This window comes from Ochotona princeps, chromosome 32, assembly GCF_030435755.1.
Source record: "Ochotona princeps isolate mOchPri1 chromosome 32, mOchPri1.hap1, whole genome shotgun sequence".
Classification (NCBI taxonomy): domain Eukaryota; kingdom Metazoa; phylum Chordata; class Mammalia; order Lagomorpha; family Ochotonidae; genus Ochotona; species Ochotona princeps.
The window spans coordinates 1,697,943-1,770,031 of NC_080863.1; the positions used below are offsets into that span (position 1 = coordinate 1,697,943).

At 43.3% G+C, this 72,089-nt stretch overlaps 2 protein-coding genes across 2 annotated transcripts; one reads left to right on the forward strand and one right to left on the reverse strand.

Moving 5' to 3' along the window:
- Positions 1-22,660: 22,660 nt before the first annotated feature.
- NPY5R (neuropeptide Y receptor Y5) lies at positions 22,661-24,197 on the reverse strand. The gene has a single exon (XM_004591419.4). It carries the CDS (start codon positions 24,157-24,159, stop codon positions 22,816-22,818), a length of 1,344 nt encoding a protein of 447 aa, XP_004591476.2. The 5' UTR covers positions 24,160-24,197; the 3' UTR covers positions 22,661-22,815.
- Positions 24,198-35,146: 10,949 nt separating this feature from the next.
- On the forward strand, positions 35,147-42,677 carry NPY1R (neuropeptide Y receptor Y1). The gene is made up of 3 exons (XM_058657507.1): positions 35,147-35,397; positions 40,625-41,473; positions 41,573-42,677. The coding sequence occupies exons 2-3, from the start codon at positions 40,775-40,777 to the stop codon at positions 42,023-42,025; spliced, it is 1,152 nt and encodes a 383-aa protein (XP_058513490.1). The 5' UTR covers positions 35,147-35,397; positions 40,625-40,774; the 3' UTR covers positions 42,026-42,677.
- The last annotated feature ends 29,412 nt before the right edge of the window (positions 42,678-72,089 follow it).

Genomic DNA, 72,089 nt, shown 5'->3' on the forward strand with positions numbered 1-72,089 from the left:
GCTCCCTGCTTGTGGCCTGGGACAGGAGTAGAGGACAGCCGAAAGCCTTGGGACCCTGTGCATCTGAGTGGGAGACCCCGAAGAAGCTCCTTGATCTTGGTTTCAGATCAGCTCAGCTCTGTCCGTTGTGGCCACTCGGGGAGCGAACCAGGATGAAAGCTCCTCCTGTCTCTCTCTGTAAATCTGGCTTTCCAACAAAAATAAATAAATTTATTTTAAAAAGAAGGAAACTAGGAGTCCTTTCGCTTGCAGACTTTCAGTCCACTGTTCTGAGAGCACAACGAGGGCAACGCACTGGGGAACTGCCCGCACAGCACACCTGCCTCTGTCCGCGGCACTCCTCCTCCCGCTCCTACTTGCCCCAGTTCCCTCTGTAGTTCAAAGCGCTATTAAACTTCAAGCATCAGACGTTCCCTTTGAGTTTGATTCATATTTGAAGGCTCCCATGCTTGTGCATATTAATAAACTGCAAACTCTTCTTCCCTGTTCATCCCAACCTTTTATCAGCTTCTTCCAGCAGATTCAGTTTGAACCTTCAGAGGAAAAATTGGAACTTCCTGACAAGTACTAAAGTTGTATTATCATAGAATATGATTTATTTTTAGATGTGAAGTCCTCCCCTTGGTGCCTATCTTTTGGCCATCTCCTCGCTTAAATACATGCCAATTACTGTTTTTAAAGATTCCTGTATTTTAATTTGCTTGAAGGGCAGAAGGACACAGTGGGATAAAATTGATGAGATCTCTTGTCTGCTGCTTCCCTCCCCAAACACCTGCAGCAGCCAGGACACTGATACTCAGCTGGGGTGTCCCCTTGGATGGCAAGGCCCCAGGACTGAGTCATCCCTGGCTGCGTCTTGGAGTGTGTGTTGGCAGGAAGCTGGTTGTGAAGCTGAGCAGGATCTCCAGGTGAGGCACTTTGAAATGTGACACAGATGCCCCAAAGGGGCAGCTTTACCACTGTGCCAAACACCATCCTGAAATGGCAACTCTTAGTCTCTGGGTTAGTGATGTTCTCTAAAGATCACCACTGTTAACAGAACCTGAAGGGAGGTCAAGCAGGAGGGATGCATCAGAGAGAAATGGCCAAATGGAAGGACTCTAGACCATCCATTGCACGGCCAGCACAGGCTGAAGGACACTCAGGCACTGGTAAGGGCCATACGTGCTTCTACACACACCTGCCGGACTGCTCTGGAAGATGAGCAGAAAGCCCAAGTCCTCCTCTCCCTCCAGCTCATGGTACCATGCATCCTTGCCTAAAACACACTGGATTTCATTTCTGGGAAGAGCGTAAGGACGTTGGCAGTCACAGTGGAGAAGTGAGTGGAATCTAAAGAGATTGATCTTCAGCCCGATGGGGCTACAGCTGATTTTTTCCTGATTCTATATATATGTGTAGAACAAAATCTCTTGCTGACATAGTTGGAAAAATTTTGTCCCATTGCAAGAGCAAGTCCCTAAAGACCTAAAAACCCCTCCTGGCCCCAGCTTCCGGCCGGCACAATGTGGGTCAGATCTCGCTCTAGCCCATTAGCCATCAGTGTTAACCCACTGACGGTTAATGTAAGGCTTTTAAAAAGTTTACTGATTTATTTGCAAGGCAGAGATTGCGGGGCGGGGTGAAGTGAGGAAGGAAGGAAGCACAGAAAGCTAGACACACAGAGAGGGAAATAATCCAGGATTGGTCCAGAATGAAGCCACCAGCCTGGAACTTCATGCAGGTCTTCCAGGTGTGTGGCATGGGCCTCAACACATGGGCTGTCTTCTTCCTTCCTAGCTACATTTAACTGGGAGTTGCTGGGATTGGACCTGGTCTCATACGGAATGCCAGTGTCTCAGGTGGAGGCCTAACTCACGACACCACAGTGCTGGCCCCAGATTTCAGGGTTTAAATGCTCACATGAATTTGGGTAGTCAAGTCCAATTCAGTTAACAACAAGATAGCCTGTCTCAAGGATTTCATTATAGTAATGCAAACTGATGTACATGTAATATAGAGAAATAAAGGACTCAAACTGTTGGGGAGTTAAAGCTGTGAACTTGCCAAAATTTGCAATGGATATCAATGTGCCTCTCTATATACTTATCAATATTCAAAGTTTAATTTTAGGCAATCCTTTGGTCCCCAATGTATACCCAAATGAGGTCAATTTAAATGAATTTCTGTAATATTTAAAAATGCAATATTTTCCAGATGTGGGAAAAACATATTCAAATGTGTTATTTGAAAAAGTCAGAGTACACATGAATGTTTAAATACATTTTATAAAATAATACTAGCATCTAACTATATGTTTTTAAGATTTCATGAAGCAATTTTATGTTTCCTAGTGCATCTCTTTGGTGTTCTCATGTTCACTATACTCATCTTTTACATGATCTCACTTATTTATTTAGGGCTCAGTTTCACTCTTTCTGAGTCATAAAATAATAGGTAATTATAGAGGAGGAGAGAGAGAATATATCATTTTTGAAACCAGAGTTTAAGTAAATGTTTTCATATTTGTAAGATAGGGTATAGTATAAAGTTCCAAAATAAAATTGACAATGCTTAGCTAAGAATTAAGGGCATTTTTTACATACCCCTTTGTTTTGTATGCTTTAATAATTTCTCATTGCTCTTGGATTAAGGTCCTGACTTAATGATACGATTCAAAATCGTCATTCAGTAGCGTGTTATTTAACTTAATACTGTTGTTAATTTTCTATTTTTTCCTCTTGTTGTTAATTTTGTTCTATGGTTTTTCATTTAAGGAATGTACAGTAACTGTGTAATAGAGACTATCACACCCACATGTGAAGATACAACGCAGTGTGCATCTCTATTTCCAGACCAAAGATGGACTCCCAATGAATCTGTTAAATAGATCTTGACAATGGGATGCTGGACTTTTTTGCCATTGTCCACACCTACAATGTCAGGATACACTTAAATAGCAGAATGATGGACTTATGACTGATTATGAAAGGCTATACCATTGTAATAATACAGGGGAAAATTAGTGGGTAAGGATAGGGTTTTGGGGAGGGGGTGAGGGAAATACCAGAGCCTGTAGAACTGTACCATAAAGTAATAAATACATTTAATATAAAAAGAAATAATTATAATTAGTAGCAAAAGTATATCTGTGTGGATCTTCTCCTTTCTCTGAAAACACTTGCTGTTAACAAGGAAGTTTCAAAATTTGATGCATTTGGTTAGGAAAACAAAAGGCTTCAACATCTTCTGATTTTATTTTTGTTTTAAAAAAGTAAAGAACTGGGGGTGGGGGCTTGGGGGGTGGTATGCCACAATGACTCACTTGGCTTATCCTCCACCTTACAGCGCTAGCATCCCTTGTGGGCTCTCCGTGTCCAAGCTGCTCTACTTTCCATCCAACTCCCTGATTGCAGCCTGGGAATACAGTTGAGATCAGCCCAGATTTCGGACCTTGCTCCCACGTGGGAGACCCGGAAGAAGCTCTGAGCTCCTGACTTCGGATCGGCTCAGCTCTGGCCATTGTACCCATTTGGGGAATGAACCAGTGGACACAAGACCTTTCTCTCTGTCTCTCCTTCTCTCTGTAAATCTGACTTTCCAATAAAAAAAAATGAATCTTATTTATAAAGTAAAGAACTTAGTTTACAAATGTTTTACCTAGAAATTTTAAGATTTTTTTCACCTGTATGTCTTTCTACTCATGCATGTAACTGAACACAAAACACATCTATTTCTAGCCTTAAAAGGATTAACTGAAGTAGAGCTCATTTATTTGGATTCATGTTTTATTAGTTATTATGCAAGAAAAGATAGTTAATACTTTTTTTTAGATCAAAAAACACCCAATAGGCTTCTCTACTCCTCACTACATGAGAGTGAACCCGGGACTTTGTACTCCTCCCAGCTGCCACTTTTGTAAAATAGGAGCTGGGTGGTAGAGGCTGTTTTTAGTAAGCTTTCATTGGTGATTCAGCGCTTACCTGAACTGATCTGGCGTTGCTTACTGACTTATGCAACCATCACCCGGCACAACTCATTTCCAAGCCTCTCCGACTACAGCCGTGAACCCTGAGACTCCAAAGTTAAAATATGTGACCTCCACCATCAAATCACAACTGGAAATTGCCTTTTGCCTCATTTGATTCAAGGCTGGACACCCAAACATGAATTCAAAATCTAGCAAATAAGTGTGACTGTCAGTGAGGGTGACTGGTGGAGTGTCTCTAGATGGCAGACACTGAATAATGTAGGCATACAGATCTTTTTGCTAGAAAAAAAAAAACACAATAGGATGTTGCTCCATTTCATGAACAGTAAATCACAGAAATGTAAATAAAAATAAATTTGTTTCTAATATTTTTCTTTGAGTTTATTTTTAAAAGATTTATCTTCTTATTCATTTGAAAGGCAGCATGATAGAATGAGGAAAGAGACACACATACAGAGAGAGGGAGAGAGAGAGGAGAAATCCTTTCTCTTGGTTCACTCCCGAATCCCCATCACAGCCAGAGTGGACCAGGCCCAAGCCAGATGTTCAGAAATCCACTTGGGTCTCCCATCCGAGTGGCAATCACCCAAGTGCTTGAGTAGCCATCTGCTGCCTTCCCAGGCATGTTAGCAGGAAGCTGAATCAGGAGCGAACTCCAACCTGGCTCTCCAATGAGGTATCTGAACCTTCAGTCTATTTTTATGCTTTGCGATTGGGAAACAAGAAGTAAGCTATATTCAAGTGATGACCAGGAAGATAAAAACAACATACATAGTGTGTCATAAATATCCACTCTTCCAAATACATAATCCTTCCTGAGCGATAACAGTTGTTACTTAAGTACACTACATTTAAAAATCGAGATCATTTAGCTCTGGGATATATATGTATATTTCTGATGTTCCCAAAATACATATTTCTAAAACTCTTCTGTGATCCTAGCTGAGACCCCAGGACATTCTTTAACTAACTGTGTACTTTTTATGCTGTGTTTTTTCTGGGAGAACAAGGACAGCAGCTGTCACAGTGTCTGATAGATTCAGTTATGTCTGAAGGGAATGGCTAGATGAGTCCCACCAGAACCACAAGTGCATACAAGCTGGACAAAAACTTTGCAAGAATATGTCCTAAAAGTTTATATATGTGAGGGCTCTCTATGGAAGGTGTATACTATTGGAGCTCTGCCTGGGGTTCTGGCATCCAAGAAGGATACCTATTGTGTCCCAGCTGCCCTACTTCCAATCCAGCTCCCCTGTTTATGGCCTGGGAAAGCAGTTGAGGATGGAGTCCTTGGCCTGCTGAACTCATGTAAGAGACCCAGAGGAAGCTCTTGGCTCCTGCCTTTGGATTAGCTCGGCTCAGCTTTTCCGTTGTGGCCACTTTAGGTGTGAACCAGGAGACGGATCTCACTCCCTCTGTCTCTCCTGCTTTCTGTGACATGCCTTTCAAATAAAAATAAACCTTAAAAAAAGAAAATGTGTACCTTGAATTAATTATGCATGGCTTTCAATATTTTCACATCAAAATAAGCTTCTCTTTAAGGGACCTGGCATGGTAGCCTAGTGGCTAAATCCTCGCCTTGCAACCACTGGGATCCCATTTGGGTGCCAGTTCGTGTCTTGGCTGCTCCACGTCCCGTACAGCTCCCTGCCTGCGGCCTGGGAAAGCAGCAGATGGCCCAGGTGCTTGGGCTCCTGCACTACATGGGAGATCCGGAAAACGCTCCTGGTTTCTGACTTTCCATTGGTCCAGCTCTGGCCGGTGTGGCCATTAGGAGAGTGAACCAGTGGACAGAAGATATTTCTCTCTGTAAATTTGCCTTTTCAATAAAAACAAATAATCTTTAAAAAGCCCTCTCTTTTAAATCCTCTTTGTATGAATTTTTTAGGGAATCTTACATGCAGAGTCTCTGCTTTTTACCGTAGTGCGGAATCATAAAAAAGATTTCAAACCAAAAACCAAGCATTCTTGGTAATTTAATGAGAATTCCAATTATGCTGTGACATTCAGCATTTTTAATGAAAACACTATTTTTGTCATCAGTGATACATGTATAAGGAAATGAAAAGGATAGCAAAATTAATATTTACTTATTTACCGTGACATTTCAAACATTAGAAATTTTGAGAAGAATGAATTTTTACTTCTTCAAAGAAAACTTATCAAGATTTGTCTGAGCCAGCTGTGCCTTCTCATTTTGTTTCTTCCTATTGTATAATGAGCATCTTTAGAAGGAAAAATTCTTCTCTCTACATTTCTTTTTATTAGTATGGCCCTATATCCGGGTGCTTTGGCCCCAATGTATTATATAATTTGGTTAGACAGGTATTGCATGAAAAGATTCTTCTCTCCTTATGGTTCTGGTATACACGGATATTAGTTATCTCAGATTGGTTAAATGCTACGAGTTCCCTGGTAGCTAGAGGCTACTGAGGCAGCAACTGGCATCTGGACCTCAGAGTTGGCTGGTCTATAGCAGATTAACATCAAGAGCTCATGAAAGCATGAAGCAGGTCTGTGTTACACTCCATATATCGAGTACCTAACATAGTATTTGCGTATAGGCTAGATGCTACATTCTTGTTCACAGAACACATGAAGTCATCAATATCCATATGCATAGAGACTGAAGTGTAACAAAAATGTCTAATTTGCTAAAATGAATTATATATTAAATATCAGAAATCACTTTCTAAAGTTTATTTACTTATTCATTGGCACGGAGAGAAAAAGCCCATTTACAGACACACTCCCCATTGCTTGAAATAGCTGGGACTGGGCTGGGTCAAGGTCAAACCCGAGTATGAGCAACCCACTCCACCGCTCTTACAGAGCTGGCAGGGATGCAAGCACTTGGAAATCACTGCTGTGGTGTGGGGTGGGCAGTGGCAGGAAGTTGAAATCACAAGTGTTAGTCAAGGGGAACGCAGCACAGCCTGCTGTGGCGTGTAAGTGTGCTGTAATTGCTGGCCCATGTGCCTGCCCCAGAAGCTAGTGGCCTGGGAAAGCAGGGGCGGACAGCCCAGAACACAATGCATGCCCATCAAATAGCGATGTTTGAAAACCCTGCCAAGTGAGTACAGTGTCAGTGTCTTCATTTGCATTCGCATGGAATTAAACTATGGAGAGGATAATGTATTATTCCAAGGGTTAGAACACTACCTTTATACTTCTTTTTTGAATTCACACTCTCAGTGTTTATTATCTAATAATGTTTAAATTATATTTTATTAGAAATGCTAAAAATGGATAGCGTTTGACAGGAAGAAAAAAGATAGTGTTTGGTGGTGATGCTATAACTTCCAAAAGAACATGGCCTTTCTGTGTTTGGATTGTGTCAATGTGGGGTGTGCGTTTAGACTAGCAGTCAAGATGCTCACTTCCCACAGGAACCCCTGTGCTCTGTTTCCTGGATCCTGCACCTTACTCTAGCTCCCTGCTCATGTAGATCCTGGGAGGCAGCAGTGAGCTGGAAGTGAGCATGGAAGACCTGGATTGGGGTTCTGGCTCCCAGCGTCACCCTGGCCCGACGTCTGCAGAGTGGACAAATGCCCGGGAACTCCCACGGTGTGTCTATTTCTTTCTCATTCCTCTCCTCCCTCCCACTCTCCTTTTCTCTCTCAACTAAAAGCATTTTGTAAGATTTCATTTAAATAAATAAGTTTAAAGAATTTTTATGTAAGAGTAGTGAGATAGCACTTTACATTCAGATGCATTTCATTCGTAAAAGCAAGCATTTGCCACCAGCATTGCGGGACACTGGGCCTGCCCCAGGGAATTCCTGTATGCCATGCAGGAGGATCTCGGGTTGAGTTCTGCCCTCTCTGCCTGTGACCTGTGTTCCTGCTGCTGGGAGGCAGCTGACGATTGCTTGAGTGTCTGTGGGACAACCGGAGATCCTGGTTCCTTGTTTTGACCAGGCCCAGCCTCGGCTCTTGCAAGACTTTGGGAAGAGAAAACAATGAATGGAGGTGGACACTCTTCATCTGCCTCTCTCTTGCTCTGTGTAATCAAATAAATTCAAATACACACTTAAAGAAAAAACTAAACCACTTTCTGCTACTTACAATCAAAAGAGCACATTTAGTCCTTAGGCCAATTTCATAAAATATCATGAAATTTCTTCATCTAGAAAGATGATTTCTTTAAATGTGTAAGGATAGAATGCAAAAACTATGTTTATTAGAGAAATTATTAGGTTTTGAAATCTTAATAAAATGGTGACAGGTAGCTGATGAGTCTTTATAAGTTTATGATAGTCTCAAGTTAGACCAGAGTGTGTTCCAACAAGCCACATGTAGTTGTTGCACAGAAGCAAAGAGAGATAGCCAAAGGACACAGGGCAATACAGCAGTAAAGTACCTCATGTACATGACCTTCTGAGAAGTGACGGCAACGTTCACACTGAACATGAATCGATACTAACTAGAACAGACTTTGCTGGAAAAAAAAAATCTACCAGTTACCAGGCAAACAACGATTTATGTGACAACTTGATTGTCCTAAAATAGGACAGCTTTATTCTCCCTTTTACACACCGTTACAAGTCACAAGTCAGACTGCTTTGCTATGAAATAGATATGGCAAAGCTTTTCAAAAGGATTTACATACTAACGATTTGCATTACACAAAATGTGGCACTTGTTAAACAACCACATGTATGGTCATCACATATCACCCATTTATCACTTATGGAAAATACGTAACAGCATTTCTCTACCAAAATTCTTATTCTGTCTGTTTTGCAGCTATTGCACATAAGCCTGATGGCATTCTTTTTTTTCTAGGCAGAAATGAACACTCAGAGGTAGGCATAAAATTTGCCTCAAACCCATTATCATTTCTAAATTTAGAAGAACGTTATTATTTATTAATTCTTGATTTGGGCTACAAAAATAGCTGGCAAAGCTTGAAAATCTTAGATATATTTTCTGATTCTGTCTTCTATATAGTTTTGTGTGTGTGCGTGTATTTGAAAGACAGAATGATAGAGTTGGAGAAGAAGGAGAGAGAAAGAGAGGGAGAAAAAGAAATAGAGAAAGATATCTTTAATAGGCTAGTTCACCCCCTAAAAGCCAACAGCAGCCCAGGCTGGGCGAGACAAAAGCCAGGAGCCAGGGACTGCATTCTGGTCTTCCACATGGGTGACAGGAGCTCAAATACTTGGGCCGTCTGCTTCCTCAAGGGAGCAGGAAATAAGAAGAAAGCAGACATGTAAACTTAGTCCTCAGCACTCCAGCATAGCTGGACTATTGCACCCGAATGTCTCCCTGTGACTTTGTTATGTGTGCTTCTGTACTGAGGGCTCCAGGCCAACTGTAAACATTTCTCTGGCTCGGAATGTGTCATTTCAGCAGCAGAAACATCCTGACCTCACTAGCGGTGTGAGACTCAAATTGCATCCATTTGGGACAAGTTCAAAAACTGTATATAAAGGGATATAGCAGATGGTTAGTTAAAAATAACATGAATCTAATAGTCAAAGATCAAGTGAAACGTCTTTCCCCTCGGGGTGTTTCCGTCACACTACCCAACTTGAGTTCCCATAGAAACCTTTCCTGGGCCTCCCCATGAGGGTACTTCAAAATCTTCCTGGGAAAATAAGATTAAAGGATAAATTTATTTTGATGCAAAAAATGTGAAATCTATACATAGCTTTTTAATAACATGTGTGCCAATTAACTTTCTCAAGATTATCTCTTATATGCATGGAATTCAAAATTGTGTCTAAAATAAATATACCTTTTACATTTCAATTTCCATGAATCTTTTGAGTTCTATAAATACCAAAAGATTTCCTGATATTGGTTCAAGTTTCTTAAAATGCATATTAGTTTCCTATTGCTGTAACAGATCAACAGGATATATATATATCAATAGGATATAAATCTATTACCTTTGAGGTGAGGGTTCCAAAAAAGCTTGGCAGGACTGTACAAAAGAATTTATTTCCTAGCTTTCCCAAACTCTAGAGGCCACCTGCTTTCCTTGCCTGGCAGTCCTCTGTCCCTCTGATATGTCCTTCACTGACTCTTACCTCCCTCTTGTAGGGACCTAGGGACCACCCACATAATCCACAGTGATCTCCACATCTTAACTCCCTCAACAGAATCCCATCTGCAAATCCTCTTTCGGCCACTCAAGGTGATTCACTCACTCGTGTCTGGAGACAGGAAACTGGGAGGCCTTTATTGGGCTTACCACAATGCCCTCCAGTGAAGCTTCTCTTTTCATTTAGGACTGAGAGTTTTCCTGTTCTGCTTATTGCTAACTATTATTTGCTGCTTGTTGTTCACAGTGAGGTTCCCATCTGTCAGGTTCTTGGATAAATGGGAAGGTATTGATTTTCTTTATTGGTAGACTCACTCAGGATTCTCAGTTAAAGACACAAAATGAGCTGTCCACACGGAAAACTTCTCAAAGTCCAAGAATTCTTTCCTGGAAATGTCCGTCACTCCATCATCATTTTGATGGAGCAGCATGAACTGATCGTTTCTTCCCGCTTGAAAGCCGCCTTCTGGTTTGTCCTCAAAGCGTTGCTCCGTCTTGTTTCTCTCCTCACTTCTCATTCCTGCTGAGTCTCTGTTGGGCTGTGTCCCGTGGCCACTTGAGTACACAGCATTGATGTTGTGAATCTGCTCTAGGTGGACTCATTCTCGGGCTCATCTCCAGTCTCGTGGCTTTAAAGGTCACCTCTGGGCAGCTGTTCAACCTTATGGTTAAGATGCTAGCATTCCACAGCCAGGTGATCAGCTGTAGCGTCTAACTCCAGCTTCCTGTTAGTGCGGACTGCGGGAGGCAGTAGTGAGCTTGTTCCTGCCTGCTCCTGGGAGATTGGCATAGGCTTTCAGGCTCCCAGCTTCAGCCTGGCCCTGGGTACTCTGAACATTTGGTGAAAGAACCAATGAATGAACTAGTTCATTCCTGCTCTCTTTACACACACACACACACACACACACACACATGTTCTCCAACAAATAAAAACAATTAATCAATAACGTCTCGATTTATCAAGCTTGGGTCCTCCCCTTAATTACGGACTTGAAACTTAGATTGCTCTTGTGACAATCTCTGCAGAAGTTTCCAGTTGGCATTTTGAATTCACTTGTCCAAAGTAGAACTTTCGAACTTCTGTTCATCTCTTCTACCAAATGTTCTTCCTCTCTAGTTTTCCCTATGTGATTAAACATCAGTATGTTTCAAACAGCTGGTAGAAGAATCCCACTCCCACCATGTGACACTCACACACCCCTCTTGGCTTTCACATCCCTGTCCAATTCCACATGCAGCACTGACAGCTCCACTTGTAAAAACTATCCAGTGTTTCACCAATTTGTCCACCTCTTTCACTCTCCATCTTGTCCAAACGACCGTCATCAGGCAACTGGATTACTGTGATAGCCTCTCGCTTGCTTTCACTCTTGCTCTCTTAATTTAGAGGGACCTTTCTCAAATGTATAACCGATAAGATCATTTCTCTGTCCAAAACCCTTTATCTTCTCATCTTAAACAAAACTGACCACTTTGGTATGCTGGTATAATTGGTAGATTGAGCGTATGAGTGATGTTCTCTTGAGATGATTTTAGAGAACGTGATGTTCTTGGAAAGTCTTCTACTAAACCTAGACAGTAAACGTTTCCATGAAGAATTTCAGGATCTAAACACCTGCTGTCTTAGGCAGACTAGGAAGGAGAGCCAGCCGGGGAAAGAAACCATGGGTTTGTGCTCCCACTGTGAATAGTGGTGGCAAAGATGTGAAACCTCGTGGGAGCAAGCCCTCTGAGAGTCTTACAACTCAGTTGTTAGCTTAGATGAAAGCTTGGAGACTTAGACGCAGGCAGAAAGAATCCAAGCAAGGCTAATCACGGACAAAGGGAATGGTGGGAACCTGCATCCTGAGGCGGTGGGAACAGAGAACTGAAGGGAAAACGTAAAAACCAACACCACAGAAGTGCCAATTAGGTTAGCTCCCTCGCCCCAGAGTGCCTGCTTCTGCTATCAAAACCAGTGCCCGCAGCTTGGAGATGCATTGTACTTTCAAGGAGTCTTTTCACTTCTACAATCAACTCCTTATTTTTGTTCAACTCTCATCATCACCAAGATCCTCTTAAATTCTGTTCCCTGTACCACTTTCTGATGGAGGTTTTAACTTTAGTGACTGTTAGTGAAATTTTCTTCATTCTATAAACCTCCCAAAGAAAGTAAAGCTCCTTCTACTTTGGTGTTTTTCAAGATAAGTCCATGATCTGAGCATTTTGTAAGGCCACAGTGTCCTTTCTCTTGTGGAAATATGTATTCTGACTAGTTCACAGGCTTTTAAGTCATTAGTGCATCAGGGACATTCAGTTTCCCATGAGTCACATTCACCAAAGATCAGTTATGGCGACTGTTTTTCACCTCATCTGCCCCCACACTAAGCTTTCCAGGCCCAAATCTTTCTGCCAATGTGTGAAAGTGTCATGTTTCAATATTCCATGATACCATCTTCTGCAAGACATGCCATTTCAGTTGTATCCTTTTCTGACGTTTCTAAGTTATAGTCTTGAAATAAGCATATCTCAGAGAAGCAAATAGAAATATCACCGAGATCATGACGCCAAAGGCCTAGAAAGTGTTTCTCTGCAGTCTTCAGGATAGCAAAGCAGCCTGGACCCACATCACCACACCTGCTGGAGAGGAGGAAGAATCTACCATGCCTAGTAGCTTGGGAGTATCAGCAGTGCAAAAGAGCCAAGTCCTTCTGAGTGCTGTTCTTATTCTTTCCGCCTTGTGAGATTATGGTCATTGAAGAACTAGACCGGATCACCTGAGAAGATCCAACGTGGAAGATAAATGATCACACTATGCTACTATTAAAGCGTCCATGGTTTTACTGAAATTTCGTTTTTGTTTTGAATAAAGTATATTTAAAAGGGGAGGACATCGCTGACACATGTGGGCCTCGTGTAGGGGTGAAGCGGGTCAGGATGGGGAAGGTAAGAGAGTTGTTCCTGCCTTCCTCCTGGGTCCTGGGGAACACAGTGTGCCCCTACCATTGCCAGGCTTCTTGTGAGCCTGGGAAGAGGCGGGTGAAGTGATTGCACCCACATCTCAGGTGAGGCAAATGCATGATTGAATAGTAAGTGGATGAGATTACACAGGGGGAGAGGTGCGACTTCTAACTGGTAACCCTGCCTACCTCTCCCATTTCATTTCCTCTCAAGAGATTAGTTTTTCAATCCATACACAATCAGATAATTATTCTTTGTGCAAAATGTTGACATAATGGATGCAAGATAAAATTCATTTCCATGTCAGCCACAGAGAAACAGTAGAGAACACTGTAACACCTGGCAATAATATAAAATAAAATAATGGCAGCAGGTAATTTACAAAGCAAAATAAAGCAAAAAGATGAGCCAAGAGGCTCTGGCAAGCATTTGGCTTTCTGATAAAATGCTAGTATCCCACACTGGAGGATGTGGGTTTGATACCTAACTCCTGTTTCTCACCCTGATTTCTTGCTCATGCAGATTTTGGGAGGAAGCAGTTACAGCTCCAATCATTGTGTCTCCAGGCACCCCAAAAGGACAGACTGGACTACGTGCTGGTGTCCAGCTTCAGCCTGGCCCAGCCTTGGTTATTAACAACAGTTAGGAAGCAAGCGGGTGGAAGAGCATTCTTTGTGTGCCCCTCTTTGTCTCTCCCTCTCGTCCATCTTCTCTGCCCCTCAAATAAATGGGGAAGTTTTTAAAAGAATGAAAATACAATAGGTAATGATGTTGTACTTAAAGGAAACGTGTAGTCAAAGAAGGCAAATGTTTTCAGTAGAGTTAAACTTTCTGCCACCAATAACGGACACTGAAGCATAGCCAGGTGTGAGAGAACAGGGGAAAACACACCCAAGAATCAGCAGAGCTCAGCAACATATGGAAACTGTGACCTTGACCTCAGCTTATTAAAGGGTTTCTCTGTCTTGTAGAGAAGTAATTCTATTATGATTAGTGATGTATATATATATATACACATATATATATATACACACACACTGGTTTTTATATATGTTAATTTTGTGGGGTTTTTAAAAAAGATTTATTTATTTATATTGGAAAGGCAGATTTAGAGACAGGTGAGGCAAAGAGGAAGATCTCCCATCTGCTAATTCACTCCCCATGTGACCGCAACAGCTGGAGCTGAGCCAATTCAGAGCCAGGAGTCAGGTCTGCCATGTGGGTGCAGGGTCCCAAGGCTTTGGGCTGTGCTTGCCTGCTTCCCCAGGCCACAAACCAGGAGCTGAATGGGACGTGGAGCGTCCAGGACAGAAACAAGCATCCGTATGAGATCCTGGCCTGTGCAAGGCAAGGATTTTGTAGTTGAGTTATCACATAAGGCCCAATTATGTGTTTACAATTAGAAAAGAGCATTCATCAGATGATGTACTTTATAACCTGATTTTAAAAAGAACTTTATAACCTTTTTAAAAACAGAATTGTCCAGATAAGGTTTATTAAAAATGTGCTCATTGCAGTCAAAGCCAAAATAAACAAATGGGACTACGTCAAACTAAAAAGCTTCTGTACAGCAAAGGAGATGATCAACAAAGTGAAGAAGCAACCAACAGAATGGGAAAAGAACATCTTTGCACACTGCACAACAGATAGGGGACTGATTTCCAAGTTTTACAAAGAGCTTCAGAAACTCAATGACAGTAAAATAACCCTGTGAAGAAATGAAGTGAATGAGCAGGCATTTTTCAAAAGACCAAATTCAAATCACTAACAGACATATGAAAAGATGCTCAGGCTCCCTAGCTATAGGAAATACAGATAAAACCACACTGAGATTCTACTTAACTCCAGTGGTTTTGTGGCTACAGGTTTGTGCTCACTCACCGTTGGAGGCAACAGTAACGGCTAACGCCGTTGGGGTTGCTGATGCTCTTGTAGCGGAGCTGGATGTAGTTCCTGGTTCCTGGATTCTTCCAAGCTCAGCTTCAAACATTGCAGACATCTGGATAGTAAACATGCATGTTGGTTCTCTCTCTGTCTTCCTCTCTTTCTGCTTTCAAATGAATAAAAATCAAAGAAAATGAAAGCAAAATGGTCTCATACTTACACTCACTCCACCCGGCGCTGGTAAACTGTTTTACTTTAACAAGCCTGCTGATTTTCTACACAGGTGAATCCAAGGAGTGACAGTAGAATGGTGGGTGTGCCTTAAATGGAATATTCTACCAATACCAACTGCATAGAAGACACACTGGCAAGGGTATGATTTTGCTACATTTCTATGCTATCCCATCTACATATCTTAGAATCCAGCAACTTCTCTGGAATACCCTAGCATGTCAAATCTCCATTGTCTTCATTTGTTTAGAGAAGGAAATAAAGCAGTGTTCCTGCATCTGTGATGAATAGAACCCTATCATGAGCTCCACATTCAGCAGGTGTCTCTATGCTTTCTAAAATGAATAGCCGACTAAGTGAATTGGCCTTTCCGTTACGGCAGAAACAGTGGGCCGCAGCAAATATTCCCCTTCTGGAATAACTGCTGTTTCTAATTTTGTCTTTAAATGTGAATTTGGTTTGTGTGTTTTCCTGTGTGTTTGGAAACCTAAAGTTGCAATTGATTTTGGACTGAAAACTTCTGTGTTTTATAATGAACCACTTGTGCCAGGAAGCCACACACTCCAAGATTTTAGGTCTCAGAGTTTGTGTTCATTGTTTTTTTAAAAGAAATACCAGACAGTCTGGATAATGAGAGTACATAGAAATCAGTCGGGATCCAGCTAAAAGCAGGGTGAGTACATGGAAAGTTACTAGAGAACATGAAAGAAGATGATGCAATGAACAAGAAGTCATCCAGTGAGGACAAGCACACAGATGGTCTCCTAGAACAAGCAAATACCTGATAACAATCAGTTGTGAAAGCATCGCTCTGCAGGGGGAAAATTCCTACTGTTCGGTTTATTTTCCATTTCTCTATGTCTGGAGACTTTTCCTCTCTCTGATGACGTTGATACCTTTAGATTTGAAGATTTAAAATCACATTATCCACATTTACAATACCCCCAATGCATTTACATAGATGCTTATGTGTTTCCTTTGAAATAGACTGTTTTATTGAGGATTATTTTGGATTGACAGCAAAACGGAATGGAAGGCACAGTGGTTGCCCCTATTCGCTCATTCCCACACATACTCAGTACCCCTGCTAGCAGCATCGCTTGGCCCCAGAGCGTTGACATTGGCTACTATCAGGTCCTTCATTTCTTAAGCCCATGGATTGAACTAAGGCTCACTTATGGTGTTTCTTGTTCTGCAGGTGTTGAGACGTCAGTGGTGATGTGGGTCTGTCATCATAAAAAGCTCTGTGCTTCAAGGATTCATCCTGCTTTCTCCAGCGTCTGGCAAACACTGGTCATCCAACTATCTCCATCACTTGGCCTTCCAGCACCACAGCTGGAATCAGGCAGTATGTCGTGTGTTCAGATTGACTTTCACTTAGTCATAGGCACCCCAGTTTCTTCCTTTCTTTTCATGACTAGGTAATTTATTTTCTTTTAGTGCTAAATAATATTCTTTTGTCTGAATATACCACAATGTATTCCTTCAACTTATTTTTTTGAAAAAAAATATTTTATTTTACTTAAAAGAATGACAAGAGGGGAAGAGGTGGTAGGAGAGAAAGGGACAGATCTTTGGTCTTCACATTCACCCCTCAAGCCAAGTTGAACCCAAAAGCCAAGAACTCCATCTGGGTCTCCCAGGTGGATGACAAGGTGCCAAGTACTTCCATCATCTGATGCCTCCAGGGGCATTAGCAGTGAGCTGGACGGGTAGCAGAGCTCCGAGATTTGGGATGCTGGTGTGGGAAAGGGAAGTTTAACCTATTGTGTGGGATGATGAATGCCACTCATTCACCTTCTGAAGGACATCCAGGTACATATATGTGCGTGGTTCTCTGTGGACATCCAGGTACATATATGTGCATGGTTCTCTGTGGACATCCATTTACGATTTTTTTGTAAATACTAAGGATCATAAATGCCATGGTAAGGATGTTTGATTTTGTAAGAAAACACCAATATTTCCCCCAAGTGTCAGACCTTTTTGAATTCCTAATAGCATTCCATTTGTCAGTGATTTTGTCAGTGTTCTGGAATTTGCTCATTCTAATAAGTGTGTAGTATTTTATTTTGATTCTTATTTTTGAGAGAAAGAGAGAAAGGAAGAGAGAGGCAGATTTTATCCTTTCATCCACCAGTTCACTCTGCAAATACCTGAGATTTCCGGGACTGGACTGGGCTGAAGCCAGCAAGAGGGAACTGAGTGCAGTTCTGCCCAGGCTGGGCACGTTACCTGCCACCCCAGAGTGCAGGTGGGCAGGAGTTAGAGTCATGAGTTGGAGCCAGGACTCAGAACCGGGCACGCTGAAATAGAGGCGGGTCTCCCAGCCAATGGCTTAAGACTAGGCCACATGCTGGCCCATGCCTTATGCTTTCTGTGTTTACTTCCCTGGCATCCTGCATTTGCCTGTTAGGAATAATGTACCTGCCTGTGAAAGATTATGCTGTATTTATCAGTAACTCAATGTTCTTTCTAATTACTTAAATCCCTGTTTGGTCAGGAAATGATTGGATTGGATTGTACATATAAATTTCAACCATAATCTATTTGAATTTCATCACATCTTTGCTTTATATATATTCATACGTGTATGGAAAAATTATAACTTAAAAACAAACACTCTGTATCCTGTGTTGTGACCTGCTTTGTCCAGACGAGATATTATGTAGTTAAAACAACTTACAAAAGGTAATAGCACTATTGTTACAATATTCTTTTATTGCCTATTATTCTACTGTATTAATAATCCCAAAACTAATTTAAACAATTTCTTTTTCTGTTAATAGACATTTTAATCAGTTTAAACAATTTTATTTGAAAGGCAGAGTCTCACACACACACACACACACACACACACACGGTGGGGCAAGGAGTGGAGAGAAATAGAGAGGTCTTCCATCTGTAGGTTCAATCCTAAGTGACCTAAATGGCTGGGTTTGGGCCAGGCCAAAGCCAGAAGCCTAGAACTGAATTTGGGTCTCCCATATGGGTGTCAGGGGCCACGCCTGGCCTGTCATCTGCTGTTTCCTCAGGCACATTCATGGCAAACCAGATTAGAAGTGCAACAGCCAGGACTTCAGCCAGTGCCTGCATAAGAGGTACTGGCACCACAAGTGGTAGTTTAACTCCATGCACCACAATGCCAACCCTTACATCATTTGAATGTTTTAAATGGTATGAAACCTTTCACAAGTGTTCTGTAGTTAGTTTTGTACACTTGCTTCATTCTTTTCCTACTAAACTTTCTTTGAATTGAAACACCTGAGTCAAAATTTTTTTTGAAAAAATGTTGATCTCTATATTTGAAAGGCTGAGTTTACAGAGAAAGAGAACGTGAGACAAAGAGAGATTGCCTCACGTACTAGTTTGCTCTCTTCTGGGCCCATCTGAAGCCAGGAGCCAGGAGGCTCTTCTCTGTGCAGGTGCAGCAACCCAAGCATCAGGCATCCTCAGCTGCTTCCCCAGGTACCTAAGTAGGGAGCTGGATACAAAGGGGAGCAGTAGGACATGAACTGGTGCCCAGGAGGGATGCAGGCAATGCGGACAGTGGCTTTACTGGCTATGCCACAAAGCAAGCCCCAAGAACTGACATTTTAAAGTCTTTTGAAAGGTATTGCTAGATTATACTCATGCAGGCTATATGGATTTACAGTCCTTTGAGAAGTTGATCAGTGTTATTCGACAAAATTGAAACTGTCAATACCTTTTTTAGGAAGATAGGATCAGAGATATGAAAGGCAGCAACATGTGGGAGAGAAGCAGGCAGGGCTGGGCCAAGCTGGCAGGGCCAGAAGGTGGGTGCACGCTCGGCCTTAGAGCTAACTTCAGAATGGCAGAGAGCACAGGCCCTCCTAAACTGTTTATAAACTCGATAGGTTCCTGAACTTTTTGGAAAATTTTTTCTTCTAACACTCCCACCTTGTAATATTATGATCACAGGAATGCCATGATACAAGGAGACAGACCTTCTCTCTTAACCATCACTCCTCAATAAACAAATTCCCCAAATCTCCTTTTCCAATGTATCCTAGGTGTAATGAGGCCATTTAGAAGATGGTGGTTAAGAGTTCATTTTGCTTTTGGCCAAAAGTGATTTTGTGGAATTCACTGGAGATTCTACTATAAAAGAATCCTTTCCTCAGTGTGAAGAAAATTGGGCAGTTATGGCTTTGGAGTGAATTATCTGCAGAGGTAGCAGCAAAGAAAGCTGGCGTCTACCAGCTTCACCTTAATAGGGCTGTCAGAATGCCAAATGCCTCCTTCATCTACCTGGGATTTTGCTTGCTTGCTATCTCTTGGGCCAGGCTGGAATTGCATTTTATTGGAAAAGGAAAAATGCCAATCAAAACATATATAATATGGAGAAATGTTTCTGTCTTAATTAATGGCTCTGTTTAATCTTCCTAACGTTTATATATACACACACACACAAACATTTGATGAAGAGATGTATACACATTTTTGGCTCCAATCTTGACCTGAAAATTGCAGAGAAAGGAGAAGGGAAAAGGCTGCTGATCGACACTTGGAAGATTCCACGGGTAGAAACAGCCGTGTATGTGCAAGACAAAGTACCGCAGGTTGTCACAGGTTAAGCCTCAGAGCAACTAAGGAGAATTCCTAGGGATTCATTTCTACTTCAAGGCTCCAAAGGTCCAAAGCACCCGATGTTCTCCAAAGGCGTTTCTCCAGGTTTCACCAGCGTCTCTGACCTGGTTCCGCCCTTTCTGCAAGGACCATGCCTGCAAGATGGGCCCACAAGTGTCCAAAGGTCACTATTTGTTTCAAGCTAATCTTAAGATCTTCACTCTGAGAAGACCTTAAGCCTTCTTGCCGTCCTATGTGATAGGTGTTGGAGCAAAGTTACATGCTACATGTGACAACAAAAACTCTTCCACTCGCGTCTCCTCTTGTTAGGGACGCCACAGGTTGGAAATGATTTCTTGTGGTCTTCTTATCTGCCTGTAAATACATTACTTGTAGTGGCAATTCTTTCTGGTGAATTTCTTGATTGGATTCACCAAGAAGTGGGTCTGGCAAAAGAGGGCACAATGCAGAGGAAAGTAGGATATGGATATTGTTTCTATTTGTCACCTTTCATGAGCTCTTCTTCTCTCCAACAATGAGAAATCAAGAAGTTTCTGTGCTGGTGCTGATGCAGAGTAACATGATTACTCTCTTTCCAGGCTAGCAGCACCAGTCCATAGCCAGCATGAATATTTGGGCAGATGCTTACGTCTTGACAAACACCACTTGACTGCTTCAACTTGCTAGCATGGTGGTCACTGCTGTATTCTTTGGAGAAAGATGAGCTGGTTACACAGTTGCACTTACTGCTTTTAGGTACTGTGTCAAGTGTCTGTAACATCTGGCATTACTCATTTTTCACCAGGACACGATGACCAGTGAAGAAATGGCCAGCAATAGCATATGTGCTCCAAGATTGCTTCGATGTATTATGTTTCAGGAGGCATCACTTCCCTCAAACTTGGTTGCCACGGTGATGCGTGATCTCTTTCTTTAAAAATGTTCTGTAAGCTGTGAAGCCGGAGAATGAGGCTAAAGGCAGTGGGACTTTGAAACAGAGGACCACAAGGTCAACTGGAAATGACAATTGTGAGAAACAACACAAGAGTAATACTTAATGCTCTTTTTCCTACAAACATACAAAAACTTCCACGTCAAACAAGACACCTTCTGAAAGGCAAATGATTTATCTATGTACTGCTGAAATGCTGAACTAAAACTTAATGTTCAGTAATTGTGTACTACATTGAAATACTAGATATATTACCCATTGTGGGTGATTCAGAAGTGGAGCAGCCAGGACACTAACCAGCGTCCCATATGGGGCACTGCCAAAGGGTGAAGCATTAGCCTACTGAACTATGGCACTGACACTCCAAAGAGGATATTATTAAGAAATACCTTCACAAGGTGGAAAGAAGTAGAAACCCTCAGATAAAATTGAGAGAAGGCAAGCAAAGGCAGAAGTAGACCAAGTTACTTCACCGACCCCACCCCCAGCAGGAGGTCATCCTAACCCCCAGCAGGAGGTCATCCTAAACCCCCCCCCCCAGACATCAAGCACGCGGAGGAGGGGGCAGAACAACGTCCCAGGAGAGGGTTCTGGCTTTCATAGTGAAGTACTTGCCAGGATTGCAAACTGGCAGTGGTTCTGTGTGCTTGTTTTGCTTTGTTATTTCCTTAATTATGAACAGGAATCAGTAGAGGGGCTATTTCATTTGGTAATGGGAAGTGAAGACAAAAAAGGTGTTTTACACACATGGACCATAAGTATAAACAATTTTATTCAGAGACTCAGTTTAAGAAAGACTGGCTAAAATCAACAAATGGACAAAATGTTCCCAAAATTTAAAAAACTGACGTCCAACTTACTAAGACCACATATGAGCCTACGTATGCATGTCGCATTAAAACATCATGAAGTAATCTTTCTATATTTTGACCAAAAATGTCAACTAACATCATTACTATTTGTAAACAATTTAGATTTGAATAGTTCAGTAATTTAAAAACATATAATGAATAAGGTGTCATCGTCCAATTATTTATCTGCCATTATGACTATTCATGAATAATAGTAGTGTAATAATATAGGGGAAATCAGTTGTGAGGGAGAGGAGATTTGGGAATAGGGTAAGGGAAATCCCAGAATCTATGGAACTGTATCATAAAATAATAATAATTTTAAAATGGGAAGAAAAGAAACAATCAGAAAATACAGATAGGATGTTGCAGCAGTATACGAAAGCAACTTTTATTGGCTAGTGTTTGCAATTGTAGTTTAAGTTTGGGAAACACCGAATATCTATTTTTATTTGGTAAAATGTATATCATTAACATAGTGGAGTCAAACTAACAATTTCAACCAATTTTGGAAAAAAAACATCGTTTTCCTGTAAGATTTTCCAAATGACACCCAATGTTTAAAACATGATCATGATACAAGTGACACCTGTCAAATAGCTATGATTTTCTAGACCTGCTAAATGTTTCCTATATCTACAGAGACTAACTGTTGGCAGATCTATAGAGCAGACATGAAGACAGATAACAGAATTTCCTCAAATTTTTGAACAAATTACTAAGTTGGTTCAGAGACAATTTTTTATTTTACACAAAAAAGTACAAGTCATTTGCAGACAAGACAATCTGAAATGAAAATTCAAAATTTGATTTTTTTTTTAAAGATTTATTCATTTTATTACAGCCAGATATACACAGAGGAGGAGAGACAGAGAGGAAGATCTTCCGTCCGATGATTCACTCCCCAAGTGAGCCGCAACGGGCCGGTGCGCGCCAAACCGATGCCGGGAACCTGGAACCTCTTCCGGGTCTCCCACGCGGGTGCAGTGTCCCAAAGCATTGGGCCATCCTCGACTGCTTTCCCAGGCCACAAGCAGGGAGCTGGATGGGAAGTGGAGCTGCCGGGATTAGAACCGGCGCCCATATGGGATCCCGGGGCTTTCAAGGCGAGGACGTTAGCCGCTAGACCATGCCGCCGGGCCCCAAAATTTGATTTTAACATCAGATTCCAGACTGATTCTGTACAAATTATCATAAAACAGCACGTCGTCTCCCACATGTCAGGAATTCACATTCAAATCTAGAACTGCCACATAAATTCTACATGTTAACAAAATTTATTTTATAAATCTAGTTATCACATATCTATTTTACATATTCCCCACAGCTGTGCTTTTCCATGAGAATTATGACATATGAAGACAGTGTACGAGGGACATTAAGTCAGCTTTGATCCCATTATTCAGAAAGCCATACAGAATGGGATTGAGACAACAGGACAGCATCCCTAAGAGGTGGCAGATGCAGTACAGCAGCTTGAAGTGTCTGTTGGAGATGAGGTTGTCGCTAAAGTCGGTGACCACATGGAACAGGTGCAGAGGCATCCAGCTCACCGCGAACACCAGGACCAACACAGTCAGTCTATAGACAACGCTGCGAGACCTCTTCTTGATTCTCATGATGGAGCGTTTTACTCTCATGTCGTGAGCATTGGCATCTTCCTCAGCTTTCACCTCAAAGCACGTCGGGACCCCTGGTATGAACTTACTGGATGAGGAGGGCTGAGTCCTCACAGAGCTGAAGTTTTCAGGCAGCGTCCTCAAATGCTTCTCCTGCGGAGGCCTGGCTGGAGCAGGCAACACACACGCTGTCTTCTTGCTGTATCTCCTTCTATGTTTCCTAATGAATGAGTAGCTCCATGTATGGCTCCTGGAGGGTTTCACGTCGGGCCCGCCACTCTTCCGGGATGGCTGGAGAGTCAAGTTGATCATCTGGTTTTCTTCTAGCCTGTTTTCTTTGTTGGACAATCCACAGCTGATACTCCTGCACACGCTGGTATGACTGACCGTGAGGCAGACCAGAGGCAGAATGTACTGAACCAACAGCAGAGAGATGGTAAAGGCAATTCGGTAGGAATCCGATGGCCATGCCTCAACGCACAAATGCCTACTGCTGAGCAACGTGGAACCGAATGTTTCCTGAAGTTCCACAAGACTGTGGAACACTGGCAGGGGAGAACAGATAGCAAAACCTAGTGTCCAGACAGTGGCTATCAGGAAGTAGCCATGGTTGGCCGTTAGATTATTGGAGATGGGATGTTTTATCATATGATACCTGACAATGGCAATCGATATTAAAATCAAAGTGGACACCAGAACCGAGACACACTGAAGGAAAGGCATGATGTGACACATGACCTTCCCAAACATCCACTGGTCCAGCAAGACGGACGTCAGCGTGAAAGGGGAACAAAACAGCACGACCAGGATGTCCGAGAAGGCCAGGTTTCCTATGAGGAAGTTCACTGTCGTCTTCTGATGACGCTTCTTCATGAGCGCCATTAAGATAAGTAGGTTCCCCATAAAGCCAAGCAGACTTACAAATGTATAGAGCCCAATCAGAAAATACTGCAAATCATCCACACTGCTTTTATAGTCATCCCAGACTGGGAAGTCAGAATTCCGGGTAGTAGCAGTATTGTTCTCCGTGGCAGGTGTTTTGTTAGAATACTCCTTGAGCTCTAAATCCATATTACAGCCCTGCCTGAAATAAAGAGACACTCATCAGCAACTTGCCAAAAAACTTGCTCCATTCAGATTTTAATAACTTGTTACTAATTATTTTATTAGTCCCTAGAAGAAGCAAACTCTTGAATTCATTCCAACTGTTGTGTAAACACTGGCCAATGAAAATCACAAGAACTTAAAGCCTATCATCACTTCAGCGCTGTGTTAATTTCTGCAAACTTCACTTTAAAATTCAGAATGGATATAATACAAAGAAATGAAAATGCAAATGTGATTAAGATCTTCGAGATAAATAGCTTATGATAGCTGTTTCATATTGCCCTCTAGCCAGGTTACCTAGCCTATGCAGACTGCCTAACCTCACCTTTAAAATCACTTCCTGCCTGAAAGAAGCCCGCTGGGACAACGGGAGGCCTTGGCCTGATGGTGGGTGAATGTGTGATCGATCTAAGGACCTGTTCCTGACTGCCAGGACATACTCTTCTTCCTGTAAGGTGGACAACTGCATTGCTGACAGACTGAATAGCCAGTTGTATGTTTCCCTAATATTTTTTCTAACATTCATTTATTAGCTTTATTGTAATATGACAATGTAGTCAACATTCTGCTACTTTCCCTGTGTCCCCATCTCACTCATATACCACTCATTTACATAGGTAACACCTAACACGGTGCTTGGCAAAAAAAATAAACAGAACATTCTGGAACTCGGTTCTGATTCATAAGTTCTAACATTAGCCAAACTGTCCCAAAGGATTTAAGTCTCCTGTATTACAGTTGAAAATCCACGGCAGAGGAACTACTGCAGGAAAGATATGCCTAAGAGAGTTCTTTCCTTAAACGTACCTGTTCTTACACAACACAGTGAGCAAACCTTCAAGAGGTCACAGCAGTGGGCTTTTCAACAAGGGTCACGAGGAATGCTGTATGATCTTGCGTAGCAAGTATTGTATGCACAATGGATGTAACATCATGCATGAAACTTACCTCACCTCCGATTACTATAGAAACCGTGAACTAGAACCGAAGAGAGAATGCTTTAAAAACGAAGTGTGATTCATGGAGCAATGTCGTTTTTGCGGTGTGTGCCTAAGTACTGTTTCATCTTTCATTTTGTTCGCTTCTGCGTCTCTCACCAGACTAAAACCCTGAACTTCACTCTCTCAGGATAAGGTGAGAAAAGCTAAAGTTCTTCATTAAACTACAAAAAAGCAGTATCTTTATATAAAGATTTTACCTTTTTTTTAATTGACCTGACACCTCGACCGATGAAACATTGTGAACAGTATTTTTAGGAAACAGATAGTTCTTGAATACTAGTTAAAAATTACGGGGAACTGAAAGGACACTCACAGACCGACACATTTAAATAAGATTTCTTTTTTAGGATAATTTGCTGCCTTATGAAAACACCCAGCATACTTCTCACAAAGGCTGCCAATCATACAAAAGAACTTGTGTGTGTGTGTGTCCTTTTAGCAATCAACTCGTGCTATTTTGCTTTGATTCCAGAACAGTGGAGATTCCATGTTCCTAAATATTCCTTGATTTGTTCCAAAGTCAGAAATCTGGCACCATTTGAGCCGGAAAGCTCCACCTAGCTCGCTTCAGTTGACAAACGCTCAGGTTGCCCCCCTCTCCCTCCTCAATTCGAGCAGCAGTTTGCCTTGCTTTGACAAACCTGAAATCCAGATTTGCGTTACAGGCAGTACCAGTCGGTTGGAAGAGCCTCGAGCTGTTTCCACGCGCGCCTCTTGCTTCCTTCCAAGGCACATGCCTTAGCTCCTTTAGAAGATTACCTAGAGCTCAGTGAAACAGGCTCACAGTGCCCCTCTCCCGGAATTTGCGGTGGAGATGTGGGGGAGCGCTCCCCACTTACACCTGTCCTAGGAGGCCAGCCTGCCAAGCGGAGGGCACACCAGGCGCGCCGCGGTCCGGGACAGTGCGAGGGGCGCCTGCGGGTTGCTCTTGGGGCCTCGCTGGGGGACCCCTAGACCCTGCAGGGGCTGAGCGCTGGCCGGGATGCCCCGTGCCGGCCTCCCGCTGCCTGGGACGCCGCGGGCCACCGGCGTTGCTTTGTGCACTGGTCCTCCCCAGCTTCCCAATCAGGCTCCTGCGCGCACCAGGGACAGTCTCCGTTCACCTCCTCCACCTCCTCCGGCTCCGAACCTGCTCCTCCACCCTGGGTGACCTGATGATGAAGGGAGTTGTCCGGCTCCAATGAATTCAAACACTTCCATTCCTCGCCCTCGCCTCGCGCCTCACCACGGCCGGTCTCACCGCCCTAACCCCCGTTTTCCCAGCTGCCCTGTCCTTGGCTTTTCCATCCCGCGCCCTGGGAACTCCGACAACGCCCCATCCCGAGGACGGGGCCCCGGGAGCACCCCACACGGACTCACCTCCCGCGCTGGGGTCGATCACGCCCAGCCCAGGCGACAGAGGTGACGAGGAGGGGCTGTAGCCAGTACCTCGGGGCGCCCCGGCCCCAGGAACTCGCCGAGCAGTGGCTTCTGCACCCCGGAGGCGGCGGCGGTGGCGGCGGTGGCGGCAGGAGCAGGACCTGGAGGTGGCGGTGGGAAGGAGGGGGCGGGGAGCCGCAGGGTTTTAGAGGCGCCTTGGGAACACGTGACTGCTCCGGGGACCCCCGAGACCTCTCAGGGCGCCTGCTCCGCGCCAGCCTCTCCCTGGGCTGGGGGGCCTGGGACTTCCCGGGCCCTGGCTGGCTGTTTGGGGACTGTGGAGAGAGCCTGCGGGGCTTCGGGATGCTGCCTGGCAGCCCGGTGTCAGGACTCAGGTTGAGCAAGTTAACTTGACCGCGAGCACCTTTGTGAGGGTCCTGCCCCCCAGCCCTGGGGTGATGACCTCAGTCTAGAACTGTTGGTGTGGGGCTGGGGATATCTGAGCGCTTGGCTAGCCGGGGAAAAGCTTCCAGGCCCGGATTTACCTCTTTAATGGGGGGTGGGGGAACCACAAGCATAAACACCTCCCCCCAAACAAAGCCTATCGGTGTCCTCTCTCGCACCTCTGATGCAAGGCAGAGGTGTAGGCGGGGAGGTGGGTGTGAGCGCGCAGGGATGCGAGGGTGTAGGCGGGGGCGCTGCGCGCAGGGCAGTGGTGGGTGTGGGCACAGCAGCGTGGGACTGGGGAGCGGGGTGGAAGGCAGTCAGCGCTCCTCAAGGCTGTGTTCAGTACCAAAGACAAGCAGAGGGGCACAGAGCTGGCATCTGCTGAAAACACACACACACACACATACACACACACACGCCCGCGCGCGCACGCACACACACACACTCCTACTGCTCTTCAGCGCAATTTCCATCCTCAGTGTTACCCCATCTGCATTATGCGAGTTTGCTTAATTTTAGCTAATCATTAAATGGCAGTTGCTTGAGGCTGTGTGTGTGTGTGTGTGTGTGTGTGTGAGAGAGAGAGAGAGAGAGAGAGAGAGAGAGAGAGAGAGATCCACTGAATTCTCTAAGATGAAAACGATCGAGTGACAGCCATAACATCACCCAAGGAGGGTGACCCCCCTGGTACTGGTGCTGTGCTGTTAACTCAAACCCTGTTCTATGGGCGCAACAGGACCTGGAAGGCTCATCTCTGGGACAGAGTCGCGGCTGTTGCCATAGCAGCCAGACCAAGTTTCTATGCTCCCTTTCTGCTAATGTAGTCTTGGGCACTGGGAGAGATACACCCAGCAGAGTCAGCGGAGAACTTGGAGACACCTGAGGCAGATACAGATACAGTGTCTGTTTTATTCTTCTGTGTTTTGTGTTTGAACTGCTGATATGTTCTGCACAGAAGCTTAAAAGGTTAGGCTAAGCAGGCCCATGGGATTCGGCAATGGGGAAGGGATGAAGAGAAGGGCCCAGTGGGAATGACCTTGAGAAACCAATGGTCTACTGCTTCAGACTTTCTCCACTCTGATCTTTGGACAAATAGTGGGCTGGACTCTGTCATACACATCTGTGCCCTCCCACGCTTTGCAGAGTCACAATACACACCCTTTACGTACAAATTCACTCTCAGCCTTTTCCAAAGGAACCCCGTCATGACTATCTTCCAAATACCAGTTTGTAACCTATTAAAACTTACCAAAAATGTAAGGTTAATTTTATTATTACTCTTTTGCTTTTTACGACTTTTTTTTCTCTTTGGAGGATACAAAGCCTAGGTTGAAGTAACTGTTGTTAACAGAGAATTGAAAATAAAAGCCACCATGTTACTGAAACAAGATCTACCACACCCATTTTACTTCGCACTATGCCCCCAAACACAGATGCCTGTTAATGAAATTCATGGGGCCATGCCTGTGGCATACATAATAGGTTAATCATCAGCCTGCAGTGCCAGTATTCCCCATGGGTGCCAGTTCAAGTCCTGGCTGCTCCACTTTGAATCCTACTGCCTGTTTAAGGCTTGGGAAAAACAGAAAAAGACAGTTCAAGTCCTTGGGCCCCTGCACCCATGTGGGAGACCTGGAAGAAACTTTTGGCTCTTGACTTTGGGTCAGCACAGCTTTGGCCATTGCAGCCATTTAGAGAGTGAACCAACAGACAGAAGATCTCTCTCTCTCTCTCTCTCTCTCTCTCTCTCTCTCTCCCTCCCTCCCTCCCTCCCTCTCTGCCTCTCTCACCCCATCACTCAGAATTTCAAGTTAAATAAAATAAAAAATGTTAAATACTCCTTTTGCAATATACATTGGGAGAAATGTTAAGGATATATGAAGTGAGCCAATTGTTAAGAACCCTTTGTTTTGAAGACACGGTCCATTTGAAGTTTCCAGCTGCATGCTACATAAAGCAGATAGCAGAGATCGGAGCATGTTACCCCCTTCTTCCTGGGAGGGGCTTGGCAGGCAATACATCCTTCTCTACAGCCCCTCAGCATGCCACAGCATCGTGCTTCTGTTGTGTGGAGCACCAATCAAGCAGGACGAGTACCACCTTGGGACCAGAAATAGCAAGGTCCACCTCGGGGCTTGCTAGCTTTCCTCCTCACTATTCATAACATGCTCATTTGGGAAATTAAGTTGGATTTTATACATGTTACAATATTAAGCTCATTATATTCCAGTTTTCATGATTTGGTATCATTTATGAAAGGAAATTTATCAGTAGAGGTGAAAGTTAAAGATCACTTGGGACCTTTAAGACAAATGATTGAATAGTAAAATACTCTCTCCGACATGCCTGGGGTAACATTTTGCTGAGGAACACGGCTGTTGTCCCGCTAAGTTATTGCTGTGGTTTGACAGCAGCCACCATTTGTTGCAGAGAGCTACTGAAGTTCTTTAACAAAACCTCTAATGATTTTTGCTTACATGAATAATGGAAAAATAATCTTTTACTTGATGTGCTTTTTTCCCCTCTGAGAATTTTTGTTGCATTCATTAAGAGTAAACACTTATTTTTCCACATTTTCTATATTTAAAGGCTGTGTCTACCAAAAAACATTGTTGTGCTGATCTGTGTTGCATCTGTTTCTTTCAAAAAGTAAGAGTTTGGCCTCTGAATAAAAATGTAGGGCTTGGTGATGAAAGCTTTCTGGCTGCAAAATATGTGCAATTATTTGCATGAAACAAGACACACACACACACACACACACACACACACACACACATGTATTTGCAAAAGTTAACCCATATCGTTGTAGGCATGGAGCCATCTTACCAAGCAATTCTGTGACAACTTCGAGAGCCAAAAGGCACCAGAAACATTTCACTGACTTCTGTTAAGCACTGTGCTTCTTAAAGCTTTCTCCTCTGAGGCCTAAATTATGAAGCCATTGAATATAAAACAGAAAGAATGTGTAAGTCTTGCTTTCTTGTTTCCTCTTTATTTGAGAGGCAGGTAGACTGAGAAAGAGACCCAAGAGACACGTTCCCATCCCCTGGTTCAACCCTCCGAGTACTGGTTGGGGCTGGGTTGGCCCGAGACAGGAGATTGGAAAGAATCTGCTTTGTGGGCAGCAGGAATTCACCTGCTTGCCTCCACCGAGGGAAGGCTCTAGCAGCAGTTAGAGCCAGGAGTCAGACCCAGATACCGTGATGTGGGAAATGGGCATCTTAACTGCCAGACCCAACACTCACTTCCTAAATCTTCCCGCTTGAAAAGATTTTGATCTGAAAAATGCATACAAATACATCTGATACATGTGTATATAGTTACAAGATCAAATTACGTCTGTTCTTCATGAGACTTACAGCTATTTGGAACACCTGAGTTTCAACCTGATTTTTTTTTTAAATCTCAGATTAACGGGGTGATTTTAACAAAGGCTTGTGATGTTTTAGTGTTCATTTCTGGTTTGTGTAAAATGACATATCTTGTCTGGTATCTCTGGACACCCTCCCCTCTGGGCTCCATTCACCTGTGAGTTTTACATCAGTAACACACACACACACACACATACACACATTGCAGACATACATGCAGTATTTTAGCATCATCAGAAACAGCTGATAAAGACAGTGTTGTCTTCTGTTCATATGATATAAAAAGAAGGAGGAGGAAGTATCATTGATAATGTTGCGCACTATTGCTGGTAGAGTCTCCGCTGCTCCTAGTAAGAACTACATATGCACATTTCTTTGTATTCAGAAAGTTGTCACTATTTTACATATCAGCAACTCATTCTTTATCTGATTACATTATTTTGAAATTTGCAGCAAAGTATATCTAAAGGATGAGAACATGGATCCCTCGGGCAACATAAAAATCTGCAGATGAGCCATAACTCCTTTGCTTTTGCAGATCAAAGCTCTCAAAATGTGGTGTTGACCAAGGAGGCTTTACCCCTGTTTTTAAAAGAAGAGCTGTCATTTCCTATGGAAATTTTTTATGGTCAATATTTCAAATCTGGTGTAATTCTAAGTATAACATTACTATATTTAGATGGAAATAAAGAGAGCAGTTTATTTATTTGGGGGTTTGTTTTGAATAGACTTGAAAAGGAATGTTGAGAATTGTTCAAAGCAGAAGTCCAGAGTCAAAAGTTGACAAGACTGAGTGCTGTGTTCCTCAGCACTGCCTGCTACCGTATTGTACTCTAGTAATGCTCATAAATAATTCAGCTTTCAAAAATTAGTTTGAGGGGCCAGCATTTACGGGCATAACAGGAAAAGTTCTGCTGCAACACTGACCCCCCATATAGGCATCCGTTCCTGTCCTGATGTCACTGCCTCCCATCCAGGTCCTGGCTGGTGACCTCAAAAAGCAGTGGAAGATGGCTGGTGTGCTTGGGCTCCTGCCCCCTACTTGGGAGATGCTGAAGAAGTTCCTGGCTTCTGGCTCTGGCTTTGCCCAACCCTGGTTGTTGTGGCGCCTTGAGAAGTAAACCAGGGGATGGAGGATCTCTCTCTCTCTCTCTCTCTCTCTCTCTCTCTCTCTTTCTCTGTCACTGTAACTCTGACTCTCAGATACATAAATCCTAAAAAAATTTTTTTGAACATTTCATTTATTTTTGTATGTATTTATTTTATTTGAAAGATGGAGACAGACATCTCCCACTGGTAGATAGTACAAGCATTTTTTTAAGGCAGTGGGGTCCATTATTCAAGGTTATACCTAACAGTGAAAACAAAATGATCACATGAGAAACTCGAAAAATAAAAACATAAGAAAATCCATAAATAGTACAGAAATAAACAAACTATGTATGAAATGTGTGGACATAAAAATAACAGATTCATTATCACAAATGTTCAGGTGGTTTTTTTTTTAAATGGTTGAGACAAAATGTGTTTGACTTGTAATGTTCAAAATTTCTATAGTCCTAGTTTATTCCCATTTTTTCAATCTTTAATAAGACTTCTTCAGTTTTTTATGATATGCCAATTGTTAGTCTACGTCCTATGTTTTGAGAGGTGAAAAAACAGTCACTACCTTCAAGAAGTCATGGTGTCATTTTAGATTGGCAACACAATGTGTTTTTACATGAGAATAAACCTAGAATATTACAGGATTATAACGGAGAATGTGAGTGTGAAAAGTAGGAGAAATGTGCACCTATGAGAGGGCTTTCTGGTCGAGAAGATGGTTGCCCTGAATTTTGAGGGATTGGTAAGAGTTCAACAGGCATGTTAGAGAGAACAGGGAAGTCAGAAGTGAGGCGATGGCGAGGAGAAGAAAGAAGGACACAGACTAGTGCAAATGGCTCTGCATAGCTCAAACAGATGGAGTGAAAGGTGGTACTGTTTGAACTGTGGTTTGGTACCTGGGTCCCTGCCATTCATATAGGAGAGCTGGATTTGTGTATACTGGCTTTTGGCTTTGTCCTGTCCCAACTCCAGCCATTGGGGGCATTTCAGGATGGAAGAACTCTGTCTCGCTTTTTCTTCTTCAAATGAATGAGTGATTCAATCACTTGATCAATGACCAGCCATCAGAGGGATGTGGGCAGAGGATAACGGCAGGATGTAAGCTAGGGAGCCAGGTAACTGATAGGATAAAGCAATGAGTGATGAAGAAGGCAGATGAAAGCAAAGACCATTAAGTAGAGAAACCAGTGGAGATTGGTGGAGATGAAGGAATGCATGTGGGAGAGACTTAAAGAAAGAGTCATGAGGTTCTGTGACCCTCTGGAGGTGAGAATGTGAGAGAGGGGATCGCTGATCAGCTCATTGCTTTGGGGGTTGACCGCGGTAGAGAATCCTAAAAGCCGCTTGGGTGCTGCTTGAACAAGGTTGCAAGACAAGGGTAGTCCTAGCAAGAGAGTGCACAGAGACGGTGAGGCAGAGCGATCACTCCTAAGGGAAGTAGAAGAAGGAATCTTCAGAACAAGAAGACAGAGGACTTGGGCATGGGGTGACATCACACAGCAGGTCACCTCTCTGGGTCATAGGGCTCTGAGGCAAGCTTTAGGAAAAGCATCACCTATGGCTTGTGGATGCTCAGTGGAGTTTTGCAAAATGTAAAAAAATAGGTAGGCACGAATGGCTAACAATATGTTTAATTTTTATATTCAGAGAAATTAGATCTGTGAATTTGTGCTGTCAGGCTTTGGCTATTCGGCTGTGAAGATATATGTCTGCTCCGCTTGTGTGAAAGGATTCGAGGCAAAAAAAAAAAAAAAAAAAGCAAATGGAGACAGGAGATGTTGAAGAGGTCCAAGGACAAGGATAAGCCTGAAGTGTGCAGTGGGTGAAGTCAAACGGAATAGAAATTCCTAGAAGACAAGATAGACAAGATGATCTGGTGGGTCCTGTAGAACGGAGAGCGGAGCTAAAGCAAAGCCCAAATTGGGTCCATAGTCTTTTCTCGTTGATGTCCTGCAGAATCACTTCCAGGTGTGCCACATTTAGGCAGCAAATGAGAGAACAGTGAGTGGATCTTGTTCTTGGATAAGGTAGCCAAGAACGAGAAGGCAACTAGAGCAGGTGTGAGTCAGAGAAAGGACCTACTGTAACAGATGCGTGATTTTGTTTTGATTTTTATTTTAGCACTGAGCTTAGAAAAAAAATTAAGATAAACAGGTGTTTCAGTTAATGCCTTATTGTTGTATGACAAATCTCCCCCAGACGTTGTGGAATATAACAGTAATTCCTACATTTTATGGTTGTGGACTGCCCCATGGTGCCTGGCACCTGAAGAGGAAGGCTTGGTGAGCTGTGCTGCTTCAGATCCTGGTGTTGCAGGATCCATTGCCAAAATGTGACACAAAAAACAGGGTCCCCTTGAGACTCAGGATCTCAGGTCGGGGTGGGAAGAGAGGAATGAATTTGGAATTTGGAAGTATCAGTTTGTGTCATAGTAGGGTACGTGCTGCTACAACACTGGTGTCTGATGTGTGAGTTCTGCCTTGCGGCCAGGCTCCATGGGCGTAGATCCAGCTCCCTGCTCAGTGCCTGGGAGAGCAGTGGCAGATGGCTCAAGCGCTTGGGTCCCCGTCACCCATGTGCAAAGCCAAGGTGAAGCTCCAGACTCTCCCAGATTGCAAACATCAGCGTCTAGATATGATACCATACATAAATACTGATTCTAGATACTGATATCATAAATAAGTGAGCTTTTATTGAATTTAAATAACACTGATTCTGCTTGTGACTCGGAAAAGCATCTCTTCATTCTCCTCCCCAGTTTTTTTTCTTACAGGATAGAGAAAGCAATTCCGTATGTCTTGGAATTTTCGTGTGTTTTAGCAGGATCACAGTGATTTGTCAATTAAACCTTTACCCATCTCCTGGGCGGTGGCCGTAGCTTTACAAGGGAGGGCTTCAGTTTTTGAGTTTGATTTGAAAGAGGTTCTACTGATTTCTATGGGGAGTTGTGTGCGTGCGCATGGATTATCTGAGATCAGCGTGCCCCTCCTGAGCCTGAATCACCCAACCTCGTCAAGTCACTTTTGCACATTGCATTCACTTCTGCCTCAAGTCCAGCAGTGTGCTCTTTAGAAGCCCTCGGCAAATTGCATTGACTCTTTTTGGCCACTGGGGAAATGCTTCGGTTCCTCGCGCTCCCCCTCACAAAACCAGAAGGAAAAAGCAGCTGCGCGTTGGGAACAGATCTGGCCATGAATTTTCTCATCGGAAACCAAGGGAGGTTAAAGGCCAGACCCTCTCTTCAGGGACTCTCTCCATTTGGCTGTGGAAAGCCCTTCTCCCCCGGTCACTGACGTACCGAGGCGAAGAACTTCTCAGCTCTGGCGTAAGAAATATCAGGGCGCCCGCAAGCAAAGTTCAGAACCCCAATCATTGGCGCGAAGTCCTCTCCCCGGCAACAGCCCATACCACATACTTTCTTCATTCCAGAGCCGGGGTTCCAGGCGCGAGCTTCGCAGCCGGGGACCACATCAGCCGCCAGGTGGCACTGACCCTCAAACAAAGCAGCCATGCTGTTGTTTTTCTTTTCTTTTCTTTTTTTTTAAGTCTCGTCCAGCCGCCTCGCCTTCCCCGAGTCCAGGACCTGTGTGGGGCTGAGTGCTCGCGTGCTTGTCCATGCTCCGTGCGTCCCAGCGCGCTCGGCCCTTCCAGAACTCCTAGGCAACGCGCCCTGGAGAGGAGCGCCCAAGGTGAGGCACTCCCACCCCATCCCCGCCCGCTTGCGGGGCGCCGTCACGTGATCCCAGACGAGGTGGAGTCCGGCTTTAAGGGGGCGTCCCTTCCTATCCTCACCCATCTGTAGGATTGGAGAGGGAGGCATACCAACGGCTCATTCCTGCTCTTCGCCCCGGCTTTCTTCCCGCTCCCATCAACAGGGGCAGGGGGGAAAAAAAAAAAGAGAGATCAATTCGAAAGAGGGGGTAAGTTAGAAGTTGACGGTTTGCAGGAGAGTTTTGTGAAATCTCTCGCGGCTAGCAGGTGAGGGACAGAAGGAGAGAGGATGCCAGCGCCCTGGGCTTGCGGTGGTGGAGCGCGTGGAGTCCGTTTAGCGCTCGCTGCCGGGCGCGGGCTGCTCCGGATTCTGCCTCGTCTCCGGGCCCGATTAGCACAGTCAGAGGGACCCCCCGACAGCCGGCTCCCGGGGGCTTCCCGGGGACGCACCGCAAGTTTACCCTTTCCTCGGGTTCTCCTGCGAAAACTAGGGAGGTAGGCAGCTGCCCGGCTTCGCTTTTCCCGGCACCTGACTCCGCTGGTCTTTTTCCGAGCTCAGGCTGGGAGCCGGACAGGGCTCTCGCCTCACCGGAGTTTGCTTTGTGTAGCCTCACTGGTTCCCGGCCAGCGCAGGTGTCCGGCTGCGGTGGCTGGGACGGCGGGCCGGGCCGGACTCGGGCTCCCTCCTGGGGCTCCGCGCGTCGGGGCTGCAGTCACGTCCCCGTATGTTGGGACCTCGGGTCAGTCGCTGCTTCCTGGTGGACATCGCGGACTCCTGTCCTCTTCTATTTCTGAGTTTGGATACCGGATCTAACTCTTGAACTCCTATTGGAACGGTCACGAAGAAGTCTCCTTGGGTTAGGAGGGTTTAGGGGAGGATGGGGAGATGAACCGCAAGTGGATGTAGGGCTGATGGAGGAGGAGAGCTGTCCCTTGTCACCGTGTCGACGTGGAGAGATGTCAGCCTGTTGAGGACTGAGGTTCTGGCGAGAGAGACCTGACTTTGGATTTGGGCTCTGCTTGCTTGTCCTTAATTGGAGTCGATGTTTTCCATCTCTTGGCGTCACGGCTAGAAAGGGTTCCTGGCGGATGCGCTGGGGAGTGTGTTGTGTATTTGTGTGTGTGTGTGTGTGTGTGTGTGTGTGTGTGTGTGTGTGCGCGCGCGCACGCAAAGGGCGAGAAATGGGCGAACTGGGCCAATTCACCCAGTTACACAATGCGAAGTGGTAGGCGGGCGAACATGCGGACAGGAATGTTGAGAGAAAGCACCGCGTTTCACTCTTCAATAGCTGTCCGGGACACCTACGGGAGAGGAGAGGGGCAGAGTGTTTCAGGTTCCAGTGGGTATTTCTGAGAGTGCTCAGTGCCTGGCAGGTGCGCCTGTGTCCTCTGAGGCACCGTGACTCGGAGAGCAGTTTCGGGGGCGAGTGCCCAGCGCACTGTCTCCCCAGGTGCTGGGCTGGGCTGCTAGAGAAGCAAGAACAGGAAGCCGTCTGCTCTCCAGCCCAGTTCCTACCCAGAACTGAGGACCAAGTGCTCCGTGGTGTGGCCTCCTGCCCTAACCGTCTTTCCTAATTGCCCGGAGGCCGCGTCTGTGCGACCAGCCCTCTCCCGCGGGGAAGGGAACGGAAATTATATAACTCGTTTAGATAAGCCGGGGTAACTTTGGGAGGCTGCTGTAGTGTAGCAAGCCTGGCACTTCTCTTCCAAAACAAGTGAGGGGCTCACCCCGTCTGCATCAGGCTATTTCCAGGTAGTTAAGAGCAGTGCTGACTGCAAGCAACGAAAGGCCAGCCTTCTAACTGGGGAAGATGGAAAAGAAAAATCTTTGCAAGAGGGTGAATTCGCCAGCTGATGGTGTTGGTTCTGTCTCTGTCTCTAAAGGCATGCTAGAGCTATACTGAGATTCAACAACTTGATTTTCTGCAATGCCTGTAGTCGCACAGCTGGAATACTAAATATCAAATTGTTTCTTTGGCAAAGATCTGTAAAGTCTTATGACTGTTATTTTCTGATAATTATCTCATGAAATTATGTTAAGGTTAATGGAACATACACAAGCTAGCCATTGCATCCTGTTTTACCTAACTGGGATGACTGCGCTTAAAGATGCCTGCAAGCACTTTGAGCTGGCATTTTTTGTGTACCCGAGTTAATTTCTACTTCACAGGAAAACAGTTAATCCACATAGGGCCCTTCCATCCGACACAGTTCCAAAGGTATCAGAATAGAGTTTCTGTGTGTTTACCTATCTGTAGGAAAGCTTTGTGTTCTGAACATTGCAGAAATTCAGTTAAGCGTTTGCATGGGCTCCCATCTGTACTGATTTTTGTCAAAGCCAGTCAATGGATAGAAAACTTGTGTTTATCTTTCCATGACACCTTGGTCTGTGTCACTGGCTCTCACCTGAACTACTGATCTAGCCTACTAAGCATCTTTCCACTTTTCTTTTCCTTCTATGATGTGTTGAAAACAGCCACAGTCCTAATTGTAGGACAAGCGTCCTATAACTTCATGCCTTTGCCAAAGACTTTTCAGTGATGCCTGCTGAGATAGGAGAGAGAAGATGGCCCTGGGTGGTCCCCACTCTTTCGCCTTGCTGCTAGCCTCCTACCAGTAGTGTCTCTCGTTTGTCCTCCTCCTCATCGCTGCTGAGCAGGCCAGGAACTCTAGCCTCAAGGGCTTTGTGTTTTTTTCCACGTGGGCTGCATTCCCTGTGGTCCCCTCCTGTCTGCCTTATGCATCCGTCTCTAGGTGTAACTCACAAACCACCTTCTTGGCCAGCCAGGTGATACCCGGTCATCTAGTAACTGCCCGTGTTAACAATGACAGTGCCCCTTCCTTGTTTTATTTTCCTCCCTGACACATAAAAGTCTTTTAACACGCTCTGTATTTACTACTAATTTATTGTTTATTATCTTGCTCTGTGCGTGACGCTAGAAACTATGCTTTAAAACAAAATAAAACCCACAACTCTTTCTCCACTGAGATTAGGCCTGACACACATTAGGTGTCAAATAAATATCTGTTGGATGAATGTATATTCTTTCCAAAGCAATTTGTTTTTTTAACAGAAATTGTTCATTTCTCCCACGTACCCAACCTAATACAAATTACTGTTAATTACTATTTATTTTGCATGTAAAAGGACTGTGACAGAATTGAGCTGTTCATGTCAAGATTAATTTACACAAGAATCTACTATTCTAGCCATCTACCTACTGTTTATGTTTTTCAACTCATTTTGATTCTAAAAATGGTATTTTCAGGGTACCATGATGTAAACACAATGCCTATCTTAAAGATGTTAGGCTGGACTGATAGAAGCTAATTAGGGATTCAAGGGACTTAACGATGCTGCGAAACATAGAATTTGGACTGGTGGTGAAACAGAGAATCCCAAACAGGAGGTGTGGCAGGGTGAGAGTGCTGATCCTGAGCAGACTGGCCTGCTGACACTCAGCCTCACATTGGGGATTGTGGATTGAAGGAGGGAGAGAAGGGGGGAGAGGTTCTGCCCACGGCTTCAGGAGTCAGGCTGAGGAATGAACGCCATGTGCCAGATTTCAGCTAATGACAGTGTGTGCAACAGTGATCCTGTGAGATGATCACGCAGCCTGGGAGGTGTGTGGTGGAGCATACGGCCTAGGTTTGCCTCAGCACAGCCAGGAGGTCCCCACAGCAAGACCATGACTGTACTCTGCAGTCTGCCCCTCTGCTCACAACACAGTCCTCCTTTACCTCCCTGGGTGACAGGGAGCATAACAAAGCACAGGGACTGTCACTTTGCATAATGAAGAAAGACCCGTCGTTAATAGATTCATAATGTCAAACAGCTCTGCATTTAATCGGAAGGATGCAGCTAAACTTTGTTACATCACTGAGAAAGCCAAGATTGCTCAGAGTTTGCAGGCTGTGACAGGCTTCAGCATTTGTTCTTGGACCCTGACTGACACTGACTGATCATTTGTCTTTGTAATTCTTGAGAGATAAGGCGAGATCGCCACGCAAGTTTCGGGAAGCCTTTGCAGATTGTTGCCGGTAGAGAAAACCACATTCAATAATAGTTTATGCCTGAAATCATTTCATTACCATTTATTAATACTTTCATTTGGACTTAATAAGCTTCTTACCCCCTATTTGTATAAGTCTAGGTGGTGTGTCATAATAAACACCTCACCTTTTATAAGTAAAACACGAATGGAAAAGCTTTATTACAGGCCTCACTTTAAAAGGAAAATAAAATCTCTTGCTCATTAAATTATTGATCCTTCTTTCAACGAAAGTAAATTTGCACGGTTTTCTTTATTACTCTCATATAAGAAGAAAGAAATGCAATTGTGTTCCTTGTTGTATGCTCAATGGCCTGTTAATTTACATAAGAAATCCTATCTCCTATGTTAATTTTTTTACGGGAGCTTTTAATTTCTTCAAGATTGTGATTTCTTTTACAAGAGACTATTTACAGCAAAATATACTGTGGCCGAAAAAAATCAAAACCACAACTAAAAATCTCGATCCTTGCATTGCACTGTATATAGTCTGGTGCAGTGGGAGGCTACAGGGCTTGGAAGACTTCTGACATAGCAATCACACGCAGCATCTTGAAGTTAAATCCGTTCCACGATGGAGCAGCTCCCAGAAGCAATCTTTCATGTAGTTGTCACGGCTTCTGTGTATGAAGCGCTTGCTAGTTTTGAAGATGGTTTGTTCCCTTTGATTAAATTTTTGTTCTCCATGATGATAGGTTGTTTCACAATGTAGGCAGCTTTTTGTTCTCATTCTAACTTGTGTAGCTTTTCTGTTTTAGTCAGCTTTGTTGTTCGTGCTTCTACACGCACTCATTGAGCTAAGACATTTATGAAACATTTTCTGGATTAAATATCATCTAGTCTTTCAGAAGTTCTATTTTAATTGTATGCTGTGTTAACCATCCCCTTTTTGAACATACTTGTGCTAAATAGTCTTAGAAAGCAGCCATTGTTGGGTAAAGCTATTGCTGAACTTGATTTTTATACTGAATTACTCCATTTCTAAATTGAAAGGAAAAATTAGAAATGTTTTATTTAACAATGTTTGTTTCATAACTGTGTTTTATGTTTCAATCTGTATACTTTTTGTTACATATTCACACTTTACAATATTAAGGAATGTTACACCATGTGTGTAAGACTTCAGACATGATGTTTACATATTTACACATTCCTTACTTATAGACTTTTGTGTTTTGCTGAAACTCAGTGTGCATGCAATCCAGTTAAAATAGTACCATAGTTTTTTTCAAAATGTTTGCATTACTTCTGTTATTCTTTGTAAAAAGATGTTTTCAAGATTGCACTGTGTTTATTTTGGTATCTTTAAACAACACTGTGGGTCAGAATTCACCTTGAATGCCCTCTGTAAAATTGTAATAGAATTGGTCATTTTCTCTTGCAGATTGTTCAGTTCAAGAGAATGAAGAATTCAGAATAACGTTGGTACATGGATTCCAACATGGGATATAAGAATAAACTGAACAGTTGATGTGCTTGGAAGAAAGATCCTGTCCATTTGTTAAGTAATCAATCACAACTAAAACCAATCAAAATGAATTCAACACTGTTTTCCCAGGCTGAAAATCATTCGGTTCATTATAATGTTTCAGAGCGGAATTCCCGGTTTTTGACTTTTGAGACTGATGACTGCCACCTGCCCTTGGCTGTGATATTCACCTTAGCTCTTGCTTATGGAGTTGTGATCATCCTGGGCGTCTCGGGAAACCTGGCCTTGATCATCATCATCCTGAGACAGAAGGAGATGAGGAACGTCACCAACATCCTCATTGTGAACCTCTCCTTCTCAGACCTGCTGGTGGCCGTCATGTGTCTCCCCTTCACGTTCGTCTACACGCTAATGGACCACTGGGTCTTCGGGGAGACAATGTGCAAACTGAACCCTTTTGTGCAGTGCGTCTCCATCACGGTGTCTATCTTCTCTCTGGTCCTCATTGCTGTGGAACGACACCAGCTGATCATCAACCCGCGGGGGTGGCGACCAAACAACAGACACGCTTACATCGGCATTGCTGTCATCTGGGCCCTTGCTGTGGCTTCTTCGCTGCCCTTCCTGATCTATCAAGTGTTGACGGATGAGCCATTCTACAATGTGACGCTGGACGCCTTCAAGGGCAAGTATGTGTGCTTTGACCAGTTTCCATCAGACTCTCACAGGTTGTCTTACACCACTCTCCTCCTGCTGCTGCAGTATTTTGGCCCACTGTGTTTTATATTTATATGCTACTTCAAGGTAAGAAAATATTCCCCGTCCTTTCTCCCCACCCCCCCCCACTTTTTTTTAACCTTTAATAAGTCATTTTGTTGGCACTCGTGATCTTTTCCTTCCTAGATATATATTCGCTTAAAAAGGAGAAACAACATGATGGACAAGATGAGAGAGAGCAAGTACAGGTCCAGTGAGACCAAGAGGATCCACATCATGCTGCTGTCCATCGTGGTGGCGTTTGCCGTGTGCTGGCTGCCGCTCACCATCTTCAACACTGTGTTTGACTGGAACCACCAGATCATCGCCACCTGCAACCACAACCTGCTCTTCCTGCTCTGCCACCTCACAGCGATGATCTCCACCTGCGTCAACCCCATCTTCTATGGATTTCTGAACAAGAACTTTCAGAGAGACTTGCAGTTCTTCTTTAATTTCTGTGACTTCCGGTCCCGGGATGATGACTACGAGACGATCGCCATGTCCACCATGCACACGGACGTCTCTAAGACGTCTTTGAAGCAAGCAAGCCCAGTCGCGTTAAAAAAAATTAATAATGATGACAATGAAAAAATCTGAAACGACCTGTATGGGACATCCGTTTCAAGGCAAGCACAACCTGCAACACGCTTTCATCACCTCTTCTCCCAAGGAAAGGGGGTGAGAGGATTTGTGAAAGGCTGAGCTTTTCTTGTCTTGCTTTTCTACTGCTTTTGTTAAAGCTGTCATGGTTATACTTGGAACAAAAGTGGTGAGCCTTGAGCTCTGCTGACAATTGTTTTGATCAGGCTTTTTTGAAGTGCTTTTTGGAAACTTATGCATACGCTGTAAAGACTTTTAGATTGTATTTATTGGAATGAAATTTCTATAAAGTATTATTATGGACTGACTGCAGAAATACTGGCCACCGTGACAGACAGGGCCATTCCGATTTCAGCTGCAGAGGCGGAGATGGGACACAGCAGCATTCAGCAGGTGGACCCAAAGGGGAACCTAAAGATAGTCAGGCATGATTTCCATATTTTATTTCCTGTTTTAAGAGAGGAGTACATTTTCTCCTAATTGACTATCACTTAGGTTGAGATAAAATGTACAAAAGATATTTCCTAGCTGTGAATATCATGGGGAATTGGGCCAACCGGAAGAATAAAGGGGGAAGGCAAATCTCTAACTTCAAACTCTTTGGCACCTGACCACCAAAGCATTTCAGAGTAATCAGACTAACATTTGAGTTAGTGTTGCTGCAGACTGTTGAGCTACATCCGTTGGAATGGGTGATCAAGATGTTTTCCGTTCTTCACAGACTGTTCAGTGTTTGTCAAAGCTTTCTGACATAAACAGAAGGCACTTCCAGCTTGTAATATGTAAAAACACTAAATGTACTCTCCATTCAGCAGTGCCTATATAGTAAGTCACTTTTAGCGTTCATTGTCCATCTTTTGAAGCAGAGGGTCCCCAGGGACAACAAGAATGTTTACTCCAGCTAGCCAGGATGAAGACGTGAGTTCATGTGCCCCATGTTAGCTTCTGAGACCTGTGTGACTTGTGGACTTTTATAAACCCTGTACTAGTTAGAGTACTGAATAGTTCTGTCCTGTTAAATACTTAATTTCATGTATCTTGTGATTACAACTGAGCCTCAGCGTCACATGGAGAGAGGTTTTGAAGAACATGTACTACATGACAAAAGTATTAAAAGTGTTTGATTTTGAAAGAGCAGACACACTCGTTATTAAAATCATTCCGCTTTTTCTGAGCAGTATCTTGTGACTGCCCTCAGTCTCATTTATCTTGTCCTGTGGCTTTCCTGTCTATTATTTTGCTTTGTCGTCTCTGGTGGCTGCTTACTAATCACGTGTCTTCAGCCCCGAGCTGTGACCACCGGCAGCTCGGTCTCCCTCCCTTGGGATGCTGTAGGTTTGTCGGAAGCAGCGACCGTCTACCATGACTATCCCCAGTGCTCAGAGCCTGGTGCCTTCGCTTTAGAAATCTTAGAAGAATGTTTGTCTAAGGAATGACTAAATAATGAGCACATGTCCTTTTTCCCTGTTAGTGATCACTTGTGGGCTTCACAGCGTAATATTTTTTCTAAATTTTTCTTCACTAGAAAGAGTTTTATTTTTTTAATATTAGTTTCAGTTCTCAACTAAGCAAAGATGACATTTAGATTTTAGACACTTGCATCATTGGCCTTATAAATCAAATAAAGGGCAGATATTTCACTCTGAGTGCTAGTATGAAATCATATCATAGCCTAAGAATGGCCTTTTCGGTAACAAAAAGAAGCACAGCTTGGGGGCAAGCATTTGTCCTAGTGGCCGTGTTACTGCTTAAGACACTTCACGTCCTCTGAGAGTTCCTAAGTTCCACAGCTGGCCCCAGGTTGGGATTCTGGCTTTCTGCTTATTCAGAATCCAGAAGGCAACGGTAATGGCTACTGTAGTTGGGTTTCTACCATCTAGCTAGGGGACTCGAGTGAATTCTTAGCTCCCAGCTCACACCTACCCAGGGGGGACTGCTGTGGGCCTCTGCTCAGTGGAGCAGCATGTGGGAGCTCTGCATTTCTCTTCCTGTCTTTGCCTCTCAAAGAAGTAAAGAAAGGAAGAAAGGATGAAAATTATAAAATAAACTTTCATGTTTACGGAAAACACCATCTTTCCTTACTTGAATTACTTCATAGTTTTCTACTTTGGGTGAAGAATGGGAAGTTATGTATTTCTCAACTCCGGTGCTATAGAAATAAATTGCTAGTTGGATCTGTCTCACTATGCAAGTACTTCTTGGCATTTTTGATGGCATAGCTATTTCTAGAATTCAGAAACTTCTAGAATTCAGAAATCAGAATAGGTTTCTGATTCCAGTGCAGTTCAGATAGGTTTGGAGTACTTACAGCCAGGCTTGGTTTCTTTAGCACTCAAACTTTCTGGTGGAATTGATGTTTTTATTGTGACTTGGATCCTTTCCAAGTCTCCATGTTGTACTTGTTGGCTTATTCCCTGAAGTCCACTGGACAGCTCACTGGTTTTAACGACTCCAGTGAGAATTAACAGCATTGCTTACGAGGGCAAATGACTGAAGTTTTCCAAATTTGTTCATTTAATGAGCCCTTTATTAATGTATGCTAATATATACATGTATATATGTACATATTCACATGCATATGTATACACACATATATATGTAATGCGTGCAATCCTGTAACATTCACGAATCCTGAACAACTCAAGAAAGTGAAAAGCATGCCTATTTTCAAAGCCTCCCTCTGAGCTCTGAGATAAAATTTCTGCTTCGGTATCTCAGGCGTAGTTGTAGAATTGAGACACAAATCTGTTCCATTCAGACTATCGCTGTCAGTCTGGTTTTCCTTTCCTGATCCTTCACCTTTCTGGTTTCCTAAGCAATGCTTCCTAAGTCAGCTGGAAACCTTTCCCCACGCTGTAGCTGGGGGTCTGAGACCTCACTGGCTCCCATCAACTCTCTTTGACAGAGGAAGTGTTACCCTGCAGTCTCCAAGTGCTGGTCCACCATCTGGGCAGTTGCCATCTCTAGACTGAGTATTTGAAGAAGGACGGTAGCCTACCTGACTTCTAAAGTGTGAATGGTCTCTGGGACAGAACAAAAACAGTAGTTGATTAAAATAGTGACTAAAGGTAAATAGAATTCCATTTAGCCTAGAAACATACTCAAGAACAGTAACTGGTAGATTTGCACACCTTCCCTCACACCCAGCTAGTGTTTTTGACACAGCCTTTTTAAAAACTCCATTCTATAACAAGATTACTTTTATCAAAAACGATGCTTGAACTAGCATTTGCTTATCTGAGGAATGAAAGTTATGAGGGGTTGTTTGGATTTCTTGTCATCTTGCCTCATTGATATATGGTACAAATCACTTTTTAAACTATCCAGTTCTGTGGTTTGGGTTATAGTAACAATTGTTGGATCAAAATTTCTAAATCTACATTATTTTTATCCCTCCATAAATAAACTCCAGCTTCCAGTTTCTGGTCTGGATGAATCTCTTAGAATCTTGAAAGTTGTCACTCTGTCCTAACAGCTAAAAGCTGAAGTAATTGAAAAATTAACAACATTTAGAACTCATGGGGAAAATTATTACCCTCTAGACAGGGGAGAAAGACCAGTGCAGAGAAACACAGTACATGAGAGAAGGAACCCAGGAAGAGAGGTGTTGTGAGGCCGAGACCCTGGGTAGAAAAATCTGTGGGAAAGTTTGAGAGTTAAAAACCAAATCAACCAACCAAACCAGAAACTCCGAAGGATTTAGTCCCAGTAGGGCTGCCATGCTTTCATGACACTGTACCACCAAAGCTTCAATCAGCCTCTCTTTGGAAACCATGGACAAAAGCCCATCATGGTTCTGGTCAGGGATGAGGAGGAGCTATTTTGAAATATGACAGAGTATTCTGTTCCTTAAGGTCTACTCTCAAGAAAAACTACCTCACCAGAGTGTAATTTGTCAGGTAACCTGGGAAACTTCAGCCACCTCCGAGCATCTGTCCCACCCAATGAGAGAAGAAAAAGTCCAGAGGCTTACTCAAAGACTCAGATGGGAGCTTGTAGAATGCCTTCCCATTTCTCACACCTTATTAACCACAATACCAAAGACCTATTTCTAGCAGTTCTTTGACCCAGTGCCTCATATCCAGCTATCAAGGACAACTACAAGGCACACTGAAAGATACACACACACACACACACACACACACAGAGAGAGAGAGAGAGAGAGAGAGAGAGAGAGAGAGAGAGAGGGAGAGAGAGAGTTTGAAGCGACAGAAGGTATCAGAACCAGACTCCGACGTGACTTGGATGTCAGAATTTTCAGACTTGGAACTTGAAATCATACAGTTAAAATGCCAAGGGTTGTCATGCCTAAAGAAAGCAATGAACAAGAACAGGTGTAAAATGTGAAAGGGAAGAGGAGAAGTCTAAGAAAGAACATGAAATGCCAGAGAGCAAAAATACAATGACAAACTAAAATAATGCCTTTGACATGGCTGGGGGGAAAAATCTCCGAGTTTGAGGCTATGTGGGCAGAAATATGCAACCCAGAAAAATAGAGGAAAAGACTGGAAAAATAATTGCACATCCAAGAATTGTGAGACAACTAAGCAAGGTGTACCTTAGGCAGAATGGGAATTTTGGAGTGCAAAGAAATGCAGAAAAGAACTAAAGAAATACTTGAAGCAACACAGCAGACAATTCTACCAAGTTAATGTCAGACATCAAAACACAGCCCTTAAAAGATCAGAAAACAAGCAGGGTAAATGACAAAGAAGAGAGATACATCTAGACATGTAATTTTAAAACTATAGAAAACCAAAAATCAAGAAGAATATCCCAAAAGAAGCTTGGGGAAGGAGGGGCTTTTCCATAGAGGAATGAAGATGAAAATTATATCTGATTTCTCTCCACAAACCAAAAAAAAATTAATTCTGTAGAAGATACAACCTGTCAGAATCTGAATAAATATAAATATGTTATCAAGTCAGCCCGCATGTATCAAAGAAATTTTAAAAATTGAGCAATGGTGAGTAACCTTCCAAAACATGAAGTTCCTGGTCCGGACAGGTTCAGTGCTGTGCTATACGAAACATTTACAGAAGAAATCATTCTTTATAATCCCTTTGGGAAGATACAAACAAAGGGAATATTTCCTGACTCATTCTCCAAGGCCAGTATTGCCTGAGTAGAAAGATCACACAAAGACATTCTAAAAACGGACTATCCTGGAACACTCTCTCTCACATCAGAATCTTACCAAATTGGATTGAACAAAATATAAACATAATTATATTCTATGACAAGTAACATTTATCCTAGATATGCAAGGCTGGTTAACATCATCCATCATGTCAGCAGGCTACAGCCGAAAAACCAGACAATCGCGTCAGGAGCTGTGGCCAAAGCACTCGAAAGGCTCAGTATCCACTCAGGATGAAGGCTACTCTCAGTGGGGTGGAGATACAAAAAGTTCCTTAACTTGCTAAAGAACATCTACCCCCACCAAACAAACAAACAAACAAACAAAAACCAGATTTATTACCTAATCGGGAGAAACTCAGAGCTTTCCTACTAAGGTTAAAAAATAAGATAAAGAGCCCCATGCAGTAGCCTAATGGCTAAAGTCCTGATCTTGCCCATCCGGCTCCCTGCTTGTGACCTGGGAAAGCAGCTGAGGATGGCTCAAATACTTGGGGGACCTGGAAGAAGCTCCTGGCTCCTGGCTTCAGACTGGTTCATCTCTGGCCATGGTGGCCATTTGGGAAGTGAACCAGCAGAAGGGAGATCTGCCTATCTGTCTCTCCTCCTCTTTGTCAGATCTACCTTTCCAATACAAAATTTAAAAAATAATAATAATAAAACTCTGAAACTAAACACACATGACAAAAATCTCACTTCTCACTATTTCTTTTGAACACCATCCTAGAAATTCCAGCTAATCCAGTAAGAGAAAAAAGGGTGACAGCAAGTAAACTGATTAGGAAGATTAAAACAAACAAACAAACAAACAAACAAACCTAGAGCAGTCTTTCTTCCCAGCAGAACTGGTGCTCATAAGGGGTTATGACAAAGCACGGGGCAGCACGGTGGAGAAGCAAGCTAATCCTCCACCTTGTGGCACTGGCATTCCATGTGAGCAAAGGTTTGTGTCCTGGCTACTCCACTTCTGATCCAACTCTTTTCTTGTGGCCTGGGAAAGCAGTCGAGGACGGCCCAAAGCCTTGGGACCCTGCACCCGCGTGGGAGACCCGGAAGAGGCTCCTGGTTTCGGATTGGCTCAGCTCCGGCTGTTGTGCCCCCTCAGGGGGTGAATCAAAGGATGGAAGATTTTTATCTCCGTCTCTCCCCCTCTCTGCATATGACTTTCCAATAACAATAAAAAAATAAATCTTAAAAAAACCCTTTATTTCAGCAATGCTGATTCACACAGACATCAAGGGCAGAACACGAGGTACTGTTTTTCTCTGTCCTTATTTCACTCAACATGATGTCCTCTAATTGAGCTTGCTTTGCCACACATGATGATTTTTATCCTTCTTTCATAGCTGAATAATTCTCCATTGTGCATGTATTCCACACTTACTTTATCCATCCATCTGATGATGGACATCTGCGTTGATTCTGATTGGCTACTGCGAACAGTGCAGTCACCAACACAGTGCTGCAGGTGTCTTTGATTCACTGTGTTCAAGCCTTCTGGGTGTAAACCCATTGCTGGGATTGCTGGATCAAATGGCAAGTTTATCTCCAGTGTCGTCACACTATTTTCCACAGTGGCTGCACTAAGTATGTGACCAAAACTGGCTTATAAATATTCCCCTCTTTCACATCCTAGCCAGCATTTGTTTCTCTCTCTGTGTGTTTTGGGTTTTAGATATTTTGGCAGGGATAACATCTCATTGTGGTTTCAATTTGCATTTCCCTGATGGCTAATGATTTTGAGCATTTTTTCATATACTTCTTGGCCATCTGTATTCCTCCTTTTGAGAATTCTTGGGTGAAGTCCTTTGCACATTCCTCAACAGTGTTTGTTGGGTTTGCTGCTGTTGTTAACATTTTAAAGTTGATGATATGGTTGGAATATTAACCCTTTGTTGGAGAGGTGGTTTGCAAATCCTTTTCTCCCATTTCGTTGATGGACCTTCCGTCTATTGATCATGCGCTTTCCTCTGTAAAACCTCCTGGGTTTGGGAGAGTTCACTTGCTCAGCTTCCCTTTGGTTGCCTGTGTTTTGGAGTTGCACACTGCACTGTCAGAGTGTTTTCCTTACCTTTTCTTCCAGCAACTGTATGGTTTGCTCCTTTGATTTCGTGTAATGCTTATAAGACTCATCATCTATATGTATGTATCTGTCTATCTATCCATTTTGTTCTTACTAATGATATTTGTATGCACACATCATAGTCTGCTCAGCCATCAGGCATAGGTGGACGTATGCATGATCTCCAGTTTCTCAGCCATCCTGAAAAACGCCGCCATGAACATTCATGCATAAGTTATCTCTGTGGACATATGTTTCCCTTTCTTTTGGACAGATACCTAGTAATGAAATTGCCAGGTTGTCTGGGAACTCCATGTTTAGCTTTTTGAGGAGCTGCCAAATGGTTTCCCAAAACAGCTGCACATTTTCTATTCCTCCCAGGACTGTTAAGAGGGTTCCAGTTTTTGCACTGTTATCTGTCATCTTGATTATGCTCATACAAGCTGATGTGAAGTGGTACCTCGCAGTGGTTTGGATTTACATTTCATAGTGACTCTCACTCAGCCGAGTTTCACGTGATTAATGGCTCTCTATATAATTCGATAAATATCTATTCAAATCCTTTGTTTAATTGGATTATTTCTCTTTATTTTTGAGTTTGAGGAGTTCTTTTTGTATTCTGTATACTAACCTTTTTTTAGATATATACTTCCAAATAGTTCTCTCATTCTGTGGCTTGCATTTCATTATTTAATTTTAAAATGGAAGATCCTAGTAGGAAAACAGACATGGGAGACATTCCAATGACCACCAGAATCCCATTTCATGTTTAGAATGATTGCTAAAGGGAGGACCGAAAGGTTGGGACAGCACAGTGACTAACGTGAACACCGATTATGTACACAAGCTGTGTGTGTGGTCTTCTTCCATCTTCATAAAATGGTTGCAAAACTTATTGCTTCATGGATGAAGGGTCTGGAGCCTCATAGATTAAATAGCACTCCAAATTCACTGAGTCCATCAAAGGCAAATTAGAGATGAAGCTGCTCAGCCCTAAGTCTTACACCACTTCTATTCTGTAGATTTCCTCTCCTATCTACCAAAAATTTCTAACCTTGGCCAGGAGAAAATTGTTCCGATGACTAGGTTCACCTTCAGTGAGAAAACGCTGTGCAATACTTCAGAGAAAGCTGCTATATGATTTCTGCCTATACATTCACTATGTATATGCTAAATATCCTCCGGAGTCAGAGTCACAGATCGACAGTCGTGCGTTGATGTTAGACTTTGCATTTGCATTTTATGCTCCCAAGGGAAAAAGAAGTGAAGCATTTGTTGGACTAAAAAAATTCTCTTAGGAACATTGCAATAAAATATGCGTCTGATTCAAAGGTTTCCTTCACATTTCCACATCATCCCATGATATTTCAAATACGAGATGATAAGATTCAAATCTAAACTATGTAATCATTAATTCCATGTATTTTTCTTCTACAATTATGCACCAGGAACTGACTGAGGGATACCACTGATTTGATTATTTTGTTTATGTTTGCTACGATCAAAGTCGCACACCCGGGCCCCCAGGGGAAACCCCTGACTATGGTCTCAGCTAACTGAGACCTCAACCTGGCCCGACTGCTGGCCATACAGGTGAGGGTGGTGGGCTGTACCCCAGTCTCTCTGCTCTGTCCTTGGACAAGCTGTGCTGGTACGTCCTTGACAAGCAACTCTAAGAAGTCAGGTGTGGTCCACAGTACCTGCCAGCCTACCTGGTAGATGTGACCCACAGCCTATCTGCCAGCCGAGAGTGTTGTACATGACCTGGGACACGACTGGAGGGCCCAGGGAGATAGACGCACCTTCTGACCAGTTACAGGGTCATTGTTGGGTGGGAGGACTATTGGGACATGCCCTTCTACCTGCCCTTTCTTAGCTTATATAAGTTTATGCTTGCTTGATAGTAAATGGACATGCTTGATCAGACTGTTTCTCATGGTTTGTGCTAAGGACCCCGACTGCTGCCTTATCCCCAGTGGTCACGAGGACCAGCTGGTCGGGTAGCCCCAAGACCCATGCACGGTCTGCTATGTACACCACACACTGTCCTTTATGGGCAGAGTTTGCTCAAAGGCATGATCAATGTCAAGGGACAATTACACAGGAATGGCAGAGGCAAGAGCTTTAAACCACCCTGTGCCACCTACCTTTTTAATTTTTTTTTCGTATTTATTTACTTTTATTGAGAAGGCAGATACACAAAGAGATGGAGATACAGAGAGAAAGATCTTCTGTCCCCTTGTTCACTCCCCAAGTATGGCCATAAAGGTTGGAGCTGAGCAAATCTGAAGCCAGAAGCCAGGAGCTCCCTCTGGGTCTGCTACCCGGGTGCAGGGTCCCAAGACATTGGGCCATCCTCAGTTGCCTTCCCAGGCCACCAGTAGGAAGCTAGAGATGGGAGTGGAGCAGCCGGGATGCAGACCAGTGTTGATATAGGATCCCAGGCACGCAAGGTGAGGATTTAACCACTAGGCTATTGTGCCAGCCCCACCACCAACCTCTAAACACTGACAATGAGCAGCACCTCTGTGACAGGTACAATGTTTTCATGCATATCCTCAAACATTACATAAAAATCTTTTGCACCAAATGTAATCTTTGCTTCCATGTTGTGATGATAATTATAGCAAAAACACAGACAAAGCTTATTATGCAGCAGTGTCTGCAGGCTTCCAGCATTCTCCTTTGCAAAATGATGAGATCACACTAAATGATCTCTAAGGTAATGGGCAGCTTCAAAACTGTAGCCTTTCTTTTTGAGTTCAAGAATGAGTTAATCTAAAGGAGAGACCTGATCAGAGACAGTTTGCAGATGAAACGTACTATATAAAACCCTGAAAATGAAGAGGCACGTGGGACAGCAGAGTAGGAGGAATCCGTGCCACATGCAAGGACAGACTGGCTGAAGATGTAGAATATGGAACCTGTAATGACATGGAGAGGTTGGGCTGGAGCAGAGGTAAGACGAGGGCAGACTGGGAGACATGAGAGGCATGGAACACACTGTTTCCAAGATGGGTAATTCATCGAAAAGTCATGGAAAGGATAATTCACAATTGGAAACAGTAAAATAATCAGAAATGTACCTGGGTGTGAATGAAACTGAGGAAAGAGGGGCAAATTGGCTAAAGCACAATGGACCTGCAAGGTGAAGCTCAGATTCAACGAGGACTATACTAAGCACATGGTCGTAGAGGCCGGAGGAGTGTGGTGAGGTTGAAGGAAGATGAAAACCTGCTCATTGACATTGGGAGGAAGACAGTGACCTTTCTTATGCACATCTTGAGATTGGAAAATATCCACTTGGAAAGTACTAACGCAAAGGAACATTACCACAGCAGTTCCAACAAAGCCTTGGCACACAGAGTGGAAGTCAGGGTCCACAGGGCAAGTCCTCTGCCAGCAAGTGACCAGGGAAAGAGCGATTTCCCAGGAGCTAGAGGTTGGGCGTAGCACCTCATCACAAGCCATAAACTGTATCGTAGCTGCTTTATAGATGAAAAAAAAAAAACAACTCTCAGAGATTACATGGCATTCCTCAAATTCGTAGTTAATTGCAGAAGGTGAACTTAAACCCCCATCTGGATAATTCTTTCCTAATTTTTAAATTTAAAAAAAAATTATTGGAGAGGCAGATTTACACAGACAAGGAAAGACGAAAGAGCTTCCATTTGATATTTCACTCACTAGTAGCAGCAACAGCTGAAGTAGAGTTGAAATCCAAGGTCAGGAGCAAGGTGTTTTTTCTGGCTCTCCCCTGTGGGTTTGGGTCTCAGGAACTTGGGCCGTCCTCCACTGCTTTCCCAGGTCATAGACAGGGATCTGGATGGGAAGCAGAGCAGCCAGGACACAGCTAGCACATATGGGAGGCTGGTGCTTGGAGATGGCGGATTAGCTAGTTGACCCATCACGCCGGCCCTACATTCTAAAGATGGGTAAGGCTTCTGCCAGCAGCCAAATAGAAGTTTAGAAATTGCAGACATAATTTTTAGCTTGAGCATTTCCATATGCCTAATCCATTAAAGAAATACATTTTTAGCATATGGCAGTCACCTAATGCTAAATAAGAACATGGGAGAATTTTGAACAATAAAGTACACGGGTTTTTAGGAGACTTTTTTCCATTTAATTATTTTCCAAGGATAAAATGCATCCTCCTACAATTAAACAATACGTTAAAAGTTATACAAATCATATTGTGAAAAACTATAATTTACAAGTCAATAGCCACAATAACATAAATAATTCAGCATTACTTGTGTCTTAAAATAAGTCATCCAAATTAAAAAAGCAAGAAGAAAAGAAAGATAATATGAGAATACTTCAAAAAGTTAATGAAAAAATAAAACAAAATAGTGAGTTTAGTTTGTTGCAAAAATTTTTTTAAATGCATGCAGGTTTTTCATAATACATGCTTTCATAACTTTTGGCAGACCTCCTATACACATGATTCAATGTTATTGGCACCAAAATAAATTTATAGTTTAATTCTTTTTTATCATGAACTTGCTTTTTTCCCATCGAACTCAAAAGACACACATTTGTACAGACAGACAGATAGACAGAAAGAAATCTTCCATCTCTTGGGTTGCCCCCTCAGATGCTCACATTGGCTGGAGACGAGACAGGCTGAAGCCAGGTGATTGGAATTTCATTCTCAAGCAGCCAAGTATTTGAGGCATCAGCTACTGTCTGCCATAATGTGCATTAGCAGTAAACAGGATTAGAAGCAAAGTAGACAAGACTTGAACCAGGTACTAGGATGTGGACTTTGGAGGTCCTATTAGAGTGACCAAAACTACTCAGCCAAATGCCTAGTGCACTTATGAATGCTTGAACTATTCTTCTATGTCAGAACATTTAAGAGTATTATCTACATTTTTCATTTAGAAAATGCTTTGAAAACATTTCATTTGCTCCTGCTTTTGATCTTAGCATTTTGACTGTATACCTCTAAAGGACTTATTTTATTTTTCTTTGTCATACTTCCTGTGAGTTGAATATAATGTTCACGTTCTAGCCGTATTTGTTGGGTTTCTGAACAGCTTAACAATGTATTCTTGGCCGCAGGATAGGAAAAGGATAAATGGCAGAATACAAAGTTAGGCATTCACAGCCAATTTTTACTTAGCAGAAATATGCTCAGTCCACTAGCAGTTTATCTGAGGAGCAGAAGAATGGATTTCAGCAAAAGGCAGTATCAAGTTCAGTTCCATTCAGCTGAGATTGGATGAGTAACACAGTTAAGTGCCAAGTTTCATGAAAATCGCTGGCAGTGAAATGAGATTGTCTTTATTCATGATACACATGAAGCTCAAGGGAGACACAGAAATACATTGGGTCACAGGTGGCGGACACTCAATGTCCAGTGTTCTAGGATGTATTCACCCAGACAGAACTATAGGACAATATTTTTGAAAAGGAATTCATGCTGTTTATTTGAAAGGAAGAGTTATGGTGAGAGAAGAGGTAAAAGAGCAGAGAGAGAGCAAGAGAGAAATTTTCCATCTGCTGACTCACTCTCCTGATGGTCCCAACAGCTGAGGCTGGACCAGGCTGAAGCCAGTTCATTGCGGGTGGCAAGGGCCTAGGTACTTGGGCCATCTCCTTTTCCCAACCCCTTATTTAAGACACTTAAATCAAGTCTTGAAGGTGAATTTGAGTTTGTACGATTCCATGATAAAAAGAATTTCAGAGAGAATTTCAGCCTGCCTAGGTCTTACAACATACAACAGCATTATTAGAATGCTCTTTTTGCCTGCTATACATAATTTAAGCATTCACAACAAAAGTTATTTTTAAACATTTGATAAGAACAAGAAACATTTCAGCCAACAGACAGCTAACATTAATCACAGATAAATGTAAACAAAATGTGGGCTAATGGTCCTAGTGCTAGAAAGATAATTAACACATCAGGAATCACGCTTCTGCCTGGCTTGTTATGAAATGTTTCTTCTTTGAATAAAGCTATCAGCACATGAACAACGCTTAGGACAAACAACTTGCTAAAAATATTTTGGTTGATGGAGGAAGACCTTTATTATGGGTATCAATTGTGTAAGCTAGAAGTTTGAGGTTAATTGCTCCCTACATGAAATCCAAATGCAATTTCATGTACTTTAAGTAAAAAAAATCTTTTTTATTCAATAAATTGGTTTGGAGAACAGATGCCACGTAGCACGTAGGGGCTCTTTCAGAGGGTCTGCGCAGGCATCACTTTTCAACTGACCTTCTTGAAACATTTTTTCCTGCTTAGATTCCAAAATCTATTGCACCAAAAATAAACCCATCTTTTTGTTTTAAAGATTTGTTTATTTATTCTTTGGAAAGTGCAGTTGCAGAGAGAGAGACTGCGAGACAGAGGGGAGGCTGTTCCATTGCAGAGTCCCTTTCTAGATGGCTGCAACAGCCATAGCTGGGCTGGCCCGAAGCCAGGAACCAAAAGCTTCTTTTGGGTCTCCCACAAGGCTGCAGAGGCCCACGGACGTGAGCCATCCTCTGCTGTCTTCCCAGGCCATTAGCAGGGAGCTGGATCAAAAATGGAATGGCTGGGACTCCAACCAGTTCCCACATTGAGTACCAGCACCGCAGGTATAGGCTTATTCTGCATGTCACGGTGCCAGCCTAAAACCTATCTCATAATTGCACTTTTTTTTTCCCATAAACTTTGCAATCCTTCTATAGGGGAAGTAGTCAAGGCCATCTGGCTCAGGAGGGAAAGGAAGGGGGTGGATCTGGAAGAGACACACAGTGTAGAGGATTCCTGGGAACGTAGCAACATCGTATTCGTCCTTTGGGTTGTTCTCCATTCATTCTAGTCTTCGGTTGTTCCATACGCAGTTTGTATATACATGTGACTGTGCTCTACTTCACAGTCACAAAAGGCTTTTAAAAATTTCCTTAAGTAGAAGCCCCTGTGCCAGCTGTTCACTCAAAATCTGACTTTAATGAAAATTCGGGGTTGGAAATTTCATTAAAAGGAGAAATCATCTAGGCTTGATTCACTGCCGGAATGATAACCACATATGTAGAATTGTTATGTTCCTTTGGAAAGCTCTCATGTCATGGGAAGTGGGTGGCAACTCCAGAGCTGCTTTGCCAGTTAGAAATGAAACATTCCATGCAGTCATCTGAAGGAATTAGCAAACAACACAGCCCTGTCGCTGGGAAGAACAACCATGGGAGTCCTGAAGCCGGGCAGGGTGAGATTTTCGTTAACCAGCATATTTATTTCCGAATGAGTTAGACTCCCATCACATCCTGTATTCAGAATCTACTATCAGTATCTCTGTGGGTGACGTGCCTTCATTTTCGAGACCCTTGTTGTTTCTGCCTTTAATGCCCTGAGTATTTACAGCAGGTTTGCGAGCTTAGTGCTGGCTGATTCTCACATGAGTCTCCTCACGAAGAGTCTGAGGATACGATAAACCAATAGATGGCAACGAATGCATCAATAATAAAACCATGGGCAGCATGGCAACAGGGTTGGTCTTAAAACTAAGAGCACACTACATCAGGACTAAAACGTATTTACACATTAAATGAGAACATTATGAACAGACGCACAGAAAACAGAACTATCCTAACAACGCAAATGGAGAAGCAGCCTCTTTTCTCCTGAGACTTCTACAAAATCCTGCACCTTCTGCTCACCAGAGAAATAGTAGGGAACTAAACAGCACGTGGAGGTGCTCTTCCTAGAACTGCTGGATTTTTCCTTTTCACTAAGGGATGTATTCCATTTATTATGTTTGGTGTGGCGTGGTCTTACCAAACCAAACATGGTAAATCTCCTGAAATGACAGCAGTTTTTAGCACTTCAACTGTGCGATAATGGATGATACTTAAGTTCTGACAAGTGCCTTATATAAAAATATATCATGTCCTTTAAGCCTCAGAAAATCTCATTAAATAAACACTACTGTCATTTTGTAGGGGAAGAAATCGCGGCCTAAAGAGGTCAAGTGTTTTGCATGTAACAGTCTGGAGCCTGGTGGAACAGAGCTCAGCCCTGGAGCCTGATCCAGAGACTCTGTTTCAATCATTACATTATGGGCGATGACATGCGGCCTCCCTCCCCTAAAGGCTCAGTGAGGCCCCACAGAATGTTCGGGAGTAGTTTGAAGTGTCTACGTTGAAGATCATCAATGGACTAGTGCCTAGAAGCATTCTTCACAGCCCGAGGAAGTTAGGACAGTTTGGAAGCAAATCCCTCATTTCCAGAAGTCTTCTTTCTAGGGAGTCTGATCTAGCTGTGAAAGAATCAGGGCCATTGGGCTCGGCAGCGTGGCCTAGTGGCTAAGGTCCTCGCCTTGATCCCATATGGCCGCTGGTTCTTATCCCGGCAGCTCCACTTCCTCTCTATCTCTCCTCCTCTCAGTATATCTGACTTTGTAATGAAAATAAAATAAATCTTAAAAAAAAATTAAAAAAAAAAAAAAAAAAAAGAATCAGGGCCATTTCTGCACATTAGTGGAAGGACTCTCAGCTGCAGGGCCTTCCCACGCTTGGCCTTGTCCACCTGTCTCCTCTGGCTGCCCAGGCCGTGTGGCCGTGCCCTTTGTCATCACAGTACTGCTTTGGAATCCACTTTTACTTTCCCTGGCTTCACTTACCTGTGGTCAACTGAAGAGTGGTTCATAAATAGTTGTTTAAAAATTACATGCTCAATACTACGTCAATTAATTCCATAACATTATAAATTGTTGCTGATGTTATGTTGGGGTTTTTAATTGATACAGATGATACTCTGCCGGCTCTACCTTCAGACCAGAGATGGTCTCCCCAAAAAGCCGTTGAATTTGGGCAATGAGATGCTGGACTCTATGCGTGGTATATGCTTGCAATGAAAGAATCTCAACTGATCTTGAACTGTGGTAATGCAACAAGGTGGAGGAATCCACCATGGGGGGAGGATTTGGGGAGGGGTGGGGGAATCCCAGTGCCTATAAAACTGTGTCACATGATACAATGTAATTAATAAAAAAAAAAAACCTAAGGACTTACGAATAAAATATGCATTTTGCTTTAAAAAAATTACATAGATAAAGGCCTTATTAAATCCGTTTTCAATTGTAGGCTGCTCTGAGTACCAGGATAAACCCTGTGGCCATCTTATCTGGGAGGTGAACGATCCAGGGCGTCCATGGTGTCTGTGCTACCTGGCAGCCACGACACAGCCATCTGTCGTCGCACTGTGTTATTACAGTGCCCGCGTTCAAGCAACCTTTCCCTGCCCCAAACACGAGAGCAGTGATGCTGCCAGTCTGCATACCCTGAAGAGAGGCGTGTAAACTGGTTCCCTTCAGAGAATCAGTGAAAGTTCTTGACTTAACAAGAAACAGAAACAAAATCATGCTTTGGCTGCTAAGGCAAGAACCAATTTGTCATTTATGGAGTTATGCAGAGGGAGACAGAATGTGCTAGGTTTCCTGTTGCACTTAGACTGCAACTGTTAGAGCCATGGGGCCAGCGTGATGGCTAAACTGGTTAATCCTCCACCTAGAAGCACTGGCATCTCACAGGGGCACCAGTTCGTGTACTGGCTCTTCTACTTCCCATCCAGTTCCCTGCTTATGACCTGGAAAAGCAGCAGAGGATGACCCAAAACCTTGTGACTCTGTAACTGCATGGGAGATCCGGAAGAGGCTCTGGGTTCCTGGCTTCGAATCAGCTTAGCTCTTGCCATTGAGGCCATTTTGGAAGTGAACTAGTTGGTGGAGATCTTGTTCTCTGTCTTTACTTAATTTAGGCCATTACATTATTTAGGTGCCTAAACCCTCATAGCAGTTCATGAGGGTACTTCAAAAAACTGATGGAAAATGGAATGAAAACATATTTTATCTACATGGGAACAATTTAAATCCATGCATGTGAATATTCATTTTTAAAAATACACAGCTGGGGGAATCCCCACAGAAACCTCACCAGAGGTACCCCCAGACCTGACTCCTGTGTGTGCCAGCCAGGGCAACGTCTGACTCAATTACTATTCCCAGCCATCGAGCAAGTCAGCTGCTATGGCGGTTCCACAGAAGTGAACCCATAATCCTCCCCAAAATCTGCTCCCAGTCACAGTTCTCTCGCATGCCAGTTAATGTCACGATTAGCCTGACATAGTCTACGCCCTGCCTTGATACTCACTGGTGGGTACTGTGCTTGAGTCTGCCAGGCAGGCCCCCAGCCGTGGCTTTTGTGTGTGTTGGTAGTTGATGGTTGATACCAACAATCCCAAATCAACTCTCCCATGTAGGCAGGTGTATTGATTTGGCCCCAAGAGGTCTGACAGTTTCCTGACACCAAACCACCTGGTCGCAGGCCCCCTATTTACCTGCAAGTGAAGTAGCCTAGTTGGTGGAAGTCCCCCAGAAGTCACTTCTCACTGTCACACTCTCCCTCAGCAGTCCTCCCTCGCACACGTTACAGACCCCTTCCCTGAGCAATGCACAGCCCTCCTGCACATGAGTGCAGATCCCCTTGCCAGGTCCTCCAGCAGTACAGCACGCCAGCCTGGAACCCTGCCTGCCTACGCAGGGCCCATGCACACTCACACACGTTTCCACAGACCCTGTCTGCTGAGGTGCCAGCCTCTGCCCCCCACATACCTTAAAAAAACAGCATAAGCAATTATGCTGGCACACTGATACAGTTAACACAAATTTGGCATTGACTAGGCCCAGTATACCCACCAGCTATTAGCTGCTTCTCTCCCAGCAGTGTAGCACTTGCCTGGGGACAATGCAACTTAGGCAGTTGCCAGAGATAGGGGTGGTTTTCTTTTCTAGAAAAATGCAGAAATTCATATGTGTGACTTTTGTTTGTCCTGCTTTATCTGAGTCACTGGGTCAAGGCAGGCACTCTTTGCAGATTAGCTGAGATTTATGAGAGCGAACAGTGTGGCCATAGAGCTAATACATGTCATTTAGTCGTCCTTTCCCACACAAAGGGTCGTACTTTTCTCCTACTTGTTGATCTTAGCTATTGAAACTGAGGTTAAGCCCTCACATTCAGTGGGTTAAATATATCACCTAAGTCATTTCCATTTACACCCACTTAACTTTATTAAGAGATTTCTAGATTTCATTTAAGAGCTTCAGCACAAATGACTTCTTAATGGGCATATTCTCTATCTATCAACCCAGATTACTTCTCTAATGCCTACATATGTGAATCCAATCATCATTTTACTAAGGAACAAGTGAAGTATTTCAGATTTACATTCAGAAATCTATTTCCACCTTGTAGGTTTTCAGAAATTGCTTCTTTTCCACTCAGGGAATTTGATTAAGTAAGGACGATTTACCATGGTTTTTGTAGGTGTGGTGGATGTTAGCTCAGAAAGATCATTTTCTCAGTGATGAAAGACATTTCTTAGAAATGCTGGGATGAGCCTGTTTGTTGTGGTGCATGGCCTGGCAGGCCAGTCCACACGGTGTCTCTTGCAGGACCTAGGCTCTGGGTCTTCCCAGCTGTTGGGTCCTGACTGCCACAGGAGGGGAGGGTGCCCTGGTTATGTGAAACTTTTCTGGCCATGCTCCATGGCTGGAATCTTCCCCATGCTTAAAAGCCACTCCCAAGGCAGAGGCCAGGCCTCTCTTTCCAAACTGCTCTCTTGGTACTCAAGACTCAGACATTTCTGCCCAAGCAGACACAACCTCACTTCCTTGGTAGGTTTTAGAGATGGACCCAAGTACTTCAGCAATTATCTGCTGACTGCCAAAGCTGAATCAGTAGCAGAGGAAGGAGCTAGTACCAAACCAGATATACTCTTTCTTCCATTAAATCTGTTATGCATCTTTTTTTAAAATAGGTTCATGGATCTACTGATGGATTCTCTGTTCTGTTCCATCAGCCTCAATGTGTGTCCTCTCTCCAAGACCACACAGTCTTGATCACTGTCACCATAGAAAAAGTCTTCATATCTGGTAGAATAATTCTTCCCAATTCATTTTTCTTTTTTGGGATTTAATATATGCCACATAAATGTTGGAGTAAGCTTGCCAACATCATTGCAGATTTTTACATGCTAAGGCGTCCATTTAAAAGTGGAGGTTAAGAGTATAAGATAGCTTTGAATTTTTTTGTTTTGTCATTATCACAATATTACATCTCCAAACCTGGGTGGCAAGCTGACAACATTTTCCTTTTGGAATCTCATCCCACGTGTATCTTTTCCAAACACTCTCTTTCCCCGAATCACTTTCCTCCTGCTGCTGAGTGAGCCCTGGTGAGCACTTGCGCTGTACTAACGCGGTGATGTGCTCTCGGACACAGGCAACCTTCCCCGAGAGCTGTCATGACCTCAGAGTGCAACGGTGTGCTTCCCTCTCCTAATGCCATCCTGGCTTGAAACCAATGCAGAACCCTAACTCTTCGTGTCCTATTGGTTCTCCCAGGAATCTGGAATTGGAATCAAGACATATTCATCAATCTGGGGGAAAAGCAACCTGACAGTCAAGCTGTTGCCATGTGGAAATTCTGTTCTATCAACATGCACCCCCTTACTCCACTTGGACCGATTTTTTTCTGAGACCAAAGATAATAAATACTGAATTTATATTTTGCAATGGAAAAAAATGTATGAGAACTTAAGTTAGATCTAGGGTCTGTCTCTAAGTAAAACTTGGCCTCTAAAGCAGGAGGAAAAAACAAGATTTTCTTGAACACAGGATCGTGGAAAAAAGGGTAAATTATTTCTGGCAAAAAATGCCCTAAGGACATATTTCCAAATAGAGAAGTGTGGGTGGTTTCCTGGGAACAAAATGTGCTACATGGTGAGGTTTTTTTCCCCTTGTTTTTGCCTGTTTTTTCCAAAAAGATGTGTCTAATTGTTCAATATTATATAGGAAGTTCTAATAAATGAACATACGGATCCGGTACCTTATATTTTTGCCCTTTCAATCTTCCACGTTATAACTTTTCACTATATATAGATATATATACATATTGTAACTATCTTTTTCTCAAGGAAATCTGTCATGTTTTCCCCTTCTATTTTAGAGGCAAATTTTCAATCAGAGCTGAATCTACCAAACGCATGCCATATATGTGCCTATAGAAAAGACGTGAGGTACCACCTTCTTAGATTTTTACGTGTAATATTTTACATTGTACGTTTCCAGAGAACTGTTAGAAAGCTTTTGGAAAACAAATCCTCGGCCATTCAGAGGAGAGCATATGGAAGGAAGGCATTAGGCCATCTTCGCAGTCACTGAGCAGGGAGAGACACAGGACCAGAGCGCAGGAGAGCGCAGGATGGGACGCTGCGCGAGCCACTGGCTGGCAGTTCTCACCTCTCTCCGTTGTCACAGGCACACGGGAGGAGGGTTTCTGCTGCCGGGAGAGGACAGCGAACCATTTCTCTGCTTTTAATCTGAAACATCTTTCACTTTCTCAATGTTCACATCTTTGAACTTCTCCCTGACTCCCTGTGACCCTTCAGCCCACAAGCTTCCACTGCAGCATCTCCTGCCCACGGCGAGCTGGCTCGGAGCTAATGTGCTGTGCTCGGAAATCTATCCCAAGGAAGCTCACAGAACCAGCCCTCCTCCTGGTTTTGGCATGAAGGCATATTGGTTGCACTTGAGTCAGGACTGGTTTGGTTTCTGGTTTGGGTCCATCGCGCAGGGAGCTAGGTGCCATCTGCATTGCCAGGAAAGGTCAGTCAGTGAACTGGCTGTCTCCTGTGATGGCAAAGCCTGCCATCTTCTCCAGCTGCATCCACTTGAAGACACTGTGAATGCACTTCTACATTCCTTAATGGCGGAAAAGCCCTGTATTTCCCTAGAAGAAAAAATACATATATAACCTTTTCTCAGATTCTTCTTCAAAGGAAGATTTCTTTTCAGATTATGTACCAAATGTGTGGTTACTTGCTGTAGCTCTAAGAGAAAAGCAGGGATTGGTCTTCCAACTGCACCTGCAAGTTTCTGTGATAATAATAAACCCTGCTGTCCATTCCTATACGTCAAGCCCTCTTATAAATTCTTAACTTGTAACATTCCACCTAAGTATTTTTAAGGATTTATTGATTTTTAAATCTCAGAGGGAGGTTTACAAAGAGAGAGATGTTTTTCATCTGCTGGTTCTCTTCTCAGAGTTGGGGCAGTCTGAAGCCAGGAGCTTTTTACAGATCTTCCAGAAGGCTGCAGAAGCCCAAGGACGTGATTCTGGATTGTGCAGTTCCATCATTCTGGGCCTGGTGGCAGCTTGTCATGGTGCGTGCACAAAGAGGAACCATGACATGGGAGACAGAAGCACAGAGAACTGGAACACAAAGCAGCCCACTGTCTCCGAGACTCGCCCTCTGAGGGCACACCCCTGCCACACCGCCAGCTCTCAGAAACGCCTCCTCGTAGCCCCTCACGTACGGTCTCTACCTTTAATCCATCAATGCTTTAGCAGGAAGACATCAGGGTTTAGGCATCTGCCTGAGACTTGGGGAGGCAGGTCCTGCTGAATTTATATCTCATAACTTGGCAGAGGCAGTTCTGGAAGTAAAACACAACAGCTTATTCCAGAAAACACCTCCTTAGCCTCAGTCCTACACTGCCTTCCAGAGACAAGAGGAATGAACAGAATCGTGGAAAATACCTCTTTTGTGAAAATGGTATGCCTAAATAAGAATATTGTACATTCATTCTCAGTCATTTTCTTTCCGTTTTTAATTTTTAAAACTGACATTTCATGGGAAATTCATTTACTTAGCTCTTATAAGATCAGGAGATGGTGCTCTGTACTCAACAAAGTAAGGAAACTTCTTGTTTGGGTAACACATGACTAAATGTCATGTACTCCTTTCTGCATACAGTGCCACAGCGTGAGTTACAGTACACCTGCTAACTTCCTGAATGTGTCGTTTCCTTTTCAAATTATTCTTTGACATCCCCACCTCAGACTGACCAACCGTTGCGACTCCACCATCCATGACGGCACCGTCAGCCTCCCTGACATGCAGGCTCAGTTCTGCTTTTTCATTTAGTTTTATTTGTCTCCATGAAATTGCTAATTACAACAATAAAATTGAGCTTTCTTTTTCTTTTTCCATAAATGCCAACCCTTACATGTTTTTTTTTCCTTTCTTCCTATCTCAATACCAAGGCCTTACTTGAAACCCTGATCATTTCTGGATTAAACCTCTTTAATCAAGTAGCACCTCAGTTATCATGTCCAGTCTACTTTCCTAACATCTATTGGGTTAATTTCCTAACATGAAAATTCTACCACCTAACTCACTTGTTTAATTCCTTTAACAGTTCTTGTTCTTCAGTATTAAATTGAGACTCCTGTTACTTTTCAAAATGTCTACACCATGTCTTTCATTTCGCGCACACCAAGGCGTACCCAGTCACTCAGTAAGCTAAGTGTTCTTACATCTTTATCATTCCCCCCAAATCTCATAGATCTCACTTGCTTGTTGAATTCTATCCCTTGTAGGGTAGATCAATCACTACCTACTTTTAGAAAAACTTTCTCATTGAACTAACATCTTTTGCTTAAACATTCTTTAAAAATTTTTTTAATAAATGAATTTTATGTGTTTGAAAGAAAGAGAGACCAAGAAAGACATTTGAGAGACAGAGAGAGAACTTATGCTTCTTGGTTTACTTCCCAAATGCCTACAACAGGCAGGCTCAGCAAAGAGCCCAGAACTCCATCAGGGTCTTCCAGCTAGGCGACAGTGACTGAAATACTTGAGCCATCACCTGCTACCTTCCAGGGCCCACATTACAAGGAAGCTGGATTCAAAACCGGAGCTGGGGCTCAACCAGGGCTCCTTCAATACGGAATGGAGTACTCGTGTAAACTGCTTCTTAACCCTGTGCCAATCACCTATTCTTTAGGTGTTTTTCTTTGCTTGTTTTATGGGCTCCTGCTTGACTGTTGCTACTTGTATTTATTCTACATATACATGATGTGCAATTTGATCACACTGACTCTAACCTCTTTTTAAAATCAGTTTGTGAGGCTTGGAAGACAGATTATGTGTTTATCATCTTAGATTTGCCTGGTGCATTTTAAGTGCTGCATTCTTAAACTGACTTGATCACACTGAAATGACTTGTTGCTACATGCCTTAAAAGTGTGATTAACAAGAAGCACATACATTGTTGGCTTCCCCAAACCATAAAAACAAAAGCAAAATAATGCAGAATTGTAAGTAAAAGTATCTTACAGGACATCCTAGTACTTTTCACTTTAATCCCCTCACCTCTACATTCTTTTTCCACATTTACACTAATTTAGGATCAAGCAACATTCAAATATTTCTGTTTGATGGTACTTCAAGCCTTTCAATCACTAAGAATCAATGATTTGCAAAATATTTTATCTTCCATGACATGCACATATTTTATACATGTTTGCAGAGATGAAACCCAAAATGAAAACAACTTGGAAATCAAGACAGAATCACAATTATTATTTAGAAACTCATTGTCCTCTCTTCTCAGAAATTCTCTGCGAATAGTTCTGGGAGACTCCAGCAGGTTCCCCAGTGTGGCGGCAGAACCATCCCCTGTGATTCCTCCAAGACCCGCCGTGCTTCCTGACAGAGGGACTGCCTTTAAAACCAGCAGGCAAACTCTATCATTACAGTAAAACTAAACCTCTTGAACATACTATATCCACAAAGTACACATATTTAAATGTAATTTATACATGTAATTCCCACATGTCTAAAGAAGATGGTTACACTTTCCTTAACTAATTTGCCTTGCTGGGGGCTCAGCTGGGATGCCCTGGAGACCAAGTTGAAGGACAATCTGAAGGCTGTGTTTAGAAACATTCTCATTTCTTGACTTTGGCCTATGATGTCTTTCACGCTTGGAGTAAATTCTTTCTAGTGAAGCACCTTGGTGCCTTCTGTAAGCAGGATCCAGACCCAGCTACTACCTTGACAATGCTTCAGGAGGTGGGGATTGTCTGGTCTGGGCTACATAAGGAAGGTCTAGCACTGCCAACACAACCACAGGTGGGAGTCCAAATTCAATAACTCTATAGCAGGCTGATTTAAGTTGAGAATTCAGTATGGCCGTCAAAGGATTCCATAAATATCCAAATGGCCCTTGACGGAGAACAAGTTTATCTACACCAGTAGACCTAGAGGATCACTGATATTAGATTCATATGGGAACCCTGGCTCACTAAGAATTTTCATAATATTTTTCAGTGACACTTTGTGAAATCAAAATAGCATTTCAATTTGTTAAATACCAATTGGCAAACCTATCCCTGACTCAAGCAAATGACTAACAGGTGTTACTCTATCTTTTGGATCATAGATGTATTAAATCAGTACAAGAAGACTTCACAAAGAATCAACATGTAGACACGTGTAACAAATGCCTGCTCTGTCCCTGGTTCCCTAGGAGTTGAGTGGGAGCTGCAGAAGTTAATGAATGTCCTCCCCCACCCACCTAGTTATTTCACATGCAATATTCCGGTGACAAGATGGGGAGTGGGCAGAGAATTTCCTTCTGATAATTTTTCTGAAACTGCCAAGTTTCACTGAGTCTGTAGAAAAATGTCCCCAAACTAACTGTAACGATTTTTTTTCTCATTTAAAAGCAAACGAAGTGGCAATGATGGTAGCAGTAAGTGCCAGCTTCACATTGCTTCTTTTCCAGGCCATCTGCTCCTCCCTTTGTGTTCTGCACTATAGGTATCTCTCAGGAACACTGAATGAGATCATCAGAATAAGCGAAATTGAATCTGAAATCACCAAAAGGCATAGTGTCTTAGTGTTTACATATAAAGCTTGAATAAATGTAGAACATGCACATGATATTGTAATGTGTATTAGTTTGGATGAAAGTTAAGATACAAACAACTAGAACACACACACACCTCACAGAATACTGGATCCTAAAAAAAAGGAAGCTGTTTAATTCTCTACCATGCAGCAGCTAGAAGTGAGTAGTTCAGAACCATGGGGAGCTTTGCCATTTGCACATTTTACTTGCTTTGTCTTTGCCATCTGCCCAATCAGAAGAGCCATGGGTGACAGTATTATGTCACAGCAAGTGAAGCTACTATATATAATGCCTAGGCATCCCATTGGGGTACTGGTTCAAGTCCCCAAAGTTCCACTTCTGATCCAGCTCCTTGCTAATATGCCTTGGAAAACAGCAGAAGGTGACTGGAGCTCCTGGGTGCCTGCACCGACAGAGGAGGCTGGAATGGAGTAACAGGCTCCTGTTTGGCCCAGCACCAACTGTGCCAGCTATTATAGGGACAAATCAGCATATGGAAGATTTTTCTATCACTTCCTCTCTCTCTCTCTCTCTGTAACTTGGTCTTTCACATAAATAAATTAAAAATAATAATAAAATTAAAAACAAGGAAGAAGAAGTGGCCTTAACCAGATCTAGTGAAGAAGATAGGACATTGCCCCATACCCTGACTTTGTCTGCAGGAAGAAACTGGGTGGGATTTTGAGTTATCTTATCTTGTGGACAGCGACGGGGTGTTGTATTAACTGGCAGAAGGGTGTGTGTGTGTGTGTGTGTGTTTATTTTAGAAACAGAACCTCTACCCAGGCATATGTAATCCTGCTACTCTTCCAGACTCTTTAACAGTCATCAGAGACCATTTGAGTAAATTCAGGCCACTGAGTTACATAAAAGCTCAAACTGGGCAGTCTCCAGGTCATCACTTTAGATGTATACTCAGCATTCTACTCTTTGTTTTGTCTTATAAATTGCAACAACTGGAGAAATAATACCTGTTCACCTTTAGTGTGTTCATTGATTTCACCACCTTCTACACTCGATCGGAGCCCAAACCGAGAGGTGACTAACTACTCTCTGACAGCTATTCTGTTTTAGATTTATTTATTTTTATTTGAAAGGTATATTTAAAGAGAGAAAAGAGGAGCTAGAGAAGTCTTCCATCTGCTCCTTCACGCCCCACATGGCTGCAACAGTTGCACCCGAGTCAATCCGAAGCTAGGAGCCAGAAGCCTCCTTCAGGTCTCCCACATGGGTGCAAGGGCCCAAGGAGTAAAGCTGTCCTCTACTGCTCTCCCAGACCATTAGCAGAAAGCTGGATGAGAACTGGAGCAGGTAGGACTCAAGCTGGCACCCGTAGGAGAAGCCGGCATTACAAGGCTGAGTCTGTTGAGCCACCACATCAACCTCTATCTCAGCACTTTACGACAGACTGAAAACAAGACGTTAGGAGGTGGGGATTGTCTGGTCTGGTCTAAGTTAATCCCCTCTCTGTTTTTGTTGTTGTTATTGTTTGTTTTTTTCTAATGTAGAGAGATTTTGTGACTTCCTATTTTTTTACAACCTAGAGAAGGGAGCTAAACAGAAAGACAGAAGGGTGCATGCTATGGTTTAGCTTGAATACTGTATGCTCATCTGTAGTTACATAGGAGTTTAGAGAAAAACTTGTGTCCCTAGAACTAACAGCGTGGAAATGTAATCCAATGATGATGGGAACTTAGGAAGCCAATGAGCATTAGATAGAATTCCTCTGATGGAGCCCCTACCATGAATCCTGAGGACCTGGAGAGCGACAGGTGCGCAGGCTCCGTCTCTGCATGGGATGCTCTGCGCCACCCTGAGACTCGCAGCAATAGCAGCACCACAAAGGGCCAAGTCAGTGACACCCTTCTGATCTTAGACTTTGTGCCTGCCAAACTGTGAGTCAGAATGAACCCCTCTTCTTCATAAATTTGTCTGGCCCTGGTATTTCGGGATAGTAACAAACTTTGAGTTAGGTGAATGGCAAGGGAAAGGGCACGGGAAACCCTGAAACAAGGCGAGGGTCTAACAGCCAGTCCACGTGCTTGCAGAGTGCTCACCTGCTGCCTGCTCAGAGTGCCCGCTCCTCAACACTCAGAACAGAACATAGAAAAGTATCCAGACCCCAGTCTACGTTGCCAAGTTCTTGGTTTTTTTTTTTTCCTACAAAGAAACTAAAGCAAATATTAGGAATATCTATGACCTGCATGTATCATTTCAGATGTGGTGAGATGATCAGATATGCTTACTCATTTTCATTTATTTGAGAAATATTCCCTAGACACTAGTCATGTGCCACGCACAGAGGCAGGCCTTGGACGAGGCAGGCCTTGGACGAGGCAGGGTTGAGGGTAGATACAGGCACAGGCGATATTCAAACATATGACACTCTGCCTGTTCTGAAAGTCCAGTGAGGAAACTGGACACGTGATGGTAATCAGAGTAATTATGGTTAAGATAACAGAGGGCAGTTCCCCCCAGGGTGGTGATTGGATGGTATGAAATGATTGATTGCTAGGCTGTTGTGAGTGAGACCATGTGCAAGACTGTCTCGAGTCGGTGCTTCAAAGTCTGTCACCCACACGAAGGAATGAGGCAGTCAGAGCGATACCATCTCCCTGCTGGGAACTCACCCCAAGGAAATGAAATCGACCTGTGAAAGGAGTATCAACACTTCCATGTCTTACAGCAGCCCGAGTCACAAGAGCAAAGACAGGGAATCTCCCAGAGCCCCATCAACTGAGGATTGGATGAAGAATAATTGGTATATACCCAAATGAAATAGTACTCGACCGGCAAAAAAAGATGAGACCCTGACATTTGCAACAAAACGGCTGGAACTGGGACTCATTATGTTAAGTGAAATAAGCCAAACCCAGAGACACAAATATCTCATGTTTTTCCTTATTCATGGAAATTAATATATATCGAAAGAGTGTAAAAATTGTGTGGATCAGGGCCCGGCATGGTAGCCTAGCGGCTAAAGTTCTCACCTTGCACGTGCTGGGATCCCATATGGGCACCGGTTCTAATCCTGGCAGCCCCACTCCCCATCCAGCTCCCTGCCTGTAGCCTGGGAAAGCAGTCAAAGACGGCCCAAAGCCTTGGGAACCCTGGGTGACATCAGGTGACCATTCTACATCCCTGGGCACTGAGGCGGTTGAAAGGCTGGATGTGGCTTCTCCTTTTATTTCCCCCTTCCCCAAAATACAGGAAAAAGAAAAAGAAAATACAAAAATAATTGTCTCACCCACTTTTCCCTAATCCTTGACCCTTCTCACCCTAATGAGCCATGTAAACATCATCAAAATAAAATATTAAAAAATTGTGTAGATACCATTAATATTTCATGTCAGGTTGTTAATATTTCATGTCATATCATTAATATTTCATAAGAACTATTACTTCATGGAATCATACCATATAAACAATGGTAAGCTCTTCTTGCCCATGTTCTGATCATTTTCATCAATTCCTTACTCTATGATATTAATAGCTCTGTTTTTAAGAAAACAGTACATTTGTAGATATCTACATTCGAAGTTAAAAATTACAAAACAAAAATATTTAAACTAATTGAAAATTGAAAAATTACTCCTAGCGAAACTTAATAGACTCTCTCAAAGAAGCTTATCAGTTGCTAAAGGATATAACATTAATAAGTAAAGAATTAAGTTAGATTGCCTGACTTCGAGGGGACTTCAGAAAGTTCATGGAAAACAGAATTGAAATGGAAAACGCAGACGCAGAAATGCTTTGAAGTTCATACATGAGGAGTCTTCAAAAAGTTGCTAGAAAATATAGATTATAAAAAAATTGCATGGATTTCAATTTTTTTTATACTCAAATAATCATATCTTTAATTCTACTTTCCCATGAATTTGCTTTCTGACGTGCCCCACGCTGCGTCAGGCAAAGTCTGGTCATTGCTATGTGGCTGACGGGAGCTCTCAGTGTTGCAGCACGGCATGAAGCTTCCCCGGCCATGAGCATCCACATGGCACTCACCCGAGTCCAGGCTACTCCGCTTCCCGTCCAGCTCCCTATCAATGCTCTTAGGAAAACAGAGGAGGATGGCCCAAGGACTTGGGCCCTTGCCACTGTCCCAAGAAATCCAGGTTAAGCTCCTAAATCTCGAATCTAAGCCAGCACAGCCCCAGTTGTTGCAACCATCAGGGGAGTGAACCAGCTGAGGGAAGCTCTCTTTCTCTGTCTATAATTTTATATCAGAAAGTGTTCTGTCACTCAGCACAATGGCTCTGTGCCAAAATTCTCGCCTTGCACATCCTGGGATCTCATATGGGTGCCTGTTTCTGGCTCGCACCTTTGGATTTGTCATTTGGGGATTGAACCAGCAGACAGAAGATCTTTGTCTCTCCCTTCTATAAATCTTTCAAATAAAAATAAATCTTTTTATACAAAAAAGTGTTTTGTCTATTCATAACTGGAACATGAAATGTGTTCATTCTTTTAACACAATGGTTAAGTCTCTGAGGTACTCACACCCAAGAGTGAAGTCCCTGGGTTGAAGTCCTTGCTGCACTCTCAATCCCAGCTTCCTGCTCCTGTACAGCCTGAAAAGCAGCAGGTGAGGACTCACATCCCCTGATCTTGCCGCCCATTGGGGAGATTCGGATTCAGCTCCTGGCCTCTCCTAACCTAGCCTTGGTCGGGCATTCAACTGGGTGAATGAACCAGTGGATGGCAGATGTCTTGCTTGGTCTCTCTGTTTTGCAAACAATATATTTTTTAAAAAAAAAATATGAAATAGGCAAAGAAAATAGGCCTCCATCTCAAAGCCTAGCAGTAGCCAGGGCAGCTGTTATGCCTTGTAGTAGAGTGATGGGAGCTGTCCAAATTTCACTCTGAAACTGCACAACACATTTGCAGCCGCACCTCCCTCCCTTGACACCGGAGCCTTTCCAGACCCCGCGTCCCTCACCGTCCTCTCAGCCTGTGGGAAGCCAGAGCTTGAGCTGAAGTGCATCTGTGCCCCCCTTCTCCTGGGAGTATCCCATCTCAGCAGGGCTCTGGGAGATTGGCAACCCTGATCTCTTGTGCTTGGCTTCGGCAAAACAGGCTTCTTTACTTGCTACCCCGCCTGCCC

Bases quoted from the DNA above. Each gene is read 5' to 3' on its own strand.
- NPY5R (XM_004591419.4), bottom strand. From the start codon at position 24,159: ATGGATTTAGAGCTCAAGGAGTATTCTAACAAAACACCTGCCACGGAG.
- NPY1R (XM_058657507.1), top strand. From the start codon at position 40,775: ATGAATTCAACACTGTTTTCCCAGGCTGAAAATCATTCGGTTCATTAT. The intron at 41,474-41,572 runs GTAAGAAAATAT...TTTCCTTCCTAG, and splicing joins TATTTATATGCTACTTCAAG to ATATATATTCGCTTAAAAAG.